This window comes from Crocodylus siamensis, chromosome 2 (assembly GCF_052110815.1).
Source record: "Crocodylus siamensis isolate JL-2025a chromosome 2, ASM5211081v1, whole genome shotgun sequence".
In the NCBI taxonomy this organism is placed as follows: domain Eukaryota; kingdom Metazoa; phylum Chordata; order Crocodylia; family Crocodylidae; genus Crocodylus; species Crocodylus siamensis.
In genome coordinates this window covers 71,633,090-71,705,178 of record NC_143396.1, presented here as the reverse complement: position 1 = coordinate 71,705,178, position 72,089 = coordinate 71,633,090, and positions in this window count along the sequence as shown.

Here is a 72,089-nt window from a genome sequence, read left to right as displayed (position 1 = left end):
CTGGAATCAGCATGTTTGAGGGTGATAATGATAGGCAAGTTTAAAGCCTAGATGTGAGCTTAATGTCTTATATTCTGATTTAACAAAAATTAGCCAGGACTTTCTGCTTCACTCTCTTTTTTCTGGGCATTCAAGCTGCACAAACACTATTGTAATTACTTCACCATTAGCTGCGTTTGTCTTTTATCTATTCCACCAAACCATGCTCATCTTTATCATTGTTTCCTTTCAACTTGTTCCTTGGGAATCATCATTATAAATAGGAACCATTCTATTTGTTCTCAAGTGTAACAAATCTTACCAATATGACAATAAATTGCTGTAGCATTATTGGAGAGAATGAATTATATTTCTCCAAAACAGATGGATAACAGGCAAAGTGAGCCAGCAACTCCATAGCAAGAATCTGGTTTCAGTCTTCTAGGGAAACATGGTATTGTTGGTCAAAGTACAAGATTAGGACTCAGGAGTCTTAAGTTCTTTTCCAAGATCTGTCACCTTGAATAAATATCTTATGTTCACTGTGTTCCTGTATTCCCATCTGGAACATTGTTGTAATAAGTGCCTTGTAAAGATGTTATGACTCATGTTCATAAAGTGTATTTAGATCATTAGGAAGACTGTGCCATAAACATGTCAAGCATAGAATGAAAAAAGGTTCTTTGAATAGCAGTTCCCTCCTTAGGATGGGGAAACAGAAAGGGTAGTGAACTATTCCATCCAAGCTCTGCACATAGTTTCCAGGATGATAAAGAAAATGCTGTGCAAGAAATGAAACCTTTTCCTTTTCCTGAGTTCTTTCTTCTAGAAGGCTAATAAGGGAAGCCAAATTTAGCTGCGGAAATGGGTACATTTTTCATATGAAATAAATTTGTCTTCCTTCTGAGGTTGACTGAAGCTCAGGTAAGAGTTTTGGCAAAAGAGGTTTTCCTCTCTCCCTATATCCCATCCTTTTATGAATTGGTGATGGTCACTGGAAGCAGTCTCTTCTGAGATGATGGAAACATAATATTTCTAATCCTAGTTTTCAGAAGTGAGTTCATTTTCAACTCAAAATTTGAAAGAGATCCATTTGCAAATGTTATTCCTGGCTTGTTGTTTGTTTGCTTGTCCCATCACCCCCCCCCCCCCACACACACACACACACACACACCTTTTTGTGTGGGGGGAGAAGTGGGGAGAAAGTGGAAAAGTTTATTTAAAATATCTTTAGCAGATCATAGAGCATCCATACACACAGTCAAGCTTTTAAAATTAACCACGCCACATTCTTCTACCATGTTTTGTTCTGAGTATATTATAATACCTGAAGAAAAGTACTGGGAATTTTAACTAAATTCATATCTATTACAGTTGAGTGTGTAGTACCTAGTACAATGGAACACAAATCACCTATTTGAATTTCCAAATGTTACTGTCATTAACTGAGGCCCAGGCCCTCAAAGGTATTTAGGAATTGATTTTCAAATGAAAATAACCGATGTGATATTTCTCCTATCTCATTTTTGCTTTGCAAAACATTATACTTGCCTCTTTTGAGTGATTTGCACTGTAAAACTCAATGCTTTTGCTTTACCATGGGTAGTTTAACCTAACAGGCTTAGTCTGTTTCTTATGAAGGTCACCCTCCCAGTGACTGTCGCCTTGTTGGACCTCATCAGCAACGTGTTGCCGCTTGTTCAGGCACAACCATTAAACTATCACCATATTTACTGGCTTTTCTGCCTTTGTGCTTGTTAGAAATCACTGTTGCTACTGGAATAATTTTATTTATGCTTTATGCTTGGCACCTAACAATACTTTCCTGCTATAGCAATGATGAACACTTTATCAAATGTCAAGCTTGATCTACGTCAATAATCCCTGTCTGTGTCTGCTGTTCCTACAATTGTCAATAGGCTGAATTTTGACAATCTCATCTTGTGAAGTGCCATAATACAGTAACACTTGTGTGTGTATTATGACTCTAAACATTTTTATGAAACAATCTATAGACTGTGACTCCAATTGCCTTACCTGTGAAAACTAGAGCTTCTCAAACACCACATTCTGATTTTGAATGTAAAATACTTATCTAGATGATCTATGGCATCTTTCAGGAAGAAAAATACATTTCTATTCTCAGTGTCTCAAAAATCTCTTGGACATCTGGTTCAGCAAGCTGTAACAGGATAGAGTCCTGCTGGCTATCATTTGTCACTTCTGCTGCTTTTGTTAAGTTTAAAACCACGTCTTCCTATTTTTTTCTGTATTTTCTTAGATCAGGGGCCCTTCTCATTAGCTGGAAGGACAGAAGAAACCTCAGGTATTCCTTTCCCTGTTTCATTTTCTCATTGCTGATAGTCATATTTTGCACCTAATGTCTACAATAGCCAAGACACACATAGCAGCTTAACAAAAGATTTTTTTTATTACTCCTAATTAGAACAAAACTTTTCTGCAAAATTTAATGAGCACCACTTTTGTGACCTATTGTTGTCTATTAGAATTAGTTAGAATTAATTTTGCCTTTATTTTACATGTCATTATTTCAGTTCCCAGCTTCTACAACAAAACTAACCTCTGGAGCATTTTGCTTGCCTTTGTTCCCTTCCAATTATTCAATTAATAGCTGATTAACCATACATCTAAAAGTACCTCTTCTCCTCTGAAGGCTTTTCAACTTACAAACTGCTAGCAGTTTAGTTAAACTGGTTCATTTAAACCCATTTTATTAAATCAGTGTAAGTACTGCATGCAATCTTATTATATTTTAATTTAAACCTATTCCTACCATCTTAAGGTAAGTTAAAATAAACCTGGTTTAAACCCAAACACTGGGTTAATACAACAAGTTTAAAATAGCCCTTCAAGTTAAATGGGTACAATTACATATTTGGAAAAACACTTAGGTACATTTAAAATAATAGTTTGCATATTAGGGGATCATTTTGAAGTTCAGGGAAAAGATGAAGCCAATAGATGGAACAAATAAATTCTACCTCTCCTCCTCCTGGGGCATGGGATACCTGTCTGTGCTATATATCTCATGTTAAAGTTACTTCAGTCAACTCAATAGAGATAAAATGAGCAATTTGCAGTTATTCTGTATCCCAGGATGAGCTGCTCCCAACATCCCTCACCGCCTTCACATGAGCAGGATTGACCCCAGGTGTTCTGGATACAAGCCATTCCCTAGCTTGCTAGCTATCTAGTAGCAAGTCAAATCTGTGCAGGAAGAAATGACATTAACCCTTAATATGCACCTGATTGCAATGGGTGCTGATAGACATGAAAAAAACCCCCCACACTTTACCAGAAGAGGCAGCGTGTTAGTTGTACCTGGCTCTGCAGTGTCCATACAGATCAGGTGTTTCAACAGGGTGTTTGGGTGCTTTTATCTAATACCTGATTCAATCAGTGCCAAAAAGCCCTGCTGAAGCACCCAAACTATACAGATGCTGGGTGAGCTGGGTCCAACAAATGCAATGCCTCTGCTGGGCATGAACTGCACTTGGTGTCGGGGCACGCTGAGCTTAAAGTAAAGGGCTGTCCTTTTTTCCCCATGTGTGTCAGCAGGCAAAATGTTATAACTTTAACACTGCTTAAAATTCCATAGCTTTAGTGTGGTCTAAGTGTAACACGTAACTTCACCCTATTAGATAACAAGGCAGCTCACTTTCTGTGTAACCTGAAGTTGTGGGTGGTATACAGTAGCCTCAAAGCTGAAGCTATCTCTTGCCAGCTCCAACTAATGTGCACCACATCTGCACTCCTATAGATACCCATTACCATTAAGTAGAAGGGGAGTCCAAGGGAGCTAAATCAAACTTCAGTGACTACTTTCACTGCTGCCATCAAACAACTCTCTACTTCAGAGGACAGGAACAAGCCTGCAGAACTCTATTTTAGTGCAGATCAAGAGAAAAAAGCCATCCAAATGACAACACTGAGGATGATTTTCATTAAAACAGGATAAGTATTGGTTTGGATGTCCTTAGTATTATTTACACATCATTTAACAGTATTGCCCACCATTATCTATCTCACTAGAGACTGTATGAATTATTAGCATTCAATGGCAATGTTTATCCTTCAAAGCATATTACAGATGTTAATGAATAAAAGACAACACTATATTTCTATTCATTTATAATAAAGTCATAATGTAAAATTACATTTCTATTTATTATCTTCCCCTATCCTCAACTTCTTCCTTTGCCTAGTATTTGAAGACAAAATATAAATAATCTGCAGATGTCCTCCTAAAACTGCAAGTGATTTTACAATCCTTAATTTTCAAATTATTGAACACAGGTGGCTACAAATATAAAATACATTGTTACAATGTAGGCTGCAATATTTTCTCTATACCACAGGCATCTGAAAGTTTTCCTATGATGAACATGTTATGTCACCCATCTATGATAAACATAACACCAATGACTACTTCATTTACCTGAAACAAACAAAAAACAACAATGAAAACAATGTGTTTATTGAAATGTTTGTAAAATAAGTGTTAAACATTCAAAATTTCTGTCCTTACATTAGTGTGTCTTTACTGAAAAATATCTTTCAGAGTTAGTAGAATCTCTACATAATATTCAAGCATATTTCTGTCTATACTCTTTACTTCACAGGACAGCAGATTTTTAAAAACCCTATAAAACAATGATTCCAGGCTCTGGACTGGACTCCCAAGGGAGGTGGTGCTCTCTTCTACCTTGGGGGGTCTTCAAGAGGAGTCTGCACAGATATTTGGCTGGGGTGCTTGTTCCAGCCTAGGGCAGGGGGTCAGACTTGATGATCTGTTTAGGTCCCTTCTGACTCTAAGCACTATGAAACGATGTGAGATATATTTAATCTCACCAATGCTCATGTTTAGGATAAGGATCAATGTTATGATGTCAGTCTCTGCTTTTGGTTGTGCAATATAGGAATATTTTGGATTTAAGTTTTAACAATCAGAGCCACCCGCATTTAGAGGTAAAAAAAAGATGTCAGAGAAAAGGTTCCGTTTTATTACTTTTCAAATCACTGAATGTGCTTTTGGTAAAATAGCTATCCAATTTTTCCCCCCATTCCAGATCTGTTTAATCTAACATCTTTATTACTTTTATCAGTAAAAGCATGTTTTTCTTTGTACTCAGTATTTTTAATCCAAGTGCCAAACATAGTCATTGTTCAGTTGTAAATAATTCTTTATAAACCCGTTTTTAATTCTGTGATTGCACTGAAGTATTCAGGTTCAACATTGGGATTTCAAAACATGGCTATGTTACTACTATGTAAACAGCTGAAAAGTAGATAAAGTTCTCATGTTGAAGGAAGCCATGTTCTTTGAAAATTTGTTATCACCTGGTAAATTGTGAAGTGGAGGAGGGCAAATTTAGGTATTGAGGGGGAACCTGACAATATTCAACAGGAAAATGAAAGAGCGGGCTGTGTTTCTAGAATGCCACTCAGTATAAATGTCAGCGAGAGACTACAGCAGTCTTATAGTTATCAGTTGGACTTTTGCAGCATTCTTGTAGTAGACATGCAAAAAACTATCAGACCAGAAAAGACTACAAGTATTTTAGGGGAATGTTTAGTCTTAAAACATTAGAAATATGTGTCATTTTGCTTCTGATTTTTACTCAACCCTTTAAAAATGCTTAAATAGTGAAACCTACTGCAAACAAGGCTATTTTTGAGTATTTGGTCTTTAAAATGTGCAGAATGAAGTATTCTCACTGTCAAAAAAAAAATGACACAAAAAAATCACCTCTCTTCTAGTTTGCATTTGCCTATTTTTCTTTAAATGTTTCTATGAGATTGGCAAATTTATTAAAGGCACATCATCATTTGAAACATCTCTTCTCTCTGAGGCAATGAAGTTGAATGGATTATATTTTTTCCTAACAGTATTTCTCTGCCATCTGACATTTGTAGGTATAGTATACATTTTGGAATACTCAGCAAGGACTACTGCAATTTTTATTCCAAAGAGATAAAAAAAAGAGACAAAGACAAAGAGAGTGAGTAGGAAAGACCGCAGAGTCAGGCATATGGTGCTGTTTGTCACTGTGTAAACTCATCTGAGATGTGGTTTATCAAGAGTCCCACAAAAATCACCTTCACAAATAGCATCTTTGTTGGTAGCATCAGCAAAACAAGTTAAAGTTGTAATGGCTATAAGATGACTGCACTACCTTCCTATGCTTGAGAAGGGCATTCTGGTCTGAGGTCCTGTAGCAAGGTTAAAAGTAAGAAAATTATGTTGCTATTGTTGTACCAAGTCAGGGGAGAGAGACAGGAATTTGGCCTCCTAGTTCTGTCAATGAAGCATATATAAATACATTTTTACTCTTCTACTGAGGCTTACAAATGGGATAAACTGTTATTGGAATGTACAACAGTAAAACTGAGGTGAAAGCTATCCCAATTTATATTGGCATTTATGATATTTTTACAATTAGAAGAGCTCTTTTTATTCCAAGAGATTACTCATTGGAGATTACTCAAAATACTCTGTTTTGGATTGGTTCAAAAATCCAAACTGGCAAGTTTAGGTCACAGCAGCCAAAGTTCATTTGGAACTTGATGTTACAGGTTCTTGAACTCTGGACATCTTGGGTCACCTTTGTGAAATCTTACTTTAATTTTTTTCATCCTGTTTCCAACTAACTCTACCTGGTGTATTTCATTATTATCTTCTCCACACACATGATCAATCTACCATACCTCTAGGATTTTGATTTGTCTGCGGTTTGCCAATCTACTTTGTCATCTGAAGTTTTGAAGGTTATGCTTGCTAGCTACAAAACCATCAGAGAATATCCCATCTACATATACTCCCATTCAACAGCAGAATCAATGAGATCCTCCTCCTACTTCTTTATCACATTACAAACTTTATAGATTGCCTGCTAATAAATCAATTAAGCTACATTTTTCTTAATATTATTAGCATGTGAAACTGTTTTAAAATTGCATTTCCTTATTCAGAATTTGCAACTCTCATAATAAAAAAATGCTATTAGTTGTTTCCCTTGTAAACACACTGCATGAAGAAAGCTATGAGAAAAGGAGTGCACCAATCCATATCCAAAAATTTAAGTTCACTAAAAAATTAGATCTAAACTATTTTTAACAATAATTTAAACTACATGAAAACTATTACAAAAAGATGAAAGCTGTGATAAGCTAAAAAATATTCCCTCTTGATGACTACAGCATAACTAAAAGAAATAATGACTGAGCACCACTTCCTAATTTTTGGTAGATAGCCTTCAATTTCTACTATAAAAGTATACCACCATTTTCATCAGCAAGTTAGTGCCTGAATGATATATTTAGGAACACAGACAAGCAAAGCCTGACAAATACAAGATTAGAAAATGTAAGAAAAAAAAAGCCATACAGTGATACGGACATAAGTGAAAGCATTTTTAGAAGCCATGAAGTTACAGATAAAATAATGTTGCAAACAATTTTAGAACATTCTGGTGAAAAATGGTTACACAAAGGTTATACAAAAATGTTTACACAGCTCGGGGCAGTGGCAGTGGGAGCACTGGGTAGGGGAGGGGAGTGATGGAAGGGAAAGGGAGGGTACATGTTACTGGGCAGCAAAAAGAAGGTGATGGTGGGGATTTTTTTTACTTGCTTGAGGACCTTAAAAAAGTCCTGCAGTACTGTTCCTGCAGTACTGTCTGCCTGTGCTAGTGTATTTATGTGCACGTACAAATGTGTGTGGGGGTGGGGCAGGGGAGGCAGGTATAGCATGGTTCCCATGACTACCTTTAAGAAATCCCAGATCTTCCCATGTATATATGTGTGGGTGACCTGAGCATGGGGGCGGGAAGGGGGGAGGGCTGGGCGGAGGGGGAGAAGGGGACAGAGAAGATGTTCCAGAGCTGTTCCTACCCTGCTCCAGCCAGGCTTCATTTGGAGTCAGACTTGGCTAGAGACAGAAGCAACAGAAGACATCTCCCCTTTCCCCACACTGGCTCCCAGGCTGTTAGGTAACACCAGAGGGAAGCAGCCAGGGAGAAGAAGGTCACTCGCTGGTGCCGCTATCCCTGTCTGAGCCCAGCTCCATGCAATGGCAGTCTAGAGTGGGTAAAAGTGGATCTGGAGCTTCACCCCAACCACTGGGACATCTAGAAGCAGTGGCAGGAATGAGCAAGGGAGGAAGGGGAGACTAGGGGAGGGGACATGCTATTAAGCACAGAGGGGATGGGAGTCAGAAATTTTTAATTGCTTCTGGGAGAAATACAAAGTATTTTTTCTACAAATAGATGTAGAAATACAGTGGCACCAAAGGCGTAGCAATGCATCAAATAAAGAGATCGGGATGGAGAGATAGGAACCAGGGTTTCAGAATTGCTAAGCACTGGGCCTGTATTCCCATAAAACAGAAATACGTGTTTGATGTTAAGTCAACTTTAAAAAAAAAAATGGAACTACTCACATTAATGAATAAATCATTCAATATTTTTATTTTCTGTATCTTGCCATCAGTCTGGACATTTATTCATAAGCATAAATACTAGTTTCCCTCACTTTTCCCTGTGATAGGGAATTTGATATAACTATTAGGTTATACTGAACATGTATTTATGTTGCAGTTGAACATAGACCCTAGCAGTGGGTTGTGAAAACACAGCAAAAATCTATGAAGGTCTTGTTAGTTTGACTGATTACTGAAAAAATAGGGGCCTGCATCATGAAAATCCCCTTGGAGAAAAAAGTATAGGTCTGGTTCATTGTGAGAACTACTCTCCAAACAGACCCACATCCCTATGCCTGCTCACATGCCCTGGAGTGCTCTCTTCTGCATGCTGAGTATAAAGTTCAAGCCATTCTATGCCCTGACAGAAAAGGTGCCTGGAAGCAACGTGCATTAAAAGTGTCACAAGAAAGAGCAGACCTATACAAAGAACTATTTTCATAGTGTTGCTTTGGGGAAAATTCATTATTTTGCCTTCTCAGTTACCTTCCATGTCAGGTTTTCTAAAGAGTTTGGAAACTGAGTTTTTATAATTTATTCATAGAATTGATGAGAATCATTTTATAACTGAATGGTACCTTCTTAGTTTTCTTATTTCACTTTAAGTGAGATCTATTTGGCAGTTCTGAAGACTGTAGTTGTCTGCTATTTAATATGCTCCAACCCAATTTGAATAGCTTTTCGTCTTGAGTGTGGATGAATAACTATAACGTATCCAGGGTATTTTTTGAGGACTCCTGTGACAAGCCTAGTTTCACTTTTTCTTTGGATTTTTTTTTATAGAATGGGAACATAAGACTGTAAATAGACACCTTGGCTAGGTACAGATGTTCAAAAAGCCTGCCTTCAGAATCTCTCTATTGCGTTTTACTTAAAATGCTATAAGTTAGAATGCAAGTGAACCAAACAGACTTTCATTTGGGGGGAGGGGGGGCTCAAATCCTGCCCACACTTATCACAAAGAGACCTAACTTAACTAGTGAAGGATGTGGCACAGACATTTACAAAAGCACTCTAATAAAAAGCCTTAGTCTAGTGCAACAACCACCAAGGATTCACTTAGAGTGTGATCCACCATTTTTAAAGTGCTCTTAGAGCTTTGAACATCTGTTCAATTATGGCTTTAGAGCTTATAGCACAATAAGTGTAACATCTGTACCTAGCCCTTATTTCAGCCAATCCTGACTGATCTGAGCCAAAATCCAAGGCAAAAAAGGAGCTGCATAACACTTACACACATAACCCTTCCAAGCTGCTGAATGGCCAGGGAGGGCATATAGCTTGGCATGCTTGTCCCTGGAATGACTGGCCATTAACCTGAATGAGTTCCTATAAACTTGTGTAAGTATGCAGCAGTATTTCAGGAAAACATTTTAGCATATTTTATCTTGCATACAGCATTGGTACTTAAAGTGCAGCAAATGACTGCTACATCTCTAGGGGTTTTACTGAGAATGCTGTGCAGGAAGCATTCTGAGTTACAGTGATTCCTCGGACCAAACAGAAGTTCACTGTTTGTTCCAGGGAAGAGGGGGATTTAGCTGCTGGCCAGGAGCCTGCACCCGGTTTCCCCTAGCAACAGGCCCTCCTCCCTGTGAGACTGAAACATTTTCAGGAGTGGGGAAAGGGAACAGAGGGAGCTCATGTCAAGAGTTTCCCAGATGGTTCTAGAGACTGGGATGGATGACTTGGAGCCCCCACACCAGATCACACGGAGGGGAGGAGGGAGGGGTTCCAGTAAACCCACCCCACCCTCCAGCAGGGGCTGAAAAGGCCCAGACTGAACTCCCTCCACTCCCTTTCCTCCCTCCCTTTCTGAAAACAGTGACAGGTTGAAAGGCGAACAGACAGAAGTTACAGAAGTTGCTATGTTTTGAAACCTCTTCATTGGACCCTGCATGCAATAAGGGTTCAGATTTTCACCAGATTGGCCATTTTTGAAACTGCCTACAGCCATGCATTTGTGTTTGGTCACAGCTATAGACAACTTTCTGTGGGCCAGATCAGGCAAAACCTTTTACTTCTGTCTGCACCCTCTGACACCTACACAAAAGGCCTTCTCCTGAGAGAAATTCAGCTTGTTTAGGCTGGATCCAGACATGAAGGCGCATGTGATTTGTGGCACCACAAGCATCTTTGCAGCATCACAAACTACACATGTTGCATGTTAAACCATGCCATGCACCACTAATTTGTAGTGCTGGGCAAAATTTGCTACAGGGATTCCCCAATCACCCACGTAAAAAAAGAAAAAAAAACAAAACTGGCACAAAGTATGCCAAAGTGTGATGTGTCAGGACAAAAACAGAGACAGGGAAGCAAGTGGGCCAGGACTGCCTGCTCCCCTGCCTCAGCATGCTACAGAGACCCCACGCTAGGCTGGGGAGTGACACATAGAGAAGGGGGAGGAGAGGATCAGGCAGCCCTGTCTCCATGAGCTGTGGATGCCTGTCTTGAGGCACCCTGCACCCCAGCCAGCCACACTCTGAGATGACTGTCCACCCATCCACCTCCCCAGCCTCTGCATGCCTCAGCACAAGGGCTCCACTGAAGCTCCTCTGCTGGAACACATGGAGCCCCCACCCCAAGGCACACTGTGCCCCTTCCAGCAGCTGGCTGGAGCACATTGTGCTTCAAGATGGGGACTCTGCATCAGGCAGAGTCAGGGGAGCAGGCAGCCCTGGGCCACTCCCCAACTGCCTGGGGCACAGAGTGCCTCAGTGTGGGGGTTGCCTGCCAGTTAGCCCCACACAGGGGCATCCTGTGCCCCAGGCAGCCCCCCCTGCAGCACATGAAGCAGTGGGACAATTTGTCCTGCTGCAAACCACATGAGCAGAGGATGTCACTGCAGTAACAGGTAGTGGTACAAAATTGTGCCACTACTATTTCTGCTGCTACAAACTCACGCTCCTGCTTGTGTGGACATGACTTTAGAGTACTTGCTTATTTTCCCCCTTTTACTGAAACTACATGGCTATAATTTTATGTCAAGAAAGAATAAAAATTATAAATTTGAGCATGAGGGAAATTCTAAATTGTAATTTAGGAATATTCCATAGCCTAGAAATAAGAAGTCAGAATATACTCATATCCTGAAAAATAACTAAGCTTTACCTCATGCATCTGTTGTGACTGAAAGTGGATAGAAGCAATTCACAGACTAAATGTTGTTTGAAGGTAAATTATTGAACTTCTACAGCTGAGTACTTAAGGAATTGCCTATAAAGAATACATATGCTCTACTAAAGTTTAAATCCTAAACTTATTAAAATGAAATTACTTTATAGTTTTGAAAAATATTTAGGTCAGCTCTTAAGCTGCTTAAATAACTGCCTAATAAGTTCCTATTTCAATACAAGTATTTCAAACTACATGATCGTAATTCTGAACTATTTACTCTAGATCTGATTAAATACAAGTGAATAAGATTAAAAATAAGCATATGAGGTTACTCAGTAGAAAATTAGAGAAAATATTGGTTCTAATGACTGATATAGCTGCATAACCTAGATACAGCCAGGACAATTGTATTTAAAATGGTTTAATCCATTTACGGGAAAATAATGCCACAGGTAACATTCTCAAAAGCATTTATATCTAGGCTCCTACATTATTTAGAGACAATTTTTAAAGAGTGTTACCATGCCTAATCCCCATGGTTTAAAAAAATTCTGGGCCTGAGCCACTTGTGAAATCTGTTTAAAGCAAATTGATTAATAAAAAGCAATCTAAGTCATTTTCCTCCAACGGAGGCAACATCATTGCCAAATCTATCTAGATTCTTGAAGTGCTATACTTTAAATACAGGTGTTCAGAGCTCACTCAAGAAGACCTCAACTGTTGCAGATCAAAGAAAACCTATTCCTAAATAACTGACTTTCTACTAGAACTACTGCAAGGTAGCTACAAAGTTATCGAAAGCTAGGACTTGATACTTGCATGCGTAAATAGTGGTGTGAATGGTACTGCTCACATTAGTAAGCTTTTGCAGGATTTCCCATGCATATCATGCCAAAAAAGAATAATATGCTATGAAGCAGTGACGAACTGTGACAAAACCCTAGGGTGTTGGAGTGCACCCAGAGATACACCCTGGGTTTACGTAAGCCTACTGTTCCCCCCACTCCCCATGCTGAATGGCTATGCTCAGGTTATTAGTTTGCCCAGAAATCATGATTTACCACAGGCACTTCAGTAAAGTTATAGAAAAACAAGAGGGTTTATTGCAAGGAAGAACAAATGGTACAAAAAAGGAAAGTGATCAAACACTTTGACAACACAGTATGCCAAAACCAAAGTGAAAAAATCCTTACCCTACAGTCAGACTGCCACATAGCCCTCATAAAAATCCCTGAGACAATCTCCCAGGGTCAACGCCCCTTTAATTACAGCTAGCTCCCTTGGCTGGGAACCTCCATTCCCACTCTTCATAGGGAGCCCCCTCTCTCTGCTCCCTAATGGCAATTGCTTCCAAAACTTTCCACGCAGCCTCCCTTCCCACCTACTTTCAGAAGCAGAGAATCCTGTAGAACAGGTAGAACAGGGGTGTCAACCCCAGGGGCCAGATGAATGGCACAGGACCAGTCCACAAACCAGATGAACAGCATCCAGCCAGCCCTCTGGGTTGAATCAGGTCTATGCCTCGATCCAGCACCCATGGAACCTGCTCTGACAAGTCCAGGATTGTACTACATGCAGCACTCACTCTTGCCAGTCTAGGACACCAGTCACATATGGCACCTGCTCCAACTAATCTGTGGTCAGTGCCACATGTAGCTCAGGTCCTGGCACAACTGGAGTGGGTGCCATGTGTGTTACAGTCCTGGACCACCCAGAGCAGGTGCTAAATCGAGAATGTGGGGGACCCATGGGCTCTTGTCCCCTCATGCTGGATCCAGAGCCTGCTCTGGTTCATCTGGGATCGTACATGGACCATACTGCATGAACACCTCCCCCAGACTGCCCAGAGCGGGCACCCCCCTCCCCAGCACTTGATCTGGTATGTGGAGGGGGTCCCCAGACTGGGGCTGCATGGGTGCTTCATATGACGTGTGGTACATATGACGTGTCTCCTGAGCCCTGCACAGAGGGCTGAGCCAGTGTGCTCTGCATGTGGTGTGCTGCTCAACTCAGGACCCAGGGTCAGTTCCAGGGGGCTGATAGGAAATGTATCTGGCTCATGAGCCTTATCCTTGATACCTCTGCTCTAGAGTGTTTCTGTGGATCCATGACACTGACAACAGCCCATTTATGACAAATTATAATTTCTAAGCAATGCCTTATTAAATGTTCAATGCAAGTTAATGGTTTCAGCATTAAAAAGATGAAACCGTGAGCATGGTCTGCTTTGTTACTGAGTCATTTCTTTTGCCCTGTCTTCATCAATAATGTGTTGCACATAGCTTGTTTGTATACAATGCATACACCATAAGGTGGTAAAACGTAGTAAAAGATTGCAAACGCCTTTTATTGTGTCCTCACTGCTACTGCTAGTAGAACTGTAGTGGATAGAATTTTAAGAACAAGGGTAGTAACTATGTATTCTCTCAAGGATTTCATTTTTGTTCTCTTAATACAGAGCAAAAATTATTCTGACAGAAGATATGTAGCTGCTCTCAGTGTACTTAAAAACAGTAATGATTTACTGCTATGATTCCTGTTTTTAATGATGAATAATAGAAATAAAAGCCAAGCCTCATAACACATCAAAAAAGACTGGTAACGAAAATAGCAGAAAATTACCTATTGAATATTTGTAAGAAGGATTATCAACTGAGGACAGATTAGAAACCTAAATGAAACACTCAGATGTTGAGCATTGTTTGCCAAATGGAAAAAAAATGTAAATACAAACATATTACACAAATTTATATAAGGCTTCTATTCTTCTCAGTGGGGGTAATAACGAAAATCAATGTGAAGTGTGATGCTTTAGGCTAATTCATTGTTAGTGTAGGCAAGTAGAAGTTGATTAAAGTCAATAAAGCTCTTTCCATTTGCACCAGTGGTGCATTTAGCCGTCTGTTATACTGAGTATCTTTAGTCCAAAACAAAGATATAAGTGGTTGATCATGTCCTCTGCCATTAGGGATTATAAACATTGTGGCAGTAATGTACATGGGTGAGGATAAGGAGCAGTCTCAACAACGATGCCTAATGATACAGTGTTAAGTAATTATTTGACGAGAGTGGTGCTCAGTACTGCTCCAGTACTGTTCAGCTACTGTGTGATTTCCTATGTTTGTACTTTATGGTCACGTTTAAAAAAACAAAACTGCTTTCACTATAAACTGTTTCCCCCAGCCCTACCCACCCCAGCATTTCACTCCTTAATCTTCATGTCCAAAAGCCTGCTTCACTGATAGCATTCTACCCACCCACACCACTTCTTCCCATCCCTCTTGCCATTCCTGCTTTTTCCCTGGCCTTTATTCATATAAAATCCTCTTTCCTGCAGGTGCTGTATCAGTAGAATTTGTTATGGTTGATCATCAAGCTAGCAGTTTCAATTTGGACTGTGTGTTAAAAAACTGCTTGAAAGAGTTATTTAACATTTACTTTTTCACAGGCCTTAAGAGAAAAGGGTTTTCAAACTTGCATTCAAACTGGCTTTTGGTTGCAAACCAACAGAATTCTGGCTTCTGTCCTGCCTCACAGGATGAGAATCGATAGGAAATCACTTCTGGACTGGACAGAAGCACTCTGTAGTTCACTGCAATGGTGTCTCATTGTATGCTTTTACTTCACACCTACTGGGGGCTCAACTGGGTAGTTCACAGATTTCTAATCTGCGCTAAAACTGCCTACAAATATTTTGATATAAAACGAATGACAAACCTTTGCCTTAAGAAATGTATCCCAGTTTCTTGCCCTACTTTCTAGTAAGTATGCTTCCAAACTGTATATCATCCCTTCTGAAATTCCAAAGATAATTTAAAAAGCTGGGCAGCCATTGTTATTTATTTTCCATTATATTTATTTTTTAGATACTTTGTTGGCCTGGCACATAAAATAGCCAATAGAAACTGCAAGGCATAGGGATATGCCATAACCCTATCCTTCTCTGGGATTTAAGTTCCTTACTCTAGGTTTAAAGAAAGGGATTCAGAGGCCTGAACCATAAGTAATTAAATCAGATTTCTCTTACAACCTGTCCGAGCAAAATCTTGAGTAGTGCTGGCAACACCGGAGTTAAGTCCCCAGACATGTGCAGACAGCTCACAGTTATGGAAAATTCCACAGCGTGCCCAGCATGTGCCCCCTAGGTGACCTGTAAAGCTGTCAATCACAGGCGACCTACTTTTCAGCCTCACACATGCGTAATCACCACACAGAAACCAGAATCACACATGCTCAGTTTAAAGAAGCATGAGGTAATGGTACCAGAAAATTCCAGCGGTCACGCACCCTGGTTGACTGAGGGGTAGCTTTAAAAGAGTCCTGGCCCCCACCAGTGGGGTGGGCATTAGGTTGTGGTGGGTGTTTGGTGTGGTGTACAGTTCGTTTTGGTGTGTCGTAGGTGTATTAGGAAATAGAGAAAGCTGCTTGATCCAAACGCAGAGGCTGCTTAGGCAGGGACTGCCAGTAGGAGAAAGGTTGGGATTCTACTCTCCAGCTCCTCTATCAACCTTGCATTGTGACCTACCTGTGTATTATTCATATCTGATAACCTGATTACAGACTATTTCGGTTTTATCTTCAACTCCAATTCTTGATTGCATCCCTACAACTCAGCTTATACTCACCTGATTCCGGACTGACCTCTGTTTCCTGATCGACTATGGCTTGGCTTGGCATCCCCGTTACACCGTCCTCTGGTTTTGACCTCGGCTTATCATCTGAACCATTCATCGTTGTTCACTTTGAACTGGCGTCACGCGTCGACACACCGTGTTACAGTTCTGTTATTTTTGTTCGTTAGTCTTCCCATTTATAAGCTGTTGACTGTAAATGTTTTATTTTATTTCTGTATAACTGCCGCGCAGCACTCTCACATTTATGTGACCTTGTAGTTTTGGCCGTTAATCAAAATGAAAACCTTGTACTTTTCTACGCTTGTATTAAGCTGCACATGTGTATTCTGTAAGTTTCATTTCTTATCTGTAAGTGTCATTTCTGCAGAAATGAAACTTATGTAGAAAATCTGCCTAGTAACTATTATGTAAAAGAAACTATCCTATCCCTGTATGCTTAGCTTATATCATAGTTAGTGTCACAGAGGCAGTCCAACCAACATCTATAAAAGAGGTAAAACAGCAGGAAGTAGCAGAGACGACAACTGGACGACCCTTCAGGCCCGATCACCCTGCAGCCGGTCTTCAGCTCTCCATCTGGGCGTATCCCAGTGAAAACCAAGGCCTCGAAAATCCGACAATCGACAACGATTCACCGTGTTACAGTTTGTATCCACCATCCCATTTATGAGCTGTTGACCAGCCCTAGGACTAATTAGTGGGGAGCCGCACCCATCCCGCAAGGAGTGGAGAGCAAGGGCTTGCTAGTGAACCCTGTGGGCCAACAGACCCCCTTTTCTATCTGGCATACTGTAACTGAAGAAACATCAGAGACTCCATCTCTTGACTGCCTCTCTTCGCAGCTTAGACAGCATATCTATGCTTTTGATACTTATATTTACTGCAACTTCATTCCAGCCGGCCTCCCCTCTTATTTGTAAGAGGGTGAGGCCAGGTGAGTGAATAAAACAAATTTTTACTTTACCTTATATTTACTCTGTAATAACTTCTATTACTAACATCCCATCGCAATGAGCTGTTGACCAGTTCTGGGACTTAAGGAGTCGGCAGCCGCACCTATCATTGAACTAGTTCCAGTGGTGGAAAGCAGGGGCTTGCTCTGGAACCCCGTGAACCAACAGACATCCTACAAACTTATTATAGAAAACTAACAACTTACTCTAAGTAGTCTACTTGCACCAGCTTGGCGAACCTCGAAGGCGGTCATAAAGCTACCTCCAATCCCGCCCCACAAGCTGCGTGCTCACCCACTCCGTAAAGCCCGCGGCTCCCCAAGCGGTGCCGGAGTCGCTAGCTTGGCATTCCGCCACATTGACCAGCCCTGGGACTAGCGACGGGCAGCCGCACCTATCACTGGACTAGTTCCAGTGGTAGAAAGCAAGGGCTCGTTGTGAACCTCGTGGGCCAACAGACCCCCTTCTGTTGTTCATCATTGTTACATATTGTGTTCCATCACTGTAACAGAAGAAACTCGTATCTGTGCATCAAAGCGTAAGTCAAATAAACCCACCTTGTTTGTACCCACTACGTGTCTGCATCTCTACACTCCACACCAGAAATCCCACCTGCTCATCCCGATGGCCACCCCAGCTCACCGTGACCTTGGGGCCCTGTTCCCTGACACAACCCACAACCAGAGTATAAGGGGTGGTACCAGTGTCTCTGGCATTTTAGTCTCCTGCACAGCAGAGAATTTCCTTACATTTGGAAGATCTAACTTCAATTCCAATCTCTGACTGAGAGGACTGAACCCATTTTTCCTGTCCTCTAAGAAAATACATTAACCACTAAAATAGTTAGTAGCATAAATTGGGGTACTCCCAATCCATGGTATTAAAAGATTATTTGATTATTTGAATGACATGAAGAAACCCTACTCATGGGCATTGTGGAAGCGTATTCTGAAGTCTGTATGCTGGGTAGGCAGGGACACAGGCATGCTAGGCAAAAATACAAAAATCTATACAGCAAACAAAGTGTAGCAGGTGAACTAGGAGACAGGGACAAAGAAGAGCAGGACATTTTACAAAGCAAAAACCTATGCAGAGGACTGAGGAAGAGATAGCTTCCATATTTTAGCTTCAGTAGCTGAATGGAAGAAGCACACACCCATGAAGCAAGACTCAGGTTCCATGATGCCTCAAATACATGGTTTATCCTTCTTTGGCCCTCCTTTTGAGGTTGGGGTGAATCTGGACAGTCAAAAGAGAAATAACTGTGATGCCAAGAGAACGATGTGTGACACCATGAGCAGCAAGCAGATGGCTGCTGCTTTAAAATGAAAAAAACTTTCAGTTCTAGCCTATATAACTGCTCCACCTGGGGCAGAAATTCTTCCCCTGATTCACATCTCTTATCTAGTGACTGTTAAGTATATGTAACTGTTCAAGAGGGAGGTTAGGGAGGAACCCAGATAATGCTTAATAGCCTGGGGGTTAACAAATTGTGCTGGGAAATCAAAGCAACTCACAAGGGCTGTGCAAAGCTTCAGTCACTGATTCTATTCAGAGGAGATTCAGCCCAATTCAGCAGCTGAATCTCTGAATCCAAATCGAATCAGGAGACACATTAATCTCTCTGAATCAAATCAGAAGCCTCTGGGGAATGGGGGGACTACTGCCACTGCTGGCCCGCTGAGCGACCCTTGCAAAGCCAGCGGACCAAGGCACTTAAGGGAGCCCACCCCTGCCTCAGCCCTGGCACAATCTGTGGGCAAGGCAAGAGCCCCCAAGGGCACACTTGCCTGCCTGTACACTAATGTCAGGAGCCTGGGCAACAAGCAGGACGAGCTTGTGCTCAGTGCAAAGAAATATGATGTCATTGGGATAACAGAGACCTGGTGGGACTCCACCCATGACTGGACCATGGGTATAGAGGGCTATACCCTGTACAGGAGGGATCGTGTTGACAAAAGGGGCAGGGGTGTAGCTCTCTATGTGAAGGAAAGCTACATGTCCCTGCAAGCTGCTGTTGACGACTGGCATGGACAGCTCGAGACCCTCTGGGTAAAAATTCATGGGGAATACGGCACAGGGGACACAACGGTGGGAGTCTACTACAGACCTCCCACTCAAAGTCCTGAGCTTGACCAGGAGTTCGCCCGGGAACTGACTGAGGCCACTTGCTCCAGGACCTTGGTTGTCATGGGTGACTTCAATTACCTGGACATCTCTGGGGAGGTCACTCAGCAAAATCTGAGCGGTCGCAAAGCTTTCTCTCGTGCGTGGATGACCTCTACCTGACTCAAGAAGTCTATGAGCCAACGAGAGGCAAAGCGCTGCTCGACCTGGTACTGGCTACAGGGGACGACCTAATCGGCAACCTAGTGATCGATGGGAAGCTGGGTGAGAGCGACCACGAGCTGATCACCTTCACCATCCGCCGTAAAGCTGGCAAGTCAGTCAGCAACACAGAAGTCCTTGACTTCAGAAAAGCTGACTTTGATAAGCTCAAGAGGCTAGTCGGTCAGGCCCTCAGGGACCATGACCCCAGGGTGATGAGAGTTCAAGAAGAGTGGTTGCTCCTCAAGGAAGCAATCCTCAATGCACAAGCTAAATCTATTCCAACACGGAGGAAAGGCAGCAAGAAGGCACAGCAGCCCCCCTGGCTCTCCACGGACCTAGCGGACCTCCTGTGGCTTAAAAGGAAAGCCTACAAAGGATGGCGGATGGGATTCACCTCCAAGGAGGATTACTCTGCGCTGGTCCGGTCCTGCAGGGAGCAAACAAGGAAAGCCAAGGCTGCAACTGAACTCCAACTAGCTTCAAGCATCAAGGACAACAAAAAGTCCTTTTTCAGATATGTGGGGAGCCCGAGGAAAAGCAAGGGCAACGTTGGACCCCTGCTAAACCAGATGGGGCAACTGACAACTGACGCCCAGGAAAAAGCCAACCTATTAAATAGGTACTTTGCATCAGTCTTTCATCAGTCACATGGGATGCCCATCCCTGCTATGGGACAGGGAAATCTGGGTGAGGGGGATCCCCTACCCTCCGTCAATGATGACCTCGTGAAGGAACACCTTGAGAAGCTGGATACCTTCAAGTCAGCCGGCCCTGACAATCTGCACCCCAGGGTACTCAAGGAGCTGGCGAGCGTCATAGCCCAGCCCCTGGCACGGATCTTTGAAAACTCCTGGCTCTCTGGTGTAGTGCCCGAAGACTGGAAGACGGCCAATGTGGTGCCGATCTTCAAGAAAGGGAGGAGCGTGGATCTGGCTAACTACAGGCCCATTAGCCTGACTTCTATCCTGGGGAAGATCTTAGAAAAGTTTATTAAAGAGGCCATCCTTGATGGACTGACCCAGGCTAACATTCTAAGGGATAGCCAGCACGGGTTTGTTGCGGGTAGGTCTTATTTGACCAATCTCATTTCCTTCTATGACCAGGTGACCTATCACCTGGACCAGGGAGAAGAGATTGATGTCATATATCTTGACTTCAAAAAAGCTTTTGATCTGGTATCCCACGATTACCTCTTGGCCAAACTGGCCAGTTGTGGCCTTGGCTCCACCACGATCCGCTGGCTGGGAAACTGGCTCCGTGGTCGGACCCAGAGGGTTGTAATCGATGGCAGCCACTCATCATGGTGCCCTGTGACCAGTGGGGTCCCTCAAGGCTTTGTCCTGGGACCCATCCTGTTCAACATCTTCATTAATGATGTGGACATTGGAGTCAGGAGTGGACTGGCCAAGTTCGCCAATGACACCAAACTTTGGGGCAAAGCATCCACGCCAGAAGATAGGCGGGTGATCCAGGCTGACCTGGACACGCTTAGCAAATGGGCAGACGAGAACCTGATGGTGTTTAACACCGAAAAATGCAAGGTTCTCCACCTTGGGAGGAAAAACCTGCAGCATCCTTATAGGCTCGGCAGTGCTACGTTGGATAGCACTACAGAAGAAAGAGACTTGGGGGTCATCATTGACCACAAGATGAACATGAGCCTCCAATGCAATGCTGCGGCTAGTAAAGCGACCAAAACACTGGCTTGCATCCATAGATGCTTCTCGAGCAAATCCCGGGACGTCATTCTTCCCTTGTACTCGGCCTTGGTGAGGCTGCAGCTGGAGTACTGCGTCCAGTTTTGGGCTCCACAATTCAAAAAGGATGTGGAGAAGCTTGAGAGAGTCCAGAGGAGAGCCACGCGCATGATCAGAGGTCAGGAAAACAGATCTTACGATGATAGGCTGAGAGACATGGGACTCTTTAGCCTGGAAAAGCACAGGCTCAGGGGTGATCTGATGGCCACCTGCAAGTTTATCAGGGGTGACCACCAGGATCTGGGGGAATGTTTGTTCACCAGAGTGCCCCAAGGGATGACTAGGTCGAACGGTCACAAACTCCTGCAAGACCATTTTAGGCTGGACATAAGGAAGAATTTCTTTACTGTCCGAGCCCCCAAGGTCTGGAACAGTCTGCCAGCGGAGGTGGTTCAAGCACCTACATTGAACACCTTCAAGAGTAAATTGGATGCTTATCTTGCTGGGATCCTATGACCCCAGCTGCTTTTCCTGCCCTTTGGGCAGAGGGTTGGACTCGATGATCTCCCAAGTCCCTTCCAGCCCTAATGTCTATGAAATCTATGAAATCTATGAATTCGATTTGGAGAGATTTTGCCACAGACACAGCTTTGTATGTTTTTTCTACATACGTCAAGGTACCAGGTGGCTTGTGAATGCTGAGATGGTGGGGCAGATGGAGCATCCCAAGGGAGCACAGGGAGGTGGGGACGGTTCCCAGTGTGCTTGGTGGGAGACCCAGAAGTGGACCAGAAGCACTTTCAGTCCACTTCTGGGCCTGCTGCAGAGCATGTGGGGGATCACCCCCTGCCCCAGCAACTGGTGCCTCCTGGGTCTGGGGGAGCACCCAAGGTCCTCCTGTGGCTGATTGCCGATCCGGGGGAGCACAGGGGGATGGTCCTCCATTCGCTGAACAGCAGACCCAGAAGTGGAATGGAAGTACTTCTTGTCCACTTCCAAGTCCACTGCTAAGCACAGGGGGGTGGGAAGTGGGGGACCTGTGCTCCTGTAGGAGGCTCCATCCACCCCAGCATCTCAGCATTCATGAGCCATGCCTGGTACCTCAAGGTATGTAGAAAAAACATTTAAAGCTGTGTCTATGGCCGAATTGAATTGGGACAGTGATCCAAATCAGTAAAACAAATCACTGTCCCCCTAATCAGGCCAAATCTGAATCCAAATAGAATATAGCCTGCTTCACACACTCCTACAATTCACCGCCAAAACCTCTCTGGGTGAGAGGGAATCTCAAAACTGATTCCTGGGTAACTTTAACTACTAACCTGACTCCTGGGCAACTTTAACTACTAGGTGTTGACCCAGGACATATATGCACATATGAAGCTAAGTATGTGTTCAGCCAGACCATGGTTTACTGCATTTTCTGTGGTTCTGCATTCACAATGGACAGGGAACAGGATAACAAACTGTGCTTTCGTGCCAAAAAAAAGCATTACACAATTTGAAAACTGCCATTTAGGTGCATAAAGTGAAATCAGACTTTGCCCTGTTACAAGACCTAAATCCAGTTGTAGATTTTTGTCTACCCTTAGTATTTGAAGTAACTTAGCATCACTCTAGCTGCTTCTCTGTATGTAACTACATTTATTCATTGCATTTTATACTTTTATATTGCTTTCCATTGTACATAGTTGACTTACTATTATTTAGCAAAGACACTATATTTCCTTAAAATGGATGCAAGCTCCTTCCTTTTATTTTATAAATCAAAAGTACTTTTCAGGAAAAACATTGTATACACTCACTGTGCTGAAGGATGACACACTATTCTTAGGCAGCACATTTGCCTTTCTCCATTTGTTGCATTTGTTCAAAACTAAAATGCCAATTTAATGAAGAAAACTGCCAGCCTAAAATATTCTTCTTTTCACAATGCTGTTTTCTAAGCCCAGTAAATCAAAGTTTTCTATATGTAATAGAAAAATAATAATAAATCTGATCACTAGGAAACAATGGAGACTTTCAGGCATTTTCAGGAAGGCTGCTAAGGTAGGGAATGGAAATAAATATATAAATTGTGATTTTTTTCCTCCTAACATAACAAAACAATAAAAATATAAAAGAAACCCAGAGCTTTTGAATTTTGTGGGATTTTAGAATTCCACAAGTGTGTATTAAACTAAATATAAAGCACATATATTTAATAATCTTATGTATTCCTTACATGTGAAAAAATACATTCACATTATCCAAACCAAAACGTTTGCCATTATGTGAGTACAACACAGTAGGAGTATGCTCAAGCTACATACATACATATATACGTACATACATACATAGAACAACTGTTACACTCCTTTTCCTCTGGCATTTTGGCTGAAATCTTTGCCAGTGCACAGGACAGTTTTATCTTTTCAGAAAGCGTTATGCAGTGTAAAACTTCTGGGCTATTGTCTGTAAAGCCAGAATAAAGCAGCCTTAATAGTTCCTGACAACTTTCAAAGCAGAATACAATAGTTTCTTAGTAAAATTATATTTAATGCACATAGTAACATTTTGAGTATTATTTGGCACTATATGAATAACTTTTAAATGTAAACTAACTATTAGATAGGTAGTTGACTGTGTTCCTCATGCAAATTTCCTCTTTGTTTGCATATTGTTAAATGAATAGATTAAACATAATATTTACACCTTTATACTCTGGAACACAAATGTTCAAATTCTCCTCCTACTTTTATTCAGAGATGCTGTTAGAGGGGCAGATCCTAATTTATCTTCAGGAGTGCATACAGTCATTCTCTGCATCCATTCTATGGTCATGCAGCATACTTTAAGCGTCCTACATATAAACCAGGAGTGGCACGTGCAGCTGCTTGCTATTCCTAGGAGCTGATGCAAGTAACTGAGGATGGGGAGAGGGCCAGGAAGAATAGAGGCAGGGAAGAGGTCATAGGTCTGCAGGGGTGGTTAGGCAGGCCCAGAGTGGAGTTAGCAGGATTAAGGGAGGTCTGACAGGTCTTTGGGATGGGGTGTGGGGAGGAAGCCCAGTTGGGGGCATCAGGGAGGCTAAAATATCCCAGTGTGGGTTGTGGGGTGGGATTAGAATAGCACAACCCCAAGGCAGGGGCATGCAGCTGGGCTTTCTCAGACCTGGGGCTGCACTGCAAATACAGGTTAACCCAGTCTTGATCTAAGTTAGTGCACCTCCTTCGGTGAACCAACTTAGATCAGGCACACCATTCATTGTCATCTTGAAGTCAGGCCAGATGAGTGGTACAGGATCAGTCCAATGGATGAATGAATGGTATGGGCCTGCCCTATGACCCAGGTCAGGCACATGGACCCTCCCTATGTCAGATCCAGCACCCACAGCTCCCACCTTGAGACTCATGCTGCAAATGGTGCACTCCACAGACTGGCTGAAGTAGACACCACGTACCAGTCACAGCAGGCACTGCAAGAGTAGATCTGGCATGCAGGGGAGTGGAGGGTTCCTGGACTGTATATGGCATGTGGGGCCACTCAAGACCCAGGGCCAGCACTAGAGGCTGGATGATATAGCTCCATGGGTGGGATCAGCCCATATGATGGATATTTGACACCCCTGCTCTAACGGTTACAACCTTGTGGGTGTGCCTTTAAGTGCATTAGATCTAGAAGCAGTTTACTCATGAGTAAATTACTCATAAGTAAATGCTCCTGGGCATGCATCTACACATGCAGGAAAGCAGAAGCAGATTTGCTGCTAATGGCAGAAAACTGATTCTGCTTCCTGGGGCCCTGAAATGGGCCTATGCTGCAACCAGGAGGAGTTCTAGGCTCCACCTGGGTGATAGCCCAGGGGCTGGCAGGGAGCACTGGGCCGGGAAACAGCTGTCTCCTGGCTGGGGCTGGGATATTGCTCCCTGCCTCGGGGGTCTGCCTGCTGCTGGAGTGAAGGCAATGGGAGGTCCTGGTCTTGGTTCCAAGATCAGGGCAAAGGACAATGGGAAGAGCTGCAAGGAAGGGGCAGGTCCCAGCCCCCTCCCCCAATCTGCCAGAGGGGCAGCTATCAGTAAGCCCCACTGCTGGGCAGGGATTCCCCATCAACCAGGGACTTTCTACTAGCTGCCCTACTGGCAGATGGAAGAGAGGGCTGGGACCTGCCCCACCCCTGCAGCTCTTTCCAAACCCCATGCTTCAATGTCTATATAGGGGCACAGAGCTGGGACCTGCCTCTGACTGGGACAGTTTAATAGATTCATAGATGTTTGGGTGGGAAGGGATCTCAGTAGATCATCATGTCTGACCCCCTGCCCTGGGCAGGAAAGAGTTCTGGGGTTAAATGACCCCAGCCAAGTTCATGTCTAGCCCCCTCTTAAAGACCCCCAAGGTAGGGGAGAACACCGTCTTCCTTGGAAACCCATTCCAGATTCTGGCAACCCTTACCATAAAGAAGTTCTTCCTAATGTCTAACCTAAATCTGTTCTCTATCAGTTTGTGGCCATTGTTCCTAGTTATTCTAAGGGGTGCCCTGGTAACAAAGCATCTCCTATTCCTTGCTGCCTCTTCTCCCCACCCCCAATGTTTTTGTAGGCAGCCACAAGATCACCTCTCAGCCTTCTCTTGTGGAGGCTGAAGAGATCCAGGTCCCTCAATCTCTCCTCATAGGGCTTTTCCTGCAGGCCCCTAACCATACAAGTGGCCCTCCTCTGAACCCTCTCAAGGTTGTCCACATCCCTCTTGAAGTACGGTGCCCAAAACTGGACTTAGAACTCAGGCCTCTGATTTTCTGAACAAGGGTTCAAGGTGTGTATAACATGTAAACACACCTTTACCATAACTAAAGTCTAGATGAGGGATGCTGGCTTGTTTACTGACCTGAATGCTATTGTCAGTTAGCATGCCTAGCTTTAGCCCCTTCTCAGTAGCCTATATTCTATGCTGTGTAATGCCAAAGTGGAGATACCTTCAAGGTCCATTAGGATCTGGCCCTCTTGATCTGACTTTTACTGTGACCAAAATATGTAATGTATCATCTAAACTTCTGAAGCATGAGAGGAATGTTAGTATCTCAGTGCTTTTGAAAACACTTCAGAATCACATAAGCAAACATACATCATGGGATCTTTAAATATAATTCCATGAATAGTAGACTGGTTGTTGGTAAAATAGAAATCTACAGCCTATAAACAAAGTAGTACAGTTCTTGGAATCATCATATAAAATATCCATTTTTAGGATGTCTCTATTGTTTAGCGCTCAATAGGCACTGTCTTCACCCCATAATGCTAGTAAACTAAGTAACAGAGTACAAACATACCTTTCTCACTCCTGTCTTGTTCTCTCTTCGGCAGAGAGAAATCCAATTTCAAGGAGTTAGTTACTAGCTTACCTTTAGTTCTAGGCTTGTGTAGCTTCTATAGGAAACCATTTGTCCTGTGCAGCACTTCTATTAGACTTGAAAAACCCACTGCAGAAGTCTAAACTTGAGTATAATGGAGGATTAGTAAATCTGGCTACTATCTGTAGCCTGTGGTTGAGGTACTGAGACCAGCCCTCACAGTACATGTGCCTGTTGGTCCTACATGGATCAGCTGCACAAGCTACAAAGGGTGGATTTAACTTATAACCTTCCCCTTTACCTCTACTCTGACTGACTCAACTCCCAAATGCTAATTGGGGTTGACCTGCCAGAGCATTTGTCTGTATTATAAACACTTTTCATTACGTGAAAAAACAGCTACTAAGCTATTCTGTTTCTGGACGTTTACATGCCCTTTTGGCTGAGTTGCTCAAACATGAACCCTGTCACTGAGCATCGCCACAGAGTTCTACAGCTAAAATGTTTGCCTCTTCTCTACTGCTTCTACATCCCTATATGTCAAACAAAGTCAAATGCTGCAACATTAAACATGTGGTTTACATAACTAAAACGCCATATAGAATAAATGAGTCACAAGTTTGCAAACTAAGTATACCTATCTGCCTTTGTATACTTATACACTTGTACCAATGTAATTGATCTTTCAGAATGATTGATAGTGACATGGCTGAGCAAGAAAGTAGGCAGATGCTTTAAAACTGAAAAAAAATTCAATTTAGTTGATACACATACCCTTTTACCACACCCAGTCTACATTCACACAGCTGTAAACTGTGTAAATGAAGACCAGGAGGGGTATATACAGCCATTTGCTGCTTCTGAAACCTATATTGGAAAACTGGTTTAAATAACTGGGGGAGAAGAGTAGACAAGACTGAGGGGCTAGCAGGTCCATGGGGAGAAAAGGGGTGGTGTGTCTGCAGAAGGGCTGGTGGGTCTGCCCAGTTGTGGGGGAGAGAGTGTTCAGGGACCTAAATTAGGCAATTCAGGGCAGTGGGAGTAGAAATAGCACAGTCCTGCAACTGGGGCAAGCAGCTAGGCTTTCCCAGCCCTGAGGCTATACTTCAAAGGTGAGCAGATAGTCATAAGATTAAGTTAACCCTTTCCTAGATTGGGTTAACCTAATCTCAATCCAGGTTAGTAAACCTCAGTTAGTGAAATAACTTACACTGGGTATATCACTCTTTGGGCAATTTAAAGCCATGAATGCTTGCATAACTGGGCATTTAGATCAACCTAACCCTTGTTAAGTCTATCTAGATATAACACCTGTACAAACCATTAGTGACTTTTGCTCCTCTTTTTTTTAAAAAAACATTTTAACTATAACTCAACCTCATTCAAAATTATGTTTAAGTACAGGTATAGAGCCTTAATTAAAAAAAGAAAGGCAAAAATGTAAAAGGTAAACAAGTTGTTCAAGATTGATAGGACTCAGATAAATTTTTACACTGATGTTTGATAATGACTAAGCAACAATCCTGCTTTTGCAGTACCAGTGAATAACTTTCATAGTTTTACATTAGGAAAAAAAGCCTTCTAGCAATTTCAATGTACAAAACTTCAAAAAAGAAGGAAAAACAAACTTTGCGTGAAGCTATTAACTCATCAGATGACCATTTCACATTCCAGAATATTCTAGATTCTACTAAAAGAAGCACTAGCTGGCCATTTACAGCTCCTATCTTTTTCCTCTTTCCAACTCCCCTTTACATTGAATTTTACATGAGATATCTCCCCCATTTGTCAGTCATCAATGGTTCTGCCTACTCCATTTCCTTCTAGACTTCAAACTGTTTAATAATTTTAATTGTAGTACTTCCCTAATTACTAAAGCACGGTGCAGTTACTGCCTGCACTGTGTCATTGGAGTGAAGTCTGGTTAGTTTTAGCCGTTACTTCACCACAGCAGCACGCTAAAACGGGGGAGCGCACCACTACAATCAAGTAGCTGCTGGTCACCTGCAGACTCATGTAATCTCTATGTCACCATAGTGCATTGTATGGTGACATGATATGTCATTATGATGATGTAGGGTGACACATAGCCATGCCCTAAGAATCGTAAGTTTCTTTTTAAATTTTCTTTTTACCTTTTAAAAATAATATTTATATTTACAAAATCTTAAAGTAGTATCTATTTTCCCTAGTATCAAAACACTTCAATTTTATTTATAAAGCATCTATCTATTTATTTGTCAATCAAACATGTATTTATATTTTATTTCTAAAAATATTAATTAAAATATACATGTCACAGAATGGAAAATGGGAGTTAATTATGCTTTTCTGGACACTGTCCTCAGTCTGAAAATGTGGGGTTTTAAATTACAGGTTTGTGAAACCTATTATATGAAAAAGAATCTTACAAAAAATTTGTCAGCTATCTGAAGAGTAGAAGCCAAATTCCCCAGTGGTGTACATGTGTGAATCCGCAGATGTTCATTTTAGCAAGGAATTTCAACCCAAGGTTTTTTTATGTACATTTTTTTAACAAAGCACAGGAACTATCACAACACACAAAAGAGGAATTATTAGGATGAGGTTCCTAAGAGATCACAGCTATAAAATGAGGAACTGGATCAAGAAAGAAGCATCTGAAAGACAAAACAAAGAGAAAAACCAGGAAAATATGTAAAATGATAATGAAAGGGGTAGAACTGTTAACGTATCAGGCTATGATTTAGCTTTGTGGTTCCCATTAACATTAATCAGAAATGCAATGCTAATTATTTCCCTCAGTGTTACAATGAAAGTTCATTTCAATATTTAATATCAGTCTGTACAATGTAAGTGGGAATGTTCAAATAATATTAATTATGAAAAGCCTAGACTTCAAAGTAAGGGAATTTTGCAAATGTAAGAAGTGTATGGCTCTCAAACTCAGAAAAGAACTCAGGAAAAGGCGTGTTTTCATGTACTTTATATTATGAACAAAAGGTGGTATAATTTAATTTTGAATAACCAGGGTTTTGAGATAAGGCAGCTCTAGTTTACATATAGCCTTAATAGAAATTTTAAAAGCCAGTGATTCAGTATTTCTTACTTATGCAGTCCAGTAAAAGCCTGGAAAGGTAAGAATTTCTGAATAAAAATGTCAAACCCATTTACTCTTTCATAAACACTGAAACTCTGTGGTGTTTTTTCTGCATAGAGAGCAGGAGGCCATTCAGTGCATATGCAAAATGCATCCCTTTGGAGCTGTGACTCGCTGCAGATGCACATACAAGCTCTGAGTTGTGAGGGGATCTGCTGCTAAGAAGATCCTTTTAATCTCACATATGTTGGAAAGTGGGGTACAAGGTTTTGGTACAAAATTCTTCAAAACTCTAGTGCTACTAGAGCTTGCTACATCCCTTATTTCTGGAGTTTCCCAGTATCCAAATGAGCTGCTCAGGCTCAGAAATAGGGGGAGATTTTTAGAGCATAGTGACATGTTTTATCAATGGATCCTGTTGCACTGAAATGAAAACAAGTTATCACCATCATACTGTGGTGATCAACTGTAAGTAGATTTGCATCAGAACAGCAAAAATTGTCTTTTTTGGCTCACATCCACATCATCCTCATTATGATATGGTTCTCTCTTTGCTTTATAGAAAGCGACTTTCAGTTCTGATATCAAGAACCTTATTTTGTTCCCATTTTTCAGTTAAAATTGTCCCTGAGCCACTAATTGCCTTCCAACTAGTTGGGAGAAAAATTAGATTTTGCTCTTAACTATTTCTGTGAAAGTGGCTGAAAACAGGATGGATGAGGGAGAGAGTAAAAAAGTAAAGGGTAATATGATTAATTCATACTTCTTAGAAGACTGTGTAAAATCATAAACATTTTTAGTGAAAATGCTCAGTTTGGTTTTCTGCATTCCTGCACATGCACACTTTTCCATCCTCTCTTTTCTGTCTTTTCAGTTGATATTTAGCAATATTCCTTTGAGATTCCTATTATTGTACCTTTTTCATGGTGATCATTTTCATTGATCTCCAGGGAGTGTTGTTTCCTTGTATTGTACATTTATTACAAATCAAGCAAGTGTAAGGATGGCTTGTTTTCAAAATAGGAAAGATGATGAAAGGGCAGAAAAGCTGCTTTCAGAACATATCCACTTCTACTTTAAATTAGAACAGTAAAAGGGTATTGCTGAAGTCTCAGTCAACAATTGAAATGAATGACTAGTTATTTGATTACTTGTCTTGTCTGAGTTGTTTTAACTTGTCTAAATTGTCCTTACCTTCCAAAACATGTTAGTTTAAAATACCCCTTGTCTCATTGCTGTCTGGAGTTTTGCTCTTTAAATTGACTGTGAGCTCATTCTATCTTAATATTATTTATGTCCAAAAGTGAAAATAAATATGCAGAGTTTTATAAATTTAAATGAAGGATGGTTTCTTATATTGAGCCAGCTGTCTTATAAAAATAATAATTTCATACTGGAATAACTAATATAATAATTCAAGAAGTGAAGCAATTTATTGATATTTGTATTATATATATCAAGTAATGACAAAATATATTTTGTTTATACACACACACGCGCACGCGCGCGCGCACACACACACACATTATTTTGAAACTCTTAGTTCCAATTTCACTATCTCAGAAATGTCATTGTTAACCCCAAGAATTCAGGCTTCTCCAGACCACAAAATTTTCCACCAAAGCATGAAACTATTTCTTGACACCCCTGGTTATATTCAGGTCATGTTTTCATTACATTTCTCCTCCCAGACATGAATATTATCTTTAAAAAAGAGAACAAAATAGAGTTTCACATAATTATTTGCTTCCTGGAGCTGGGGATTAAATATATATAAAGTAAGACTCATGAGAAACATTGCAAAAGTTGGCTCCAGATTTAGCATTTAATCTATGGATATGATGTCATTGTTGCTTTTGCTATCCAAATGGATAGCTTTTTTAATGCTACCTGACACTGGCCCATGGCACACATTAACTCAGAAGAAATGTAGGACCCAATCCTGCAGGGATCTTTAAATTGCCACATTTATTTCGTGTTAATACAGCCAATGAAGTTTGAAGCATCAGTTCCTTAAAGTAATGTTCATATTACCTTTTCTTATATCAGTGCCACATGCAGGCAGGAAAAATACTTGAAACATACCTTTTTACCCTCAATGCTATTTCAAATTTATTTAACAGGTAACTAAACATAAGCACATCAAGTTATTTTGGAATTAGGCATATCTTGTTCCATTATGCAGTTACACAAGCAACAAAACAAGGTACCTATCCTGCAGACTTAAGCAATTACTTATCATTACTGCTGTGATTAAAATCATTGACTTAATTGTCTGTGTGAAAGCCAGTAAGAATTTGGCACCTAACTACTCTTTGCACCTTTGAAAACATGCTTCAGTGTCTTGAGATCATCAGCATTTTTTAGTCACATCATTTAAAGGTAAACTATTACCATGTAGTCTATCAAAAGTGACATTTACTTTGGCACTCCCACATTACTACAGTATAAAAATGTGATTACCAGAGCAAAAACATTAAAACTTCAACAATTTCAAAATTCTTGCCTTTCTTATTACAAATGTTAGGCCTTCTAAATTGAAGCCTTGATTGGAGTACCATCAGGATAATGTCATATTGACCTAGCCTTTCTCTCTCCCCTGCATTTTTTTGGTCATAAGATCCCAGTTTCAATCCTCTATGTGTTGCTCATGAGGGTAGTCATCACTAAAGCTTAATTGTATGTCTGACCAGAATTCTGAAGCCCTTATTTTGAAACATTTTTAATCTGCAAAGGTGCAATGACCTAAGGCAAAATTACCTTCATTGTTAGGTAACAGAATACATACTGCTCTTCCAGATATTCTAGGCAGCAGAACTACACAAAACCTTCCATAAGGTTCAAGTATACACATTATATTTGACTCCTTGCACCATCTTTAAAAGGGAGAAATAATGTATCCTGCCCATACAGGCATATTAAGAGAATAATGGCATAAAAAATGAAGTGGCTTAGCATTAATGGCAATACGGGTCATATAAGCCTCATATAGACTTATTGACATTTTTATATTCAGTAATAATTGTTTTACTGAGTTTTGTTCTGATAGATGGATTTTTCTTTTTCTTATATATAAGTATATTAAAAATGCAAAGAAGGATTTAAAAGTCAAGTTATATTGGGTTTTTTTTTAAGATGTACTTTCTTTCCACAATGTTTCCTAGATCTTTTATTTATTATACTCTCAAACTTTCGGGAGAATGGTTCTATAGATCTTACAGTTCCAACAAATGTCAAATATGTTGTCTCTTTGGAATGAAGGATGTCCTTCTCTTCAGGTTTATAGAAGATTGTTGTGTTCTTTACAGTCTTTGATGCCATAAAAACTGTGCCCAGATAATGGACAACTGCATCCTTCACAAGTCACCGCTGCCTTTCCTTTCCTTAGCTTTCTTGAATCAATAACTTCCCTATAAGCCAAGTGCATAAAAATACATTCTGGAAACTGCTTTATTGGTGTGCAAAATTAAATTCCTTTACAGTTCTGAAATCTCAGGAGAAAACAGATTGTGTGTGTAAAACAAATCTTCCTTGTGTTTAGAAGTGTTGACTCATCAGCTGCCTAGGTGTTTTTCTTAGACACCCACAAGGTGCATGAGAACCCATAATATTCAGAAGAATAATTAGCATCACACCCTCCCTGATTACAACTCCAATTCACTTGTGGCACATGTGCTGCAGGTTGGCTGCTCCTGGTTTGGAGGATTTGGTATGATATTGGTACAACAGTTTGAACCTGAATATATAAAACATACTGATTAATCCCAAGTATTCTTAATTTTGAGGGTTACTAAATCACTCATTAAAGAGGATTGAAATATATGGCTAGATGAGACAGTAGTTATTGTAACTTCAAAGAAAGTAATAAATGTGCTATTATATTAGAGCTAAGAATAATATTATATAATTAGAAAAACTTCAGCCAAGGTAACTTTTCCAAATTAATTTAATCAGATTGTCTTATGTAAGAAGATCATAGTGGAAAAATACACTGAATATATCTTTTCTATGATGTTTGATTAGTAATAACAACATGTGGACTTCAGCCAATATTCATAAATACTATCATATTAGTGTTATATTTGACTATATAGAAATGATCAGTATCATATGATTCTTCCTCTAATTGACTCATTTGCATAGTATTGGTTTTCTTAATGCATGCACAATGTAATACTTGATAATTAAAGCAGATATTTAAAATTAAAGCAGAGATATTGGTGCTTCAAGTGGCCATTTACATGCCAGGATCCTCTACTTCCAAAAAAAATAGTTCAGAAGTACACAATGCTCAAATGAATGAAGAGAACAAATCTGTGTAAAATGTGGCAGTATCATTCTGAAGGATATCTTCAAATAAAGGGCCAATACACTTATATGCTCCAGTAGCTTTTCACCATTCCACTGAAGCAAAGCAATACTGAATCTTATTTATCCGGCCAGACTGTACCAGGGAGTCATGCCCATTTTCTTCCAGTTAGAGACTCATGGGTCTTTTTATCCCTAGATTTTCTTTGACTCTAGATTCAGATGAACTGAAATAAAAAGTCATTTGAAAAAGTCAAGTTTCACTGGGCTTAATGCAGTGTATATTTTGCATGATTTAAATACCAAAATAAAAATGAGTAGAAATACATTAAAAATGGGTAGAGACTGCTGTGGACCATAGCAAATGTTTAAGGATTGCATACAAGGCCTTTTTTGTGGCTTAAGCATATAAGGGCTCTATTTGTACTGAGAAGGTCATGCTCTGACTGTTCGCTGGCTAGGCAGCCATCAGGTGAAAATGCCTATTCTAAACCTCTAAAATATATGTCTGAAGAGCTAAAAAGAAAACCACTTGTCTAGCACAGATAGCATTTTGACAGGAGCCAGGCCTTGAGTGATTATCCACCAATGATAAATTGGGGGGCTGGAAGTTATGCTTAGGTCAGAGGCCCTTGGCACGTGTGACATAGCATGCCTAATGTGTTAAATTTGCCATACCTAGCAACATGCCATACACATTCATCAAATCTATGGTGCCATAAAATAGCAAATCAGCCACAATGATATTCCACAAAATATATGGAACACGTTAGTAGCTATTTTGTTATGGTCCAATATATTTATTGTGTTGCATGTCCAAACATCCCAGTGCCCACAGTCCTAGGACCTTAGTTCTAGTTACCCTAGAAGCCTCTTGAGTAGGGAAGGTATATGTTGCAGAGTTGGTCATTGCATGTGGGAAGACCTGAATGTCCATCCAGCAGTACACCACACAACTGGAAAATGCCAGCGTGTAGAAGGAATGGGTGCTGACTATGCTTTAACTCTCTTGTTTCTCCATGAAGTGTCAGGTGTACAAAGAGATGTTAAAGGTGTGTTATCTGTATTTTTACAAAAGACTACTATGAGGGGGTCCAAAACCAAAGTTAATCTTGCTTGTTCTCATGAACTGCCACAATGAGAAGTGATTTGACAACAGGTTTTTAGCCACTCCATTGTCATTATGAACAGTTAATAAGGAAGGATGCCCAGGCTTCTGATAATTCCCTATTGGCTTCTAATATGAACAAAGGAGGAATATTGTATATGTCTGTTAACTCCCAGTGTACCGGTGATGTGCCAACTAAAATGTATCTCCCTGTGATCCTGTAAACAGCTATGTGGTTCACATGCCAAATAAGCAATTTATTGGGTGCCCTGAGAGCGCACTAGACATGGTATTCCCAGGGGTCCTATAATATGCTGTTAAAAGCACCATGACTTCCTGACATCTGTAGAGACTTCTGATAGGCAGGTGGCCTCACCTATTGCTCACAGGTTTCTTGGCCCACAGAGATAAACAACTGCACTACCTGGGTGCAAGCATTACTGGATGACCAATGTAACAGCTGATGCAGTTCTGGCTAGGTAGCAACACTTGTAGTAAATTTTCACTCATCTTTGGTGTCAGGGTGGTGGGGGATTTCAACTACTTGAGTTGTGACTGGCGGTATTTCAGACGACCAGATCTCACTGATGTCTGTATGAGAAGAACTGTATTTACCTTCCTGCTGGTACATCTGTTTCCCCTTGTGCCAGCAAAGCACCATGATTTTTCCAATAGTGTCTGAACCCTCAATCTGGGTCTGTTCCTGTCTCCAAGTCACTTTCTTCATACCACTCTGGGTTTACCACAGAGTTGGTAATGAATCACCACAACTCAAAAGAATAATTTGTTGCCCAGGATGTGGGACAGTTATTCAAAGTAAAAAGAGATGGTTGTTTGGCACCTGAAACCTAGTTAGTATCCCATGTTTTCTTGTACCAGGGCTTCAAAAGTTTTACTTTAGTCTGGCATTGCTGCCAGCCATGGTCATGGTGGTTCTACTGCAAGGTGTGGGGCAAGGCAAGATGAAGAGCAGACCAAGGATCTCCATACACTTTCAGTTATTGGACCATTATGTTGAACCCTAGCCAATAGAATATGGTTAACTGTTCGAACAGGACATCATTGATTATTATGTAAGGTCAAATGTGAGATATAGCTGTCCTGCACAAAATGACATCAGTTTGCCATTCCAAAAAACATAAAAAGGCAGGTTATATGCTGTGTCCCTAACCCCAGATCTCTTGAAGTGACAGAGGAGGCAAAAGCAGCTGTTTCATGGGGAGATGACACTAAGCAGTAGTGCAACGATGGGTAAACAGGACAGCTTCCCTGGGCACTAACTAGGGGCAGAAACAGAAAAATCCACTACCACTACAGCTGTACAACCACACCAGCAGCATGGCAGCAGTTAGAAGTCACCACTGCCCCAGGTTCCTGGCCGTGTTGTTATGACTCTGATACTAAGTACTGTGAGATACTATTGGGCTAACATATCCCGATACAGACTGGTGATCTGGACAGATAAATCTCTCCAGGTATAGTCCACTCAGATGTAGATTTAGCTCCCAACCATGCAGGATTCTTTTTATTATATAGTGGCTAGGTTACACCAGTTGGTGGCAATGTTTTCCAGCATGGAGTTTGAAATGACCCGATCCAAGCCTGAGATAAGCAGGCAGTACCTGACTGCCTTTGCTGCGTCTCCCTGCTGGCTGACTTCAGTGTGGCACAGGGAGACTGTTGGAGCCCGTGCCATCTGACCAAGCAGAGGGAAAGCTTCTCCATCCAATGAAGCTCTAAGTATCTAACTAAAGCACAGCATGGGCAGAGCCCCCCCAGCACCCAATGCCATGGCTCTACAGGCCAGATCCAAAGGCTCCACAGACCAGATCTGGCTCATGCACTATTGATGGCCAAACCCTGGGTTTTACCATTTTAGTGCTATGTCTATTTGCAGCATTTTTAGACTATATCAGGGCTTCTTAAAATAGTATAAATCTTACGGCTGTCTACACCATTACTTAAATGTTCTTTCTTTTTCAGCATGATACTAGGTTAAAATCTAGAGTTTGGGTAAAATATAAAAAATTTTGAAAAGGAAAGGAAGGGCACATTTTATACCACCTGAGGCTTGCACTAAGGACAACTGTAGTGAAATATGATGTACCAACTCTACTGCTATCTACTCTTCCCCATATATGTAACAGCCACCATAAGATATCCAGTACTGTGCTGTTGTAAGATGGCTACATTACATCTGTTTCAGGGAACAGTGTGCCCAGAACTGTGTTTCACTGCAGGACTCCCTACTACAGCCCTTAGCCCATATAGATGTGCCTTTATGTAGTCTTCTAATTTTTTTTTTTATCTTTAAAACATCCTGTGGTCATCAGACAGTGCAAACATGCCCAAATGATTCTTGGAACACAGTACTTTGACAGTGTTAATGACCCCTCTGACCATACAGTCTGTCCATTTTACAATTTCTTCTATTTTTCCTCACAACCTACCTATTCCTATTTAGCAGGTAGACAGAGAGGACACAGAGAGGTTAAGGGATTTGTCAACATTCAGAAGAAAGCTTAAACAGACTAGGGAACTGAACTTCAGTTGCTTGCATTCCATACCAGTGGACCGATAAGGAGTAGCGGTCTGTTGAGCACACTGCTTTGGTCCGTGAGCACGTTGCTTTGGAGTTCATAGAGCAGTTCCCTCCATGCTTGCCCATGCATACAGCAGCAGGAGCTTCCCTCCCCACATCCCCGTGCCCCCAAAATGAGTTGCTCACGACTTCATCCCATGCCCCACACTGGTTGGGCAGCACCTGTTAGCACCCCTTTGCTTCAGCACCCAGGGCAGTCATCCTGCTTGCCCCCACCTTGCTACGGTACAGTGTCTTCCCTCTCCTCTTCTCCCCCTATAATGGGGTAAAGTGCCAAAGAGAATCTATGATGTGAGGGACAGAAAATGATTTTGAAGAGAAGTATTTTTTGTCAAGACTAAAAATATAACCAACAGCCGAACTTTTATCTGTTCCATATTGTGGTGTGTTAGGGCTTCTGTTTCCCTAACAGCTTGCTGCAGAGTTCAATATTTTTCCATTAGTAGCTAGTGAGCAGTGCTCCACAAGGCTCCGCCAGCTTCGGGGAACTGCTCCACTCTCCAGTCCTGATGCCACATGCCTCCTCACTCCCCGAGGTGATGTGGGGGTGCAGAGCAATTCCCTGGAGCCAGCAGAGTCCATGCCAGCCACCAGCCTCAGCCCCAGCCCCCACCCCAGTCCCCATCTCAGGGAGGAGCTGCTGCCTGCCCTGCATTGAGGAGCTTAGCTAAGTGTCCCACGCTGGCCCCAGTGCCTCCACCATGGTCTGCACCCAGCTTCTCTGTGGGCAAGTGTGCAACAGGAAAAAGTTTGTGTGCGGCAATATTTTTAATTGTGCGCAGCCATGCATGCACACGCCTTAGAGGGAACTCTGCAGTGGACAAATGTATTTTATTTAAATTCTGTAGAATAGGAAAACAAAAGCTAGGCCACAAAGCCCGACAAAATGTCTTTGTATACTAACCTGATATGTTCATGGCTGTATGGTTGATTTAATACACTATAGCATTGGCTATAAGTTTAAATTGGTTTACTCTGAAGTGGAAAGCTGCTCCACTGTCACTGATGTTCCTCAAAATCCTTCTTCAAACAAGCACCATGGTGCAATACAACTAGACAGCCTTAATAATAGGAAAGGTGTTATAGGCAATGTTGGCTTTAAATTTTAAAAAAATTATTCACCTACATAACACCTGAAATTTGGTAGTGTTGAAATGATGCTATAGCTGTGGTGGTCCTAGAAATGTAAGAGACAAGGATTTTTGGAAGTGATAACTTTTATCAGACAAATTGCGTGGTTAGGATAGATTTAAAAAAGCTTGACTTTAAGAAGAATGCATTGCATTTGAAAGGTTTTCTAAGCACAGCTACAGGACAAGGCAGAAAACCTGCTAGGTCCTGGCAAGCCCTCATCCTGACACTAAGAACCAGCCATAGTCAGCATTGGGACTAGGATAGCTCTTGCCCAAGTTCCAGACCTGCAGCCAAGTCCTGATGCTGGCAATCCAATGATTGTGGGTACTGGCATGTTTGGACATGCCACACATTCAGTTTATAGTATCACATATTTTGTGGAATACCTTTGTGGCTGGTTTGTGATTTTATGGCACCATAAATTTGATGAATGTGTGGCATGTTGCTAGTTATGGCATGATTAATACATTAATCACTCCATTTATGTCATATGTGCTAGGAGCCTCTGACATAAACATAACTTCTACCTGTGGTTGATAAATGGTTTTCTTTTTAGCTCTTCAGGTCACTATTTAAGCAGTTTGGTATAAGCATTTTCAGCAGAAGGCTGCCTTAGAGCATGACCTTCCCAACACAAAAATGGGGAGAGCTATTTAACCTGTTTATGTTTATGTTCAAGCCACATAAAAAAGACTCTCTGTGTCATCCTTAAACATTTGGTATGGTCCACAGAAATCTATGGCCATTTTGAGTGTGTTTATAACAATTTTTGTTTTGGTATTTAAAGCATGCAAAGCATTAAACCTAATGAAACTTGGCTTCTTCAAATGATTTTTTATTTCAGTTCATCTGAATACAGTCAAAGAAAATCCAGGGATAAAAAGACCCATGAGTCTCTAATTGGAAGAAAATGAGCAAGACTTCCTGGTACACTCTGGCCAGGAAGAAGGAAACAGTCAACTAAAAATATTTTAATAAAGTAGCATCAAATTTCAGGAGACAGAATAAATTTTTAGCAATCAGAAGACCCTTCTCCTTCTAACCCCACCCTATCCCCAGACCTAGTGACCAGAAAAAAAAATTACGATGGGGAATTTACTATAAAGGTTACATTTTACTTCATGTAGGGCATGTCCACATATTGCCATATGGCAATATTGCTACAGCACCGTATTTTAGTCAGTATTTCCTTTTGGAAGTACTAAAGCATGATTCAGTACAGGTGGTTATTGCACTGTGCGCACAGACATGAACAACATGTCCCCCCAGTGGCTGAGGGGGCATGGAGGTGGTGGGAGCGCAGCAGCAGTAAGTGGGGGAGCTCCTGCAGATGCTGCCGGCGCTGTTGGCAGCCGGTAACGGGGGATGGCAAGCACTGGCCAGGGGTCAGCAGCCACCCTCAGATGATGCTAGGACACCTTTATGTAAAGGGTGCACCGCCACACTCGGGGGTGCACGTGCACCCCGGTGCATCCCCATGCATCGCCCCTGCACACAGTGCATGGTGAAATTTTGCTGCTACATCACCATAGCAACGTGCTATACTGGGGAAGCGTGGTACTATGGCAACGTAACTGCCAATTACATGATTGCTACATCACTATAGTGCACTGTACAGTGACAGCACATCACTACATCACCATAAGGCAATGTGTAGATGCACACATAGAAAGCCATCCCTTGACTGGTTTGTTAGTGAGAACAATCTTCAAATATAATTAGCCTTTTCAGCCCCTACAGCAGTAAGAAGCCATTTCCCAGGAATTTAATTGATATTTGTACATTTTTACAAGTGCTTCTCACCACACATGCCTCCTGTCAGGGTACATATGTGGCAAGGTACCAATGGATACTAGTATATTCTCTATCCTTTCCCTCCATATTGTTTGAAACAATCCACATGCAAACAGGACAGTGAAAGTTTTGATAGTTGCTTCTTTCCATGCCCCTTCCTGCCACATACAGAATGAATGCATCTATTGTTCAAAAACCTGAAAATAGATTTTATATCTAAACATGCTCCTGCTGTTTTTAACTTCACCTGGTTCAGGTGATTGCATGCTGAGGCCCAAGGTGCCTCAGAAACAAATACACAGAGTGAAGTTGCATCGAAAATATGAGAATCATGTCATCAAAGTAATGCTACACTTAAACTCTCTTGCTGTGCCTGGTTGCTGGGGCAAGGGGGCAAGGAAGGGGCAAGGGGAGAGGACAGGACTCATGCTCCCCCTTCCACCACTATACAGCAACTATTGAAAGAATTTGCTTGATCTGAGTATTGTTAAATCAAACTTTGTTCTCTTTCCTCTGGTGGCTGGTAACTGCAACCCATTCTTTTATCCCCTGATGGAACACTATATGAAGTACCAAACAGAGAGGGAAAAATTCCAACTTTTTTATGCATTATTAGGAAATGATCACTTTCTCTCAATCACACACAGCCCCTTCCAACCCCGCCCCCCTCTCCCCAATCCCTTTATGCCCATAGAACTGGCATGACGCCTGTTTCTTTCTGTCAACAGTGAAGAAGAGTGACCCCTACCTGAATCTTCTCTGCCCAGGTTAGCTAACCCCACTTATACAGGTCCTGCAACAGCTTCACTTTTAAAATGAAAGACAGTGAAGGCTCTTCCTCCATGTCCCTGTATATGTCATCTTTGTTAGCAGCATTACAGTGTATCTGGCAGGTTTGCCCTCACTGTGACAAACATGTACCTCTGCTGTGGCTCTGTCATATTGATGAGTGTCACATCCTCCAAGGACAGCCTGCAAGATGAAGGAAACAGCTGGGAGCATCAAAAACAAATGGCAGAAACAGCAATCCCCCTTCATTCTTTCCAGGGATCATGCATCTATCAGAACCACAGTGATTAGGTGTACTGCAAAGGGATGTTTTCCCCGAGTGATGACCTCCCCACCACACATAGGCTCAGATCTTTCCCCAACTTCTGCCCCCTTCCATCCCCAGCCTTCTTCCTTTAGAGTCAAGGGTTGAGCTGATCACTACCTATTCACTGGCATTTCACCCCCCAGAGCCTTACCATTTAATATCATCTCACCCTGTAGCATCCTCCCTGGTAAAAGGAAACTTCAGAATCAATCCTTACCCAATGACCCAGGTATCTGGATCTAGTATAGTGCCCAGTACTTCTCAGTACCTCTTAGGGCTTTGTTACATGTTATACTGTGAGATGCTCAAATGTTGATTGTGTTAGACCCTGACTCCATGCAGCACCCAATGACTAGCAATATGATGATCCAGTTGCTCATGGGTCCTGTTACTCATTAGCCAGAGCAAGCAGGGAGGAAACACCAGCACACATTGCTCACAATAGCTTCATTCAGAATGGAGACAGCTTCAGGTCAGGTCCCAAAAAACAACAAATTGGGGACCTGCAGTGAACATCCCACATTTATACACTTTGGTTTATACTCATTAACATTCACTCCACCTGCATCCCTCCTCCTGTTCCACTCATTTCTCCTCCCATCTCAAGCTCTGCCTCTGTTTACGGTTTTTTTCATTAGCATGGAATGCCTATGCATTTTACTCATTTACATGTCTTTTTGCTATTAGTGCATGTGTAAGACCTTGACTTCTCTTCTTTGGTCAGTGGGCAGACTTTGACCAAAACCTGGAAGCTTCTGGAGGCTTCCTAACTAGTCACCATATGCCTTTTTGCATATGTTCATCTCAGATTCTGTTACCAATTACGTGTTGTTTTTCACATTCCAGTCTGTTTTTTAGTCTCATGTTGTACCATTTTCCACATTCCTAAAGCTTCACTTCATGCAAATTCATACAAACTTACTTGCTGCTTTTTCCGAAAAATGGTGAACACAGTTAAGATGGTTACTTAGCATAAGCAAATGACTGGCTTAGCTTTAATTCTGCCTTGTGGTTAGCAGCTTTTGCTAGGCCACAGGTAAAACTTTTATTCAGCTGCAAATCCAGTGCTCCCTAAAATCCAAATATTCAAGCTATTGCTAGCTTGGATTTGGAGCAGGCACAAGTCCAGGTTAGTAGGGGCCTGGAGGGCTGAAAGGTGAGAACTCCCTTGCTTCCATTCCAAGCTTGGCCCCTAACCTTTAGTTTCTCCCCATCCCTAAGGCTCCCCCTCATTCCCTCCAGGGTCCCCCTGTCCCTCCCACACTTACTTGTGGCTGTCCATACTGTCTGTCCAGGGCAAGCAGGCAGGGAAGGTTTAATCTGCCTGCCCAACCTCCACTCCCTGGCTGCTTTTCTCTGGGCTGAGCCTGGCCCAGAGAGCAGCAGCAGCAACATCCAGGCAGGCAGGTTAACCCTCCTCTGCCTGATCCCCCAGAACAGACAGCATGGGCAGTCGTGATGGTCAGTGAGCAGGGAATCTTGGATGCTGGGGTAGGGGAAGGGAAACAATCCAGACCAGTGTGGGAGAGGGGACAGATGGGACATTTACATTACCATGCCTAGAGTGGCCACACATTAGTGTAACATGAGTAGGGTGACATGGATCAGAGTTAAACCTAGGCCGGAGTGACATAACTAATATGCCTAAAGAAGGCTTAAATTAGTTTTAGGTGTCAAAGTGTGGACAATCCAGGGGTTAAGAGTTCCAGGAGCCACGTACAATTAACATGCAACAAGGCCTTTACAGTATTACCTTCCCATAAGCAGTAGTAACAGGGTACATGCCCCGGGGCAGACATTGCACTCCCAGGTGGTCACACTACATCCATTCTCCTACTCTGGCTCCCCAGTTTGGCCTTATTTTCTCACCTGCCATACTTTGATGTCTGAGTTTATGTACTATTTTAGGAGTCTAACTTCAGAAAACAAGAGTTCAGTTTTTGGTGACATACTCTACCCTGCTCAACATTAGGCTGCCAGTCTGCCCAAACCTCACACCCTAGCCTGAGCAGGGTTTGTCTCTATCTCTCGCTACGCATCTCACTCCACCCAGGGACACCTAGCCTTGTCTGGGTTTCATCCACTCCTTGGCATCCACCTTTCTCACTCTCTTTGGACCCCTGGGCCTACCTGGTCTTCAGTCCTTTGTGCCAGACCTTATCCCCTTAGCGCCCACGAGATCCCAGACCCTTCCAGGGGTCAGTATGGGCTTTAACCCCTCATAACTTGGAGCTACACTTTCCAGGCTCCTCACTCATGGCCTCCTCCTACCCCTTAACCTCTGCAAGCCTCACAGTTAACATAAATTCAATCCAAAAAAAAGCATTTCACATATCTTTTTTGTTTTCCTTTTAGAGCTCCTGCACTTGTAAAGTTCTGAGTCAGGCTTCCCTCCTAGTCCTGTTCTTGAGTTTATATGCACTTAACTCCTCTCCCTCCCATCACCTGTCCTGAAAAACAGGGCCCAGGTGCTGCCAATCCCAACTCCACCAGGAAGGTTGTCAATCCCCTCATTAGCTTCTCAGCCTTGGGACTCCAGTCCTTTTGACCCCGTTAGCCACCACACTGGTAATATACCTTGCAATCAATGTCTAAAAGCATTGCTACCTGGTGGAAGGCTGTTGTTCAGGCCCAGTTTTACATTTACCACCCATGTTCGAAACAGTTGGCTAAAGTTTCCTTCATGCAAATTGCTTGTTGGTTATGATTCTCAACAAGCATAATAGTTAGGGTCTGATATCGTGTCAATAGGCCTGTCATAGAGAATACAGACAGATATTACAGTTCATGGAAGGTAATGTTTAGGCTTGTGGTGGTATGCCAGGTACTTTCCAAAGTGTCTTACAGCTCCTCCGGCCCACAGACCACTATCCCATGGTCCTTATTCATGTGGGCACCAATGACACGGCTCGGAGCACCCCCAGCCAGGTCATGAGGTGCTACAGGGAGTTGGGAGCGGGGCTTAGGGGTCTGGGAGCTCAGGTGGTGTTTTCGTCAATCCTCCCAGTCTCGGGCTATGGGCTGAGGAGGGAGAGGAGGATCCACGCAGGAGGGATCGTGTTGACAAAAGAGGCGGGGGTGTAGCTCTCTATGTGAAGGAAAGCTACATGTCCCTGCAAGCTGATGTTGGCAACCGGCATGGACAGCTCGAGACCCTCTGGGTAAAAATTCATGGGGAATACGGCACAGGGGACACAACGGTGGGAGTCTACTACAGACCTCCCACTCAAAGTCCTGAGCTTGACCAGGAGTTCGCCCAGGAACTGACTGAGGCCGCTTGCTCCAGGACCTTGGTTGTCATGGGTGACTTCAATTACCCGGACATCTCCTGGGAAGATCACTCAGCTAAATCCAAGTGGTCACAAAGCTTTCTCTCGTGCGTGGATGACCTCTACCTGACTAAAGAAGTCTATGGGCCAACGAGAGGCAAAGCGCTGCTCGAACTGGTACTGCCTATGGGAGACGACGTAATCGGTGACATAGTGATCGTCACCCAGGGAAGCTGGGTGAGAGCGACCACGAGCTGATCACCTTCACCATCCGCCGTAAAGCTGGCAAGTCAGTCAGCAACACAGAAGTCCTTGACTTCAGAAAAGCTGACTTTGACAAGCTCAAGAGGCATGTCGGTCAGGCCCTTAGGGACCATGACCCCAAGGAGATGGGAGTTCAAGAAGAGTGGTTGCTTCTCAAGGAAGCGATCCTCAGTGCACAAGCTAAATCTATTCCAACACGGAGGAAAGGCAGCAAGAAGGCACAGCAGCCCTCCTGGCTCTCCAGGGACCTAGCGGACCTCCTACAGCTAAAAAGGAAAGCCTACAAAGGATGGAGGACAGGATTCACCTCCAAGGAGGATTATTCTGTGCTGGTCCAGTCCTGCAGGGAGCAAACCAGGAAAGCCAAGGCTGCAACTGAACTCTAACTAGCTTCAAGCATCAAGGACAACAAAAAGTCCTTTTTCAGATATGTGGGAAGCCGGAGGAAAAGCAAGGGCAACGTTGGACCCCTGCTAAACCAGATGGGGCAACTGACAACTGACACCCAGGAAAAAGCGAACCTATTAAATAGATACTTTGAGTTAGTCTTTCATCAGTCCCATGGGACGCCCATGCCTGCTATGGGACAGGGAGATCCGGGTGATGGGGATCCCCTACTCTCCGTAAATGCTGACCTCGTGAAGGAACACCTTGAGAAGCTGGATACCTTCAAGTCAGCCGGCCCTGACAATCTGCACCCCAGGGTACTCAAGGAGCTGGTGAGCGTCATAGCCCAGCCCCTGGAACGGATCTTTGAAAACTCCTGGTGTTCTGGTATAGTGCCCAAAGACTGGAAGAAGGCCAATGTGGTACCGATCTTCAAGAAAGGGAGGAGCGTGGATCCGGCTAACTACAGGCCCATTAGCCTGACTTCTATCCTGGGGAAGATCTTAGAAAAGTTTATTAAGGAGGCCATCCTTGATGGACTGGCCCAGGCTAACATCCTAAGGGATAGCCAGCATGGATTTGTTGCGGGTAGGTCTTGTTTGACCAATCTCATTTCCTTCTATGACCAGGTGACCTATCACCTGGACAAGGGAGAAGAGATTGATGTCATATATCTTGACTTCAAAAAAGCTTTTGATCTGGTATCCCATGATTACCTCTTGGCCAAACTGGCCAGTTGTGGCCTTGGCTCCACCACGATCCGCTGGCTGGGAAATTGGCTCCGTAGTCGGACCCAGAGGATTGTAATTGATGGCAGTCACTCATCGTGGTGCCCTGTGACCAGTGGGGTCCCTCAAGGCTCTGTCCTGGGACCCATACTGTTCAACATCTTCATTAATGATGTGGACATTGGAGTCAGGAGTGGACTGGCCAAGTTCGCCGATGACACCCAACTTTGGGGCAAAGCATCCACGCCAGAAGATAGGCGGGTGATCCAGGCTGACCTGGACACGCTCAGCAAATGGGCAGACGAGAACCTGATGGTGTTTAACACCAAAAAATGCAAGGTTCTCCACCTTGGGAGGAAAAACCTGCAGCATCCTTATAGGTTCAGCAGTGCTATGTTGGATAGCACTACAGAAGAAAGAGACTTGGGGGTCATCATTGACCACAAGATGAACATGAGCCTCCAATGCGATGCTGCGGCTAATAAAGCGACCAAAATGCTGGCGTGCATCCATAGATGCTTCTCGAGCAAATCCCGGGACGTCATTCTCCCCTTGTACTCGGCCTTGGTGAGGCCGCAGCTGGAGTACTGCGTCCAGTTTTGGGCTCCACAATTCAAAAAGGATGTGGAGAAGCTTGAGAGAGTCCAGAGGAGAGCCACGCGCATGATCAGAGGTCAGGAAAACAGATCTTATGATGATAGGCTGAGAGACATGGGACTCTTTAGCCTGGAAAAGCGCAGGCTCAGGGGTGATCTGATGGCCACCTGCAAGTTTATCAGGGGTGACCACCAGGATCTGGGGGAATGTTTGTTCACCAGAGTGCCCCAAGGGATGACTAGGTCGAACGGTCACAAACTCCTGCAAGACCATTTTAGGCTGGACATAAGGAAGAATTTCTTTACTGTCCGAGCCCCCAAGGTCTGGAACAGTCTGCCAGCGGAGGTGGTTCAAGCACCTACATTGAACACCTTCAAGAGTAAATTGGATGCTTATCTTGCTGGGATCCTATGACCCCAGCTGACTTCCTTCCTTTGGGCAGGGGGCGGACTCGATGATCTCTCGAGGTCCCTTCCAGCCCTGATGTCTATGAAATCTATGAAATCTATGAAATAATTATGTGATAATTAAATACCTCTTTGTGTTTTATTTAAGGTTAAAGTTATAGTGAGGTATCTCCCTTATACCACTATAGATGCATGCATATGTAACAGGTATATCTTAATGGTTGATACACTCGCCTGAGTGGCAACTTACCTTCCCCTTTTAGAATAGCTGAATGTTATATCTGTCCACAGCCTAAAATTCTAATGCAGTGTTATTGAGTGATGGTTAAAGTTCTCTTTGCTCATATCATAGTCTAATTTTACATCATTTTATAATCTATTTTCGTTTGTACTAGCAAACGTGTACATGTGTCTGCATCCTAAGGAAAGATTCTAAAATTTGTTTTATACTGAAGCAGTAAAAGGTTGCTCTTGCACAGTGTTAAATTATATTTTTTCTTGAGATTATATTTCTATACTACTTTTTAATTTCTAACCACTCATGATTTTAAGGATGAGAAATTTTGATTTTTTTACAAGAAATTGAAATGCTTTTGCCAGAGAATCCTGTAACCTATCATCAAGTCCCTTTGCAGGGCTTTGGGTGTGGGGTTTGGTTTATAGTTAGAATGCAGGTATTGTAGGTATCAATATAAACCAGCTTCCGGCTCTTCTTTAGCAAAATATTTTATGACAATAATGTGCTTCCCTGTGTGAGCATGGTTCTCTAGAGCACCTGGGGCAGTTACTTCAAGAGGCATAGATATCCCAATTATTGGGCTATGCTAGAGATTGTGCATGGAGCTGAATCTTCTCCTCTTTCTTTTCTTCTTCTTTCATTATAAAATAATACTATCAGTAGGCAACACAATTTGCATACATACATATAAGATAACTTACAATGGATATAATATGCTGAATTTAGAAGCCAATCTCATTTGTTATGGCAGGGCTATCCAGCTGGTGGCCTGTAAGCTACATGCAACCCATGAAAAATTAAATTGCAGTCCCCCACCCAACCATTACCGGTTCAGCAGCAACAGCTGGGGCTCTGGTCTCTCTGCCTCTCACTCTAGTTTTTGTTACCTGCCCACACCCCAGGGAACAGGATGGCATAGCCACAACAACAGGGAAGCTTGAGGCATGGTGAAGGGGGAGAAGGCCTCATCTGAAAATTGGGTGGAGGAAGCTGCTCACATAGTCAGTGCAGTGGGGAAGGGGCTACCCAGGAGGATGTGGCTTGTACAAGTGCAGAGTGCAGACCCCAGTTGGTTCAGCCCCTCCTGATGTGCCCTACATCGCATATGGCCCCCAGCTGCTGAAAAGTGGAACAACCCTGTATTATGGATAAATGTTGCTCTACTATTGTCATGTGATAATTCATGTGACCAGAAAGTTCCTGGAGGAGATTAGTAATTTAAATAGATTAGCAAAAGAGCTGAACTCAGGAGGGCGTATATGCTTCCATAAAAGGAAGGAGAAGTGTTCAATCTATTTATCCAGAACTTTATTTTATATCATTTGGTAACAGTCTCAGAGGGAACTGCCAGAACACAGTAGTGCCCCATTCTGTCTTTGATATCATAAACTGCTAACGTTGGAGGACTGGGACTGGCTGGGTGCATCTACACATGCACCCACCTGCACAGTTGTTACTGAAGCAAGTACTAAATGACTGCACACTAACTCCCAGTACTGGGCAATCCCAGTGCCTCATGGGTTGTTTCCAACTCTACTGCACAGTACCCTGATGCTATATCATCGTAAGGATGACCTGTGTCACCATAGGCTGTCACTACAGCAACATAGCGTCTCATATAGATGTGCCAGCTAAGTAGATTTTTAGCCCTTTTTCAGAGCTAGAATTTTAAAACAAGAAGTAGGGACTGAGATAGTGCATTACCTAAATGTCTGAATCATACAACTGTACAGATAATGCAGGATGTTGGATATATTCAACTGGTCTTTTATCCATAAGAATAAATAAGTTTATAACAGAAAACAAGATCAGTTTGAGGTGTAGCTTACAAAACACAGAGAAAATGAATACAATAATACTGAAAATATATTATTACATAAAATACACCAAAATAATAAATGCCATGCTTCACACTATAACACTGTCAGAGAGCCCAAAACCTGCTTATATTTCAGGTTAAAAGATCAGTGACCAATTCAAAAAATATTGTCCACCAAAGAACATACAAATACCATCATCTCTGAACTGCTAATGACATTTAGCTACAGCTCCAATTTAAGTCGATAAGAGATGAAGATGGCTGGTACCTTTGAAAAATCAAGCCTTTTAATATATGAGGTGCACATTTTTAACAACTGCACACAGACTGGGGAAAGGTGACCTACCTGCCTAACAGTATATACTGCCTGCTTTGTGAACAGCTGGGCTCACCTATCTATAGCAATATGATCCAAATTCAATGCTTCAGTGGGGAGGTTTTAGAAGAAGGAGTGTATCCACATTGGAAAAAAAGGAAGGGAGACCAGGGGACAAACTGACATGACTTATTACAGTAAAAGCACACTTAAAATATGAACAGACATCTGAAAGGAGTCTAATAAAAAGGAGAGTAATTAATCTTTATTTCTTTTCACTGGTAATGTTGTCATAGCATCTGAATGGAGCACAGAATGCTAACAGTTATAGACTTTGTGCCTACAAAGCTTTATCCACACACATTCTCTTCTGTAATATGAGTTCTCTCTGTCTCATACCAAAAGAACAGAGATGTTCAATAAAACAAAGAAAGAACTTGTAAATTCAGCACTTGTAAAAGGAGGCTTTTTTCACATAATTTGTAATCAGTCTCTAGAACTCATTGCCACAGGAAGTCATTGAGACCAAGAATTATCAAGTCTCTTTGCAAGGGTTTTTTTGTGTGTTTGTTTGTTTTTATATGTACTTGGAATGCAGGTACTGTTGTTCTGCTGGGCTGGGGACAGACAGTACACATAAACCAGTTTAAGTGATCAGAAATTGGTTTAAACTTGTAAAAGAACATAAGTTCAGTACACATAAACCAGTTTCAGAATGGCTGAAACTGGTTTAAGATAAATCTGGTTGACTTAACTGATTTGGGTCAAACCAGTCTGTCTCAGACCCCTTCCTAGTTAAGTTAAACCAGACTCCCCCAGCACTCCAGCATGCTCACTGGGCTGGGTGGAGCTTGCTGTTCCAGACAGCAGAACTAGCCCTATCCCTCTGCTCCCTGGCTAGAGCTCCAGCACAGACTGCAGACACCACAGAATCTGTTTGGCTTCTCCCTGCCCTTCTACCTCGCTCAGGAAGGGATCCCCCCCACCCCATCTCCCACAGCACAGACCCCAGCCCCACAGGCCCTAGGCATGTAGTATGTTAGCTAATGCTGGGAGGTGTCTGTGTGTGTGTCTCCAATTTCACTGGGACAGGCAGACAGAACAGTGTCTGCTTAATCAACAGATCAACTGGTAAGGTCCCTCCCTCCTTCCTTGGAAAAAGTTGTTTAAGAAGAGTTTGAACTAATGGAGAGCGGCTATTGTTTTGCTAATTGGGTGATAAACATTGTTATCAGCACCCTGCCAACTTGATCACCTGCCAGTTTACTGCAGACAGTAAAAGCAAGGAGAGAGACTGAAAAGCTCAGTATCATCAGTAGATGCATGCACTGCACACCCACCCCCTTCCCTCCTTGCCTCAGAGTGCTAGCCTGGGGCTAGGGTCTAACTACACTCCCGCTGCTTGAGCAGTGAGCTGGAAAAAGCCTGGGAAGGTGCAGGAAGACCTCCTGAATCAAAGCATCCTGTGGGGACCAGGCTACACCCCCATCAGCTCAGGACTGTGGAAAGGAAGGGAAGGGAGCTCTAGCACCGACCGGCTTCTAAACAGAGCCACTGCAGGAATGTGCCTGCTTTTCTTCTGTCCAGAGGGGATGTCTGTGCAGTTACAGACCAATTCATCCTAGGCAGATTAGACTAACCTGCAAAGATTGAATCAGCTCAGGCTCAAGCTTTTTGAATGTCTGTCTCTAGCCTTGGTGTCAGTGTAAACCAGCTTCTAGCACAAAATATAATTAGTCATGGACCATTAGCTAGATATTGAGAATATCCAGCATTATTATAATGGCGAGAACATTTGGAAAGGAAAGGAAAGGAAAGGAAAGGAAATGTTGGGACCTTTTGATGTGGTGCTTGACCATTCTTTATTAGAGACAAGATGAGAACTGTGTGGCATAAAGATTATTCCACATATGTCTATTTAAGACCACAGGTTCCATCTACTGGTTCCAGCTTCTGCTAGAGATGGGATTCTGGGCTAAAAGGACCGCTGGTCTGATTCAACATGGCAACCCCTATGTTCTTATGTCCCATTGACTTTACTGATACTGTATGACATTGAATTCAATAGGACTACTTGAATGAATTTTAACTACTTACCAAAGTGTGCCCAGTGCTGGTCTTTGATATTAATCTGAAAAAAGCCCCCATTTTATATTACATCTTAAAAGCTCATGTCTGCTTTTTCATTTTCATTCTTTCTTTCTGACTTTTTTTTTTTTAATCCTTGTTCTTGTTGAGGGCTTTCTTCTGTTAAAAGACATATGATGGGAAGTTCTGTCAATATATCAAACACAAGAAGTCTATGCAGAAAAATGTGTTTGAGTGTTAGTTCTCTCTGGTCTACATTGTTTATAAGGAAAGACAGTTCATATATTGCTTGTTATTAATATCCAAGAGTGCTGAATAGCAAAGAAGGAAACTTTTCTCTCACAGAAACCTTTTATCTTGACTCAGCTGAAAGTTAATATACTATAGTCTCAGTTAATAGATGATCAAAGCCATAACCCAGTGTGAGGATTAAAGGGAGTTCTGCTGTGACCATCCTCATATATTCCTCGCAGCAAGGTATTAATGAAAGCAAAGATAAATCCAAAAACCCAATATTGATTTTAAAAATGAAACTACCTTTTAATCTAAAGCAGGTGAATATAACAAAATGTCACCATACACTTGAAAAACAACAATGAAAAGATAACAGTAGAAGGTTAATTAGGTAACATAAAAAGTGAGAATTTTTAGACTATTAGGTCCTGATTCAGGAAGCCATCCCTATTGAACAAGATACTTTAGAACATGTTTAACTTCATGCATTTGCATAAATCCCTGGAACTTTGATGGAATTATATCTTAGATTTCAAGTTTAAAGTTAAAGGTAAAGCAGCAGTAAGGCCTATTCTTTCTATAGTCAATGCAAGTTTTGCCACATACTTCAAAGGCAGAAGCATTAGGCTGTTTGCCCCCTGCTCATAAATTTCTCTTCTTGGTTAGTTTTATTCCATTGTTCACTTTTGAGTTGTTTGAACATGAAAATAAAACATTTTTAAAATAATGTCTCATCTGCTGTATGTCTTTGTATTTGAATTAAAGTGTTGGGTTGCCATACATCAGACTGGCATACATGTAATCTTGAGTGTAGAAGGAATGCTTTGCCTTGTTTTGTAATATGCAGATTTAACAAAGTTATGACGCTTCTGCACTGAAAATTCCTAGCATGTTATTCTCCTGACTGATTTAAAGGTAAAAGAACCTGATTGCCTTTACAAAGGAGACCTATCTGGTCAATGGAATACATTATGGATAAGGTTCTCACCCTAAGGTACATATATAGGAATATACAAAACTATGGTCACCTAAGAGGAATGATAATATACAAAAAATTATTGTGTTTATGGAATGCAGTGAAATTAGATCTAGAAAGCTAAATATCACATAACAAAGTTTTATATTCAGCACAGAATTCATAACTAGCAGTCATACTAATTATTGCTTAAAAACAAGTTACAGGAATGAATACAGCTTCTTAACTTTTCAACTTCTACATCATACAACAGTTTATACTAATTTTAAGATGTCGAATAATAACAAGCTCAGATAACGATATAGCAGATATAGAAGACATTCTGTGCATGAATGTCTACATTGTCATACTTCCAGCATTTATGCACTATGGTGATGGCGTATCCTTATATCATACCTCAATTAAACAGATGTTTAGTAAATTGCTACTGACTGAATTTTTGAAAGACAATAGTCATACAGATGGCCAGGTATACTTCTGTTTTCTTCCATTCACAAAAGGAAAGGAGTAATGAGATTTGGTTCCACAGCATAACTCCTTAAGTTAACTATTCTTCTTGCCTTCAAAACTGTTTCTGTGTGTGTGTGTGTGTGTGTGTGTGTGTGTGTGTGTGTGTGTGGTGCTGGATTCATTTTTCTACAAGGCAGTTCATCTGCTACAGACTGCCAAGGAAAGCAGTCTATGGAACATGCTTATCTTTTGTATACCAGACTTGCTTACAGGCCTGACACAGGACACCTACTGACAGGAAAAGCAGACTCTCTTTTAGCTCAATAGGTATCCCTACTGCTTTTGAATACAAAGGTCCCTGGTTCATGTTTTTGCAAGGATTGATTCCTAACAAATAAGGCTAATCTTTTATTTAATGTACTCTCATTTGGTTACTTCTCTGTATTCTCCACTGCCCATATCTAGCTTTGCAATTTTATTTATCTTCTTTCTTTATTCTTTCTTCTCCTCTTTCTTTCACAATTATTACATTGCTCAAGTACTAAGATACATCTTTTTTTTTAGTTTCCTAGGTATGAAAACAAATCATTAAAAATGTTCCATCTGTTTTATTTATATTTAAATGAGTCTGGGCTGAAATATATGAGTCTGGAGTGCAGAATGCATGCTTTGGCTTATTTGGAGATGTATGAATTCATAATAACAAAGTTATAACTATTATATACTGGTAAAATACAGTAAATTGACGTGATTATTATGTGGATACCCTAAATCTATTTATATTATGCTATGTATTTATACTATGCTAATATCTGTAATGTTACACTATACCTAAAAACTCACATTATACTTAGATGGTAAAATATTACAAATAATATGTTATGTTATCATCATTCTCTTTCATTTCTAATACAGTAATATCTGTGGTATGCCAGCCATTCTTCATATGCACAGAGAAACACTCCCTACTCCAAATAATATACAAGCCAAGAAAATAATCAAAACAGAAAGAAATAGGAAAGTATGTACAATTTCTCTAGACATTATTTTGGAAGGACACCTCAGCACTCACTGTCCTTTTCATGCACATGGTCTTTAAAGTTTCCAAGGACAGTACATCAATCAAACATCCCCAATTCCAGCATCTTAATTAGTCATGGAGCTTTCCTCAGCTCCCTTTTGTCAAAAAACCATTTTGTCAGTTCTTCCAGAGAGTCCCTTCTGCTCTTCCTAGCACAAACTCCCCAGGCTGTTCACCTGGAAGTTGTTATTTTCATGCCCTGCATTGTTCAGTAGACAAGCCCCTCAAGGTATGTTTATACTGCACAAGACAGTGCCATGTTGAGACACTCTGAGCCAAATTCTATTTCAACTTTACATCCTTAAGTGCTCCTTATGTAGCCAGGTTAGTGCCATTTTTTACTTTCTCTCTATGGTTTTGCATACCTTATACTTAATGTTAATTGGATAAAATATAGAGACAGCAGTGGGATAGCTTCAGCCTCACTGGACCAGAGCCCCTTCCTTCCAGCATCTGTCTTGGTAAGCCACACTTCCTCTGGCATCTTCCCCTTTTGGTTGCTGTCTGGCTAGCTTCAAGAGAAAAGCTGGAGGGGGCTGTTGGCAATGCCTCACTACAGCTTGGTGATAAGATCACTTTTCTTGGAAGTGTGAGATGCAACTTCAAACCTCCTCTAGTTGAGGGGGCATCCTAGAAATGTGGTCTCCCAGTCTCTGGGCAAGTGTCCTAACCACTAAACTATTAAGTTAAATGGTGGGAGGGTCCTATCGCTTAATTTTTTCAGACTGTTCTGTGCATGAAAGTAGAGAGAGCAGATGGAAAAGTGGAGAGAAGTAATCTGTATAAGTCTGAAGTCAGGCAGAAAGCAGGGTAAGGTGTCACCTTATAGACTAACCGAATCAGAGATACATGATCTTTTGTGAACAGCTCACTTTATCTGATGCTGTGCCCCTTCCATCTGATGAAGTGAGCTCACAAAAGCTTATGCATCTATGATTCAGTTAGTCTATAGAGTGTAACTCTACCCTGCTTTTTTTGAGGTGAAAGTGGGTAGAAACAATTTAAAAGGTATACCAGTGCCATTTTTGGCACTTACGCAGCTATGGAAGTCACACTTAGGCATGTAAAGGCAAAATAGAATTTGGTCTCCTCCTCCAGCTCCAAGATTATAGCTTGATTAAGGCAACACTACATGAAAGCCAGTTAGCTCTGCAGCTGATTAAGTTGCTAGCTTGAATGCAGAGCCACAAACAAAGCTTCACTGTTTCCAGTAGCACTGGGAAACCTAGCACAGCATGTGAAAGTGGGTATTTGGTCCATATTGAAATGCTCTCAGGGCACTCTCTTCTTCCTCCAGGTCTCTCACTTCGAGAAGTTAAGAGGTAAACTCTTGGTTCTCAGCCCCCTCTCACTCTGTAGCATGGGGAAAACCAGCAGGTAGACCCTTCTGTCACCTTCCTGCCCTTATGCTTCTATCTCTAACTTCCTAAAATGGGGAAAATCAGCAAGTCAGCCCTTTGGAGGCATACTCTAGCCTCAGATTTCACCAGCCCTGGCTGTTTGTCTTAAGTAAATCTGGAGGCATAACCCTCAGCTGCTCTCCCAACTGAAAGCCTTTTCCAGGGAAACTTGATGCCCTTGGAGGGGCAAAGTGGGTTTCAGGGAGGAGGTTGGAAGTACCAAGGGAAGCATCCAGGGTTTGCCATGGGTTTTAGCTGTGCAAATAGAAAAAAATTCTGATTCATGGGGGAAAGCATCATAAAGGAATATATGGCAAAATTTTAACACTGTCTGGTTCTGCAAATCAAGGGATAAAAGAAGAGATAAAAGTGATTCCCAGGTTATGGGTGTGATTGTCAATAATGAGATAATGTGGAAGTTGTGAAGGTTTGCCTAGGAAACAAGTGCAGGGCTCAGCTTAGGTTTGGGGTATTTTAAATTCACGGATTGTAAATGCATGTGATAAAGCAACGTATAGGGCTGAAGTAAGCCAGACAGGTCAGGAGCGAACAAATAACCTTGCAAGGCATTCACATAAAAATGGTTGAGTAGCTGAAGTGGATGGAGGGGATAACAAAATAATTAGATTTAATGTGAGAAGAAATAAATTAAAGATGGAGCCCAGTGGGACCTCTATAGACAAATTAAGTGAGAAGGACAACCCATGAGAAGATAAACAGAAGGATAGACCAGGAAAATAATGAAGAGAGGAAATGAGCATAAAAAGAAAATATCTTTGGTTTTTAAGAGACTCTGGTGTAGATATTCCACATTTTATGGGAAAAAAAACCTGAAACTTTTTAGAATTACACTTGCACTAAACTTTGTATCACTTGTTACTAGAGTATCTTCTAAGATTGTTAATTTCAGTGTCTCTAAAACAGATTATTGCCACTTAATAAGGTTTAATGGGAGTGCAGATAAACTGCCCTTAAAAGTTTAAAATTATAAAAGAAAATCCAAAATCCAGAATTAAATAAACTAGAAAGGGATGGATCCAGAAGGCATGCCTGCACCCCACTTTTCTAACCATGTCCCCAGAGCGGCAGCCAGGGATTTAAGTCTCAATGAAGGTAAGCATTTTCCTGCTCCCTTCCACTCCCTGGCATGGGGGGAGCTAGGCTACATGGGGGCCTATGCTCAACCCAGGATTGTGAAAGCAGTAGCAGTGGGCAGGTGCATTCTCCCTTCCTGTCTGTGCCCCTCAGTTGTTCCCTGCCAGTCCAGGATCAGGCACGGGGAGAGGAAATATGCCCACTGGCCATTACTGCTGCAGTCCCTGGTGAGTGCAGCTACCATGAAGCCCAGCTAGAGTAGGCAGGAGCTCATCTTGCTCCCAAGACAGCACCTGACAACAGCAGACAGGAGAGCAGCAAAGGAATGGGAGGAGAAATGGACAATGAAGTAAGGGAAGGGTATGTGTCTCTGAGTATGGAGGGGGAGGCACATCTTCCTTGTGACTTAAATGAGGCTGCAGGAGCAGCAGCTGAGAGCTTGCCTGCCCTGGGGGAGCAGAGGGGTAGGCTGAGAGTGGGGAGTGCAGACACCCATTCAACCTCACCCCCATTGCCAATTGCTGGATCCACCCCTGAAGCCAGCTCTGGAATTTATCTTTAATTTTCAGTTTGTATCACTTTCATATGCAATTAGGATTAACAAAATCACCAGTTTTTGTAGCTGGAGAATGAAGCCTTTTTTAAAGTTATTAAATAGCCACCAAGGCATTAACATTGTAATACTGAAAGCTTCCCTCCTTTGCAAAACACCTGCCTCTCTTAGTTTCTGGCCCAACTTCCTACCCTGAGGCACTAACTAGAATCCTTGTTATCCCATATACCACAAGAAGTCCAAGACTTACAACTCTTCCACTATTTCTGGTATTTTTGTTGGTAAATACCGCCCCCCCCCCCGTCCATATCAGTAAGAATGTTTTAGGGCTTATCATATTCCCCATATTTGCATAATTTGGGTCATATTTGCATTATTTGGGTAATATTATGCCTAGTAACAGAGTGAAGGAGTATTATAGTAGAATTTGTAGAGTTATAGAATCTAGAAATTGGAGGATTATGAGATGCAGCAGTGTACCTCTCTGAAAACCTTCTGTGCTACTTAATCTATTTTTATAGTGGTAGATCTCCAGTGATTTCAGTACAATTACTCTTGGTTTACACTGGTAGAATTCAGAAGCAAATTCATTCTATAGCATCTGATTCTCCTTTCGTAATGGTCTAAGATCCAGGTTTTGCAATTAACTTTATTTTTTCAGGTCTTTTGTTCCAGTCCTCCTGTGGACTGAAATAAAGACCTAAATATAGGACTTTCAATTGTTAATCAAAAATCACTTAAGGGTATATTGCTTTTTGCTAAAAGTTTGTAGCTCTTATGATTGTAGAGAGAAGCTTGACAGCAAGCAACCTGAAAGTTCAAAAACTAGAAACTCATATTTATTATTTTTAAAACTCTTATGATATATTGGGACTGAGCAAGTGGTTTCCATATACTGAAGGCTAGTAATACTCTAAGGATCTTTCTGATACTTGTTTGATTATATTTCCAGTCTTGTTGCTGCTCTGCAGGGGGAAATGGTGAGGCAGCTCACTAAAGATTTTATTAGACCGTGGAGGACCATGACACTTTACCTGCAGAAACAGATTAGACAAGTACTGCTATTTGAAAGATTAGGGGCATGTCTACATCATACCAGCGACTGTAGCCACAATGTATTGTGCTGTAGCCAGGAGAGCCCCAAAAACATTCTACCTACCTACTCCCACTGACATGTTCCAGATCTGGAAATATGCCAGATAGGAACCTCCAGAACATCCCTCTGTCACCACTCTTCAGTCTCTGATGTACTTTAGAGCAGTCACTGGAGATGATCCTGGAGCATGCAGGTAGGCACTGCTAAAAAGGGTGTGCTTGTGGCTGTTCTCACCATAGTATGTTCTTGCTGTGGTAAAACATGCCCTAGGAAGCCAGCTGGTTACTCCTTAAGATGGAGTTTATCAAAGTAGATCGTTGTCAGACCTGCCAGTTTTTGAAGAGGCTTACCTACATAATCATAAGCAGCCTGTCTATAGTGCAAGATGAAATGATTGAAGCTGTAAAGTAAAGTGATACCTTTTCACCTTAAAACAAGTTTCCGAGGCAAAAATATGATGACAGGACAAAGTGTCATGCTTGAAAATATCAAATTAGTAATACATTGCCAGAACTAATACAGGCTACTATATTATTCTCTTCCTCCTTAGGTGAGTTTTTTGTACTTGCATTAAAACCCCACTTTTTTGGCTGAGTGAGGAAAAAAGCAGTCTCTCTGTATTCTCAGGTTAAATGAGGTAGCTGAGTAATATGCTATTCTAGGTAATTTGTAGCCCTCCAACCACCTGATTTCACTGCAGTCTATGTTTCCATAAGCTCCTATTGCAGTCATGTTTCAAGTAGCTTCTTTTTAATGTAAGCATGAGGGGTGCTGCAGCAGACAGAAAAGACCATTGATTTTAGATGGTAGAATTTAAGGTGCTGTAATCGACACCAGGCTCTTGTTAATATGTTCTATCATAGGGTGTTAAACCACTAGTGGCCTTAGGGGAGGGCAAACTGGGCGACTGCTGGTTTAACACCCTATGATAGGAATAAGAATAAAAATTAATTACACTGAATATTTGTATTATCAATATTGTATTACAATGCTTTCACTGCAGTTTCATGGATAGGGCAAAGTGAAATTGAAATAAAAAATGTCTGACTTGCTTATAGGACATCAAAATTAAGCCTCTAAGGGGCCCCAAATGGCTCTTTTGCTCAGGGCCACAACAACCCTAAGACCACCACTGGTTAGACTCACCCCATGCTCAAGGCTGGATCTGAATTGTATGGCTTCTCATAGGCCAAATCCATGAGACAAGAAACAGAGGTAGCTGGATAAGCAGTGGCTGCAGTGGGGCTGGTGGCGGAGGCAAGTGGTTAAGGCAGTGTAAGCAGCAGTAGGCCAAGCAACTGCAGGGCCACAGGGCATGGGCCATGGATTCGGTGACTAGGGACGCCCCCAAATTCCCAAGCCAACATGAGGGATGAGGTGGCTCTATGGGCTGTATCTGGCTTGCAGGCCATATATGTGGCACCCCTATTCTATCATGTCTTGTTTAAATAGCGTGGGTCAGAAAATTTCTGACAGAATCTTTTCATGATAATTTTCATATTAATTTCAGGTAATCTACTGTGACACAGGAAGTTTGTGAAACCTGAGTATTAGAAATGTCTTTGGCATCCTGCCAGCCTGCTCAAATGGCCCCTTGGTTGCCTGCCAAAATAATTGCCTTGCAGTTGGGATTTCAGAGTCCATGGCTTTAGGAAAGCCCTTCTCTTCCCTGAAAAGCAGACCCTGAAAGCCCTAATAGCTTCTGACTTCAATTGACATGGTTTCTGTGATAGTCACTGCTGCCCGGTATTGAATAGCAGCTATGAAATAGACCAAACCGGTCTGCCATGAAATGAGTGGTCAGGTCAGTTTCAGCTAGCAGTTGGCTGGCCTTCTGGGTAGCACAATTCATTTTAGAAACATCATCTTTGAAAATTCTTGGTCTTTTACCTTCTAATACTAATTCAGGATGAAATAGTCTCTAAATATTCAAATCATCACAAAACGGAAATTGTTTCCTAGACAACTGTAAATAAAATAAAAGCTCTCCATGCTCTAATGTGTAGAGCAGCTACTTGTCTATTATGATGAACCATAGCTCTGGTTAATAGCCAATAAACAGCAAGGAACGTTAGGATTAGGAATGTCCATCAAAGCATAACAGTTCATTGGTCTAGCGTGATTAAGGCAAACCAGTCTCTTAGTGATAATACTCTGTGCGCTATTGGCTAGCATTACGACCAGCCTCCTTTTAGTCACTGCTGTAAATGTCTCTGTAAATATTTACATCGGGGTCAACTGGAAGATATGAACTCATGCCTATAGAGCCACAAAGGACACTAACCTCTCTGCCATTGTACCCCAACCAAAAAATTAAGAGAGCTTAAAATATGGGATTTGTTACTTTTAGTGAATGAGTTGGGCAATGGGGTAATACCTGGAAATCCACCTCATGCAATTTGGAGGGACTATATCATTTATAAGAAACCCATTTTTTTTCTGAGTTTTATTTCCTTTTCAGAATTCTAGAACAATTTTTTCTTTTTAATATTAATTCAGGTTTTGATAATATTGTTCTTATTTGTTTTCCTTGTTCTTTTGTATCTCCGTATTACTTGTCTCCTTTTAGTGCTATCTCAAGGGAACAATGGAGCGCCAGTGGCTCTTGTTACACTACCATCTGCGTCCAGTCCTTACTGTGGAACTCAATGCAACCGTCAGACCAAATTAATTTAACCCAAATCAAACTGATGTAGTACCAGCAAATGGCTTTCAGGACATTGGCTCAACATTTTTAATTCTGCAGCTGGATATCGAGGCATTTTTGACAGTCAAGCACAGTTTATGCAGTGGTCCTGCAGTCAATATAACATCAACATCATCTGCTTTCAAGACAAAGCTACCACATTCATGGTTTTAAACTGCTGTGGTACATGTCTTACATAAAATATAGCCACACAACTTATATTTAGTCGAATTTTACTCACCTGTTGTCCACTCATTTCTGCAATGTCATAAAGATTGATAGATTCAAAATTGCAAATGAGTAGAAACTTAGAAACTAGAATCTTGCTAAGCTTGTTTCACCATTTATTTCAATGTGTACCTTCCAGAGCCATCATTTCAAGTGAGGATAGCAAGAATCAGATGAAGATAAGAAGCAACTAGTATAGTGGATATCTAGAAATAATCTTGTCCTTATCCTCATTCACAAACACTTACATGTTTTCATCAGCTGATCAAATAATACTTCCAATCTTTGCTAGGTCAGTAAACTAGATTCCCATCCTTTTACAGTCCCCTGGTTAGCAAAATATAATATCTCACATAGTCAACATTAACCAGTGCTTTTCTGTATTGGAGGCCAACTCTCAGTCATCCAAAAAATGTAAGGACAATTTTCATGGAGAAAACTGAAAGAAACATCATGACTTACTTCTTTGTCATAATCCAAATGAAGACATATAAAAAGTTGTGGGTTTTTGGTGCCATCTTTAATGAAGCATGCGCACTTGATTCAAAGGGCTATTGCTGTGCTACACACCATGCTTCAACCCAGAAAGTGTTGCATTGCACCACCAGATGAATCACCTGGTGACCCTGATGTAGATGGTTATCTTATTAAAGTACTTTTGAAACTGCAAAGACCTATTGGCTACACACAGATGTCATTTTGGTCATGGGATCCAAAAGTCAGGTACAGATGTTGCCTGGGGCCATTGTCCTGCAGGACTGGGCCCCTGCCACTGCTGGGATTTCAGAGGTTCAATCCTGCAGGACAGAATCCCAAGGTGCCTGGCCCCAATCTGGGGAAGTACATGAGGTTCCTCTACTCTGTAGTGTGAAACAAGCCCTGGAAACCACTGCAGGAAAATTCCCAGGGGGCACATTTCACGCTGCAAAGCAAAGGAACACCCTGAGGTTCTATGCTCTGTGCTTGCAGATGTGCGTCCCAGGAATTTGGCTGCAGAGAATTCCAGAGCATGCATTTCACACTGGAAAGGGCAACATCTGTTTGCACCCACTGACCAACATCACTGTTTGCCTTGTGTTTCAGGGTCCCAGAGCATCTTATATTTGAACATATACCACCAAAGATGAATAACATTCTGTGTCTTGGGCAAGCTACATTTTGTTGATGCCTGATCAAGTTCTGGTCCCCCCCACACTACCACCTTCCCTTCCCCTCCTCTACCTCCAGATTAAAATAAACTCAACACTGGACTCTTAAAAATCATATCAGTAGTTTCCCAATATGGATGCTTGATCTTACCAAACTGCTCTTCCATGACAAGTTGAAAATGCACATAGGAGGAAAAAAAAGTATGATTAAATATCTCTTATGTCAAACAGCACTATATGCTTGCACCCACATTTTTAAGCCTCTACATTAAAGATTTTTTTCTAGTTACTCTATCACAGATGTCATTTATAAAATGAAATATGCTTCAACACCTAAGCTCAGCTATTTTCTGACCTAGATATTATTCTGAATGCCAACATGGACAATATGGCCAAATATATTAGCAGATGGTGCCTTCAGCCAAGTGCAACCAAAACTGTGACAAGCACTTTTTATCTTTCTAATACTTCTGTTACACAAGAACTGAGCTCCCCTTAGTAGATGCTGCCTGAAACCTGAGTCACACCCAGTTTATCTAGGTATGACTCTGGTTTGGTCTCTAACCTTTTACAAACATATGAAGAAAACAGCTGCTAAAGTCAGGACATATTATTATCTTTAAGTAAGTTACCTGGCTCAACACAAGGTGCCATTCCACACACCCCTCAAACATCTGCTTGCCATCTGCTGTTTAGCTGCAAATATTGTCCTCCAGCTGCTGCCATTTGAAACACATGCATACAACCAATCCATGCCCAACAACTATAGTTGACCATGTACATCATATCAGGGCTTCTGTGACTCATTCAATATTTATTTGCAATACTTAAATATTGAATGGGTCACAATATTCAAAATGCAATACTTAAATCGTTTGAGAAGATGTATGCCAATTCTAAACTACCTTTGCATATGGAACTCTTTAACCTACTTGCATTTTCCTGCAGTCAAGATCCCCTTTTTGGTCCAATGTAGTATCCAAGGACATACATGACTGTGAGATCACACTGGCTGAAACAGTGGTTCCTCATCACTGAACTTGTCATTCATCCTCCTGGTTTTGACATAGTCTGTTGAATTGGCTGGTTCAGAGCCTATCTCACTGCACAGCCAACCTTCACAGATAAGGACAGTATAAAATCCCATATTGTAGCTGTGCAAAATTCAAATGATAATATAAATCATTGATAAGAGTTCTCTGTCCCGTATGACAACTGGAATACAGAGAACAAGCTTCTGGCTTGCTTGGCAACATAAGCATTTGCTAAAGTTAGGAAAGAATGCTAACCCCACATACTAACAGGAAATAATGTTTTTAGTTCAGCATTTTCAAATTCATATTTTAGATTTTTTCCAATTTTAGTTTATATTTATATTGCAGCTCTGTTCAAAGGTTCGGACCAGGATTAGGACCTTTATGTGTTAATGGGCACTGTACAGACCTAAGCTGATCTATCCTAATCATAGGAAGATGGTAGCACACTCACAAATTTACTCAAATGACTTGCTCAGGAAAGCCAAACATCTCTGGAAGGAGTTGCAGACAGCCCAAGGAACAGGACCCATAGGTGAAACAGGGGTCATGCTGCGTGGAACTACAACTTCCACGAAGAACCATGTAAAATCATGTTGACACATAGGAGTGTCCACCCATTCCAAGGTAAAGCAAAATGTTTAGTTTCAGGTATCAAACTAAAAGGAAGCATTTCAGTTTTGGTACCGTGATTTTTTTCAGTTCACTATTTCTGAATCAAATCGTTTTTGGAACTTTTTGTTGTGGAACATTTTGATATTTTGACAGACTGAAAACAAATGCTAAAAAATATGAGCTTCCTGTGGGACAAAAATTCCGTTTTTCAATCAGTTGCAGTCATATTTTAGAAACGTTACAGAGATAGAAGCAGCAGTGTACGGAGAGAACCTGAATACCTACGTCTTAAGAGTCTAGAGTATTGAATATAGCTCCCAGGTTACAGGAATAACTCACAAGGAGAACAGGGGTATTATTGCCTATAGAAAGTCTAGACACATTCCATGCAGCTAAACGCACATAATATAAAAGACTGCTTCAAGATCTAAAAACACTTCCTAAAACAGAAACCTTCCTGATATATTAGTAGTAGAATGGCTTGGGCTCTGAGTAACAGTGAATAATAGTATTGCCTACATAAAACGAAAAATCCAGGTAGCCTCAAACAAATGTCAGATATTGATTTTTTTCCCAAATTGTCTTTAAATACAATTTTGCAGATGGTTTAGGTGTTTGATAGCAGGTAGGAGCTAAGCTCATGGTCTTTACTCCAGGGTTTTGGTGTTGTTTAATGGTAAACTACATAAAGGTATGTGAAAAATCTGTTTCTTCTGCTAACAAGATAGAAATAGATTACCTTTAATTTTTACAATAAGGTAATTTTGTTTTATTTGAGGGGAATATTGACATAGCTTTTTCTCATTTGTGGGTTATCATCTGTCATTATGAATCAGACCTCATGCTAGAGAAGCTTATGCTCTCCTCTTATTACCAAGAGAGTTTATATTCTGGGACTAATTTAATTTTAACAAGATATAATTATGGGGATCATCGTTTTAAAAAGAAACATAGTATGAAAGCTATAAATTGTTGTAACAGTAAAAGTGTCATCATTGGAGTGTGTTCATTGTTGTACAAAATGCAGAAGACAAGTCCACGGCTTTCAGATCAGTTTAATTTTTTATTCACTTTAAAATATTGTGAGTGTTGGCTCTGAAGGAGAATATTTCTCTCCTAACTCTAATTAGGTAAGATAAGCACATACCAACTAAATCGCTTTAGTTAGTCTTTTGAAATCTAGGGGTGTCAGTAATTACAGCACATTGGAGCAGATTTGACTAATTGAGTCTCCTGGACCATGGCCATTTGTGTACTCCAGCCAGCCTCCGCATTTCGTGTATCACCATCCCTGTAAGCTATAAAGTTAGTACATATTTTTTATATCCAAATTTATAATTGGTTGGAGGTTTTTTCTGTGTGAGATCATACTTTGCACATGTAGCTGGCCTCAAAGTTATTGTGTAATTAACTAGTTAATTGTCTGACAGCTGTAATGTATAGAGGGGGTCTTATATTTATGGGAGGAGAATAAACTCAGTACTGCCCTCAATACATTCTTGTTTTTAAAAAAAAGATCAAAGTGAATCTGCTTTCATATAACTAATTCTAGATCTGATACTTTTTGCCATACTGATCAGAACCTTCATCTACAAATATCCCTAGTGAAGTCAAGGTATAGTCCATATTCTGATACCCTGATTTACACTATTGTCATTCTGTCCTCAAAATGAAGAAGAACATTTCTTCTTGAGTGGCCCTATTAAATTAAGGGGACTATGTTTAGTGGGGGAAATGTTAATCACCTTGATTAAGGAGGCTAACCTCCACATATAAGGACAGCAGATTCTGACTTTTGGAGAACGATGTCACGTTTCAATTTTTATGAAATCACATTTGATACAATACCTGAAATTCCAAACTGCTATACAGTAAATCCATGTGCTCAATGATCTCTTGTATAGTTACATACGCATCTACATTATCATGTCATGCCCTAGAAATAACTTGTCCAAAGTATTTTCTGAAGAAACAACATCAGTTGAAGACTCTTATAGATGTCCATTCCAGCAAGTGGCCCCAAATTCAAGACATGCACAATTTAGGGATTTTCATGGATGATTGAAGCCTTATCAATCAAAGGTGTCTTTTTAAGGAGAGACTATTCTGAGGCTTACCTGATGGCAACTAATGCTACATACATACACATTCAAATGATCTAGTAAAGAAAGAGGATACTCAAACAGACATTCAAATACAAAGCCCTTTAAGAATGAAGAGCTTGCATGGCTGATGCTGCATAAGCAGGGGGCCTCGGTTTATACATCTCAGCATGCTCTGCAGTTTCCTTCAGTCTCCCTGCAGCAGTGTAGCCTTGATTGGCTGACCTATAAAGCTCAGAGTCAGCCAGTGTCTCCCTACAGCACAGGCTAGAGCTAGTGAATGGAGTATGTTCTGCTCTCTGCTCTGGTTGGCTGGAACTGAAAAATCAAACAAGTGAGACTTTCTCCTGAGTTGGAGGGGGAGGGGGTGGAGGGGAGAGCAAAGCACCCTAGGATGCTCAAGTATTGTACTGTGGCATCTCTCAGAACAGAACATGTATAGATATTCATTCTCCCTGGAGAAACTCTCCTGGAAGTGGTTTACGCCTGGTTTTTCCAAGGTTATTTTTCTCCTGAGGTGGTTGTTTTTGCTCTGGGGAAAAAATCCCAAATAACTGTAGCAACAATTCTCCTGGGAGACATTGTCTGGGAGATTGTTTTGAAATGGCTTCAATAATGAACCAAACTTCAGAAACAAATTCAGACTACATTCATAGATTGTTAGGGGTTGAAAGGGAAGTTACAGATCATCAGGTCCATCCCCCCCATTCTAGGTAGGAAGACAACTGGGGTCAAGTGACCCCGGTGAAGTGACTGCCCATTCTCCTCTTGAAAACCTCCAGGGTAGGTGACTGCACCACCTCTGAAGGGAGTTTATTCCACAGTCTTGTCACCCTGACTGTGAAGGAGGTTTTCCTGGTATTAAGCCTGATGTGGCCTTCCAGGAGTTTATATCCATTGGTCCTGGTCTTCCTCAGGGGTGCCCTAGTGAACAGTTGCTCACCGAGCTACTGATGCACTCCTCTGATATAGCAGTAAGCCACTATCAAGTCCACTCTCAACCTTCTCTTCTTTAGGCTAAAGAGGTTCTAGTCCCCTCAGCCTTTCCTCATATGGTTTGCCTTGCAAGTTCCTGATCATATGGGTGGCTCTTCTCTGGACCCACTCAAGTGTTTCCAAATCCTTATTGAAGTGCGATGCCCAGAACTGGATGCAGTACTCTGACTGTGGTCTCACCAGTGCTGAGTACAGCAGGAGTATCACTTCCTTAGTTTTACACGAGATGCATTGGTTGATGCCTGCCAGCATGTTGTTTGCCCTGCTGGCCACTGGATTGCACTGTTGATTCATGTTCATATGGTGGGCAACCATTAAACCAAGGTCCCTTTCAGCCGTGGTGCAGGTCATGCTGTCACCTCCAAGCCTGTATGTATGTTAAGGGTTATTTACCGCCAGAAGAACTTTACATTTGGAAGTTTCATAATTTCATAGTTGGTAGGGTCAGAAGAGACCTGAGCAGATCATCAAGTCTGACCCCCTGCCATGGCAGGAAAAAGTAGTGGGATCAAACAACCCCAGCAAGGTGTTCATCCAGCCTTCTCTTAAAGATCCCCAGGGTAGGAGCCAGCACCACGTCGCTTGGAAGTTGGTTCCAGATCCTAGCTGCCCTGACAGTGAAGTAATGCCTCCTGACAGTTTAAGTAGCACCTTAAACTTCATCTCATTCCAGTCTGCCTGTCTCTCCAGCCTGTCCAGGTCTGCCTGTATCAGAAACCTATCTTCTGGCATGGTCACACAGCCCCATAACTTGATGTCATCTGTGAACTTGGCCAGTGAGCTTTTCACTCCCCCATCCAAATCATTGATAAAGATGTTGAAAAGCACCAGTCCAAGCACAGCCCCCTGCGGGACACCACTAGCCACTTCATGCCAAGATGACATGGATCTGTTCATGAGAACTCTCTGAATCCAACCCTGTTTCCCACCCACTGAACCGTTGAGCATCTGAGCCCACAATCTTCCAGTTTTCCCACAAGATGGAATACTACTGTCATTCAGAATTTTACCTTCTGAGAGCATATTGCAAATAGATTCTTTAATGAGATTTTCCAGAATTTTCCCTGGGATAGAGGTTAGGCTGATTGGTCTATAGTTGCCCAGATCCTACATCTTCCCCTTCTTAAAGATAGGCACAATGTTGGCCCCCTTCGAACCCTCAGGGATCTCCCCTGTGCGCCATGAATTCTGAAAGAACTTTGCCAGGGGTTCCGCAATGACCTCAGCCAGCTCCTTTAACACTTTCAGATGGAGTCCATCTAGTCCTGCTGACTTATAAATGTCTAGCTTTCTTAGGTGGTATTGCACCTGCTCAGCATCCACAGTGGAGAAGCTGACTAACTTTATAACTATTCCACATAATCATTTATTAACATTTTTAGATCTTCTATCTGTATGAGTTGTACTGGTGTACCAGATGCCTCCAAAACTCAGACTGTGAAACTCAGGTAAGAGGAACATGACATAATGTAAAAATTTCTTGAGATAATATTAGAAACAAAGTCCTTTACAGTCTCTACTATCAGTTCAGTGTCATTAAATTTTACATACTTTTATTAAAGATACTGGAAAAAAGAAGAAAAATAGGTAAAAGTATTGAAGTATTTGAAAACAAAATAAAACCTAGCAATCATCTACCACTACCCATATTCCAGGCAGCATCTAAGAATAGAGCTGTTAATGTCTTATGTGTCTTTCTCTGTAGTATGACTTGGCCTGGCCAGGCCCTTTTTCAGGCTCAGGTTGAAGTTCATTGGCATCACAGCAAATCCCAGGAGGCAATGGGATAGCAGTCATGGTGGCAAAGTCTACTCCTTTCCATCCACTTCTCCTGTTGTTAGTGTTGGATTATGCTTTAGTCTGGCTTGCTTGCCAAATGAAGGACCCCAGAAGTGATTGGCTGAAGTTCCCATATACACAGAGGCCTAATTTCAGGGAAATGGATTTGGGCCATTGATTTCTGGACCAACAAGCCTCTTGTTTACCAGACATGATCTTAACACAGACTTTAGGTAGACCTAAGTAGACCTTCTTGTTTGAGGACTATAACTCTTTCTATCTTTAACTTTTTCTGGCCCTTTATGAACAACTTTATATAACAGGCTTCGCCCTAAATTGAAGCAGTGTTTTTAAAAACTCACTGATTCAATTTAGGGTGCCTGTTTCATCTACACACATCCTATGTTAATTAAGGTGCATACAATACAACTCAGTTGCCTGTAACAGCAGTTAAATCTTCTGATTTTCAAATTAATTCAGAATATCATTTGGACAGTATTAAATGACAGAACTCAGAATTCGTCTTTCAAGACTGAACTAGAAATGCAAATTCCTTAACATTGTGCCAAAACTGCCATTGCTTCTCTCAACAGAAATACATTCTATAATAAATTTGCAAATACAACTTAGCCTCAAGCTATACATTTTTTAAATTAAAGAGTATATAGGGATATCTACACTATAAAGTATATCTATGATGATATACCATTGTTTCCACCTTAATTTCCTCTAGTTGTAGTTCTAACTAAAAAAAAATCAGAAATAACTTGGACCATATCCTAAGTATGAAATCTTAAAATGAAACTAATTAGATTTGAACATCAGTTATGTAGTATGTTTTCTTCATATACCAAAGGATATTCCAAAACATATCTATTTGTCATGCATGCCATGGTTACCTATCCCTGCCATAGGGAATAAACCATTACATCAATGGCCAAATAGTTATTATTTTAACATGAATTATTACAACATATTGGTAGATGACTACAAACACCTTTACTAAATTTGAATATGTATACTTGGGGCATATTTATATTTAATTTTTGATAGATGCTTTAATTAAATCAAGTGTACTTGTTAATTAACCCCCTCTAGGAAATTTCTGCTTTCTCTCAGTAAGTAATGGGTTGAAAAAGTTGTGCCTCTCCCTTTCAATGGATGCTCATTCTCTAGACTCTCAAGTGACATATAGTGTTTGGTTTATCAAGGTCACAAAAGTTAAATTATAAGCCTCTTTTCTTCCTGTTTTCTTTTCAGAAGGAATAGCTTCAGTTTTACACCTCAACACAGTTCTATAAGAATATTTTAATAAAACTGAATTCTCCTATAAACAGTGTATAATTCTCATGTTACTTTAAAGAAAACAGATATTAGAAAAGAATTTGTAGAAAATCTCGGTTTATTCCTTAAGTTGTGAGAAATGGCATAAGTATCTTTGAGATATTTGCAAAGCAAATATTTAAATGCATGACTTACGTAATACCTGCCTTATTTTGTTGTTATATATGTTGCAAAATATTTTGCAATAACATAGCAAGGTCATTTGGTGCTAGTACATTAAGTTATTTGAGCATAAAATATTGTTATCAATTAGAAAAATAATTAATTGTTTTGGAATGCTTAAGCAACTTCCCTGTCAATCTCTCAAAAGCTTGTTAAAAAGGGACAACAGCTTCTTTAATTACTTAGGTTTAAAAGACTCTGAAAGAATCATTCAAATTTAAAATAATGGTTTTCAAAAGTCAGGACACTGAGTCCATGACAATCAGGAGTGTAGCCATGAAGCACATCCCACCAGCTTGTTGCCTCTCTACATGCACTAAATCCCAGAAATAGACCAAGATATCCATCCAAATATTTTTATAGTACCACAAAGTCCAAGCAACAAACATTTGTGCCCCTTGCCACAAATGCCCAAAAACTGTGATTGCAAAAAGCTGGTATTGTGTTGCTATTTAGCATCAGACAATTTGCTTTATGGCACGAGAGGCCTAGCACCCTGGTTTTGCCTGCTGTCTCCAACTACCTTGGGTAAGTGCCCTGGGGGGCCATGAGGGATCCTGATCCTGTGCACTCCATGAATTCCAAAGCAGGATTGGACTCATCAAGCACTGAGAGTACCAGCCTGGTTTCCCCCTCTTACAACACCCTTCCCCCTCCCCCTGGTTTTCCCCCTGTCACACCAGGTAATGGGCATCCAGGTCTGGTGTCATTCAGGAATCCACATGCTGACCAGGGTTAGGAAAAGTGAGGAGAATCCAGGAAAAAGTTGGGTCAAGAAGCCAAAAAGTCAATCTGATAATGGGGTCTAGGAAACAGCTGAGTCAAGAAGCCAGGAAATCAAGTAGAGAGAGGAGACAAAGAACAGAGTCATAGAGCAAATGTCAGAAGAAAGAGCAAAACTGTCTGGGATCAGGTTGAACCCTGTTGTCTTAATACTTCCTGTTCTGGGTCAGGGATTTATGTGGGGGAGGTAGAGAGTCAGATAACCCCCAGACAGCCACACAGGGTGTATGTAGGCAGAGGGTTAGGATCTGCTGTATGCATCAGGCTTCCCTGAATCAGTCTGGGTAATCAGCCAGGAGGCCAGGATGAACAGCTGTGTTGACCAGGATGATGCCACAGGTTTGAGGCTGTGGCCAACAAATATTCTCTGTAGAATCATAGTTTCATAGTTGTTAGGATCAGAAGGGACCTGAGTAGATCACCAAGTCTGACCCCCTGACATGGGCAGGCAAGAATGCTGGGGTCGAATGACCCCAGCTAGGTGATTATCCAATCTCCTTTTGAAGGCCCCCAGGATAGAAGCGAGCACCACTTCCCTTGGAAGTTGGTTCCA